This window comes from Schistocerca serialis, chromosome 2 (assembly GCF_023864345.2).
Source record: "Schistocerca serialis cubense isolate TAMUIC-IGC-003099 chromosome 2, iqSchSeri2.2, whole genome shotgun sequence".
Taxonomy (NCBI): Eukaryota; Metazoa; Arthropoda; class Insecta; order Orthoptera; family Acrididae; genus Schistocerca; species Schistocerca serialis.
The window spans coordinates 1,102,067,361-1,102,139,449 of record NC_064639.1 but is presented as its reverse complement, the minus strand read 5'-3'; the positions used below and the strand labels follow the sequence as shown (position 1 = coordinate 1,102,139,449).

Below are 72,089 nucleotides of genomic sequence, written 5' to 3'. Positions count from 1 at the left end.
TCTGAAAATGATTTAATGGCATTAGTAGAAAGAATGTCAAAAGTATCATTAGAACAGAAGCATGAGTTGTATTACATTTTGGTAAGCAACAAAGACATATTTTCAGGCAGGGCTGATACAGTGCATGACCTTGAATATGAAATATAAATGGTACCACATGAGGCATTCTTTGGGTCAGTTTACCAAATACCATTAGCTAGGAAATAAGAAGTACAAAAAGAATTAAATCATCTGGAAGAAAGGGGAGCAACAGAAAGGTCTAAGTGTCAATATACACTCCTGGAAATTGAAATAAGAACACCGTGAATTCATTGTCCCAGGAAGGGGAAACTTTATTGACACATTCCTGGGGTCAGATACATCACATGATCACACTGACAGAACCACAGGCACATAGACACAGGCAACAGAGCATGCACAATGTCGGCACTAGTACAGTGTATATCCACCTTTCGCAGCAATGCAGGCTGCTATTCTCCCATGGAGACGATCGTAGAGATGCTGGATGTAGTCCTGTGGAACGGCTTGCCACGCCATTTCCACCTGGCGCCTCAGTTGGACCAGCGTTCGTGCTGGACGTGCAGACCGCGTGAGACGAAGCTTCATCCAGCCCCAAACATGCTCAATGGGGGACAGATCCGGAGATCTTGCTGGCCAGGGTAGTTGACTTACACCTTCTAGAGCACGTTAGGTGGCACGGAATACATGCGGACGTGCATTGTCCTATTGGAACAGCAAGTTCCCTTGCCGGTCTAGGAATGGTAGAACGATGGGTTCGATGACGGTTTGGATGTACCGTACACTATTCAGTGTCCCCTCGACGATCACCAGTGGTGTACGGCCAGTGTAGGAGATCGCTCCCCACACCATTATGCCGGGTGTTGGCCCTGTGTGCCTCGGTCGTATGCAGTCCTGATTGTGGCGCTCACCTGCACGGCGCCAAACACGCATACGACCATCATTGGCACCAAGGCAGAAGCGACTCTCATCGCTGAAGACGACACGTCTCCATTCGTCCCTCCATTCACGCCTGTCGCGGCACCACTGGAGGCAGGCTGCACGATGTTGGGGCGTGAGCGGAAGACGGCCTAACGGTGTGCGGGACCGTAGCCCAGCTTCATGGAGACGGTTGCGAATGGTCCTCGCCGATACCCCAGGAGCAACAGTGTCCCTAATTTGCTGGGAAGTGGCAGTGCGGCCCCCTACGGCACTGCGTAGGATCCTACGGTCTTGGCGTGCATCCGTGTGTCGCTGCGGTCCGGTCCCAGGTCGACGGGCACGTGCACCTTCCGCCGACCACTGGCGACAACATCGATGTACTGTGGAGACTTCACGCCCCACGTGTTGAGCAATTCGGCGGTACGTCCACCCGGCCTCCCGCATGCCCACTATACGCCCTCGCTCAAAGTCCGTCAACTGCACATACGGTTCACGTCCACGCTGTCGCGGCATGCTACCAGTGTTAAAGACTGCGATGGAGCTCCGTATGCCACGGCAAACTGGCTGACACTGACGGCGGCGGTGCACAAATGCTGCGCAGCTAGCGCCATTCGACGGCCAACACCGCGGTTCCTGGTGTGTCCGCTGTGCCGTGCGTGTGATCATTGCTTGTACAGCCCTCTCGCAGTGTCCGGAGCAAGTATGTTGGGTCTGACACACCGGTGTCAATGTGTTCTTTTTTCCATTTCCAGGAGTGTAGTAATCCCCTAGTTCTAGTCAACAAAGAAGATGGTGGAGTAAGGATCATGATATATGTTGTCATGTCAATAAAGAACTGAAACATAAGACTGATAGGCCAGAAAGTTTGACCACATGCTACACAAAATTCCATAACATAAAATATATTATGAGTCTCGATCTGAGTGCAGGATATTTGCAAATCGTCCTTGAACCAGATTCGAGGAAGCTGACTGCATTTCTCTTTGCACGAAAATGTTATCATTAAAAGTGATCCCTTTTGGATTGAACATTTCTGTATCAACGATTATCTCAGCTTTGGATGGTGTATTAAGGAAATAACTGGGTACCAGGATACCCATATAGATGGACGATCTATTGATAATGACATCATCATGGGAAGAGTATTGTAAATGATTAGATAAGATTTTTGGGAATTAAGAAGAGGTGGAATTACTTTGAAAATAAAGTAGAGTAAATCTGTAAAAAAGGAGTTGGAGATATTAGCTCACATTATTACAACTGGAATAAAAAGGATAACATGATATTAGAAGCAACCAGGGAGTGTGTGAGGTAATGGGCGAGCTGTGGTGCCCTGAAAATATTCTAAGTTCAGAACTGGTGGCCACGACTCAGGCTGCTCGGCAAGCCGCGGCTCATTAGCAACCTCGTGATGCCGCACAATGGTTAGACGACAAGGTCCAGGGACTGCGTAGCTGGGAACTCCATGGTAAGGCTGTGTCGACGAAAGAGACATGCCAGGAGTGGAAAAGATGGCGGACTTTGTGAAACTTTAATGACAGGTGTTTCACAGTTCAGATAGAAATTAACAGTAGCCAGAGGAATCATGATACCTCAAAACGAAACGTGTATATTACTGTTATTTGCAGGATGATTCTGGTGGTTTAATCAGATTTTCGATATCTATATTAGTTTAAAGTTTAATATCTGATGATAAATTATACAGGTAATGCCCAGCAACGAATTTCCAAAATCTAAACAGTTCATCCGATTTTGTCGATCGATGTGTCTTTAGAAGGCTATTAGTGTAACCCTAAATTGGTATAAATTACAGGCATGTAACTTGAATAGTACATGAGTTATTGGATGTCAAAGTGCCTGACTACCATCGACCATGTCAGGCCATAAGTACTCCACAGTTACACAAAAAACGGTAGCAGCATGCTTATAAATATATTTATTCATCTGTGTCTTTGTTTGTATCCGATATATACTATTCATGAAGAAATTGGTCAATTATTTACTGTATTTTAGAAGGCACAGAGACATTAGACTACTGGCTTACTTCTGTTCTATTCTTGTGATATATATTTGTTTAATTTTTTATGTATTTAATAATGTGTGTTAGCGCTTGTTTATAGTCCAGCCATAGGAATATTTATTTAATTTCAAGTTATTTAAATGTAAATCCAGTATTTTGAATGTGTTTCATTATGTTTGTGAGTGTGTCTTGGCTTGAGAACAGGGCAGGAGCGCTCTAACCAATCACAGTGATCGTTCCAAAAAAGACACGTGGAGAGACTGTATACAAGTGGGGGAGGGTGACCGTTTCCAGAGAGGAAAGGGACGTTCTGGACAGTACGGGAGAGGACATGAGAGAGTCCTGGACAGTGCGGCGCGACGGACACACGGTCGCGGGAAAGGCTGGACGTGGAGCAGCGATGTACAGTGTACAGTCATGGGAAAGACTCAGAGAGTGGGGCAGTTTGTGCGTGGTCGCTGGAGATAGAAGTATTTCATAGTGTCGACTTGTGCACTTGTGAGATTTCCGTGGCTTCTGCAGTGAAGACGTAGTATGTGTATAGAAGTGAATATCTCGAGAGCTATGTTGTTGTTCATAACTAATTATGTGAAGTAGGAATCCATTGTTTCCCTATTATTCAACTTATGTTTTATCCAGTTGCTGGACCATCGACACCAATAAGTCTTTTACAGTAATAAATGGCATTCTTAAAGGTACTTCTGCTATTGCACCCATCATTTAAAGTCGTTAAAATAGTACCTGCAGAATTTATTTAATTGCAATCTTTCATTTATAAATTTCTATATAACATTCAAAATTCGCAATAGCCGAGAGATAGGAACCTTCAACCATTCGATTCATGCGTATATTCATATTGTATGTTGTAGACTCAGTAGTATTTGACTTGTAATGCGGCAACTACATATCCCAGCCCCTATACAACGAAACGAGCCAAAACTTTTAATATTTCAACTCTGAGTCGGAGGGTACGTAGTTGCGGACCACCACACAACACATCATTTTAATTGAAGCCCGCAAGTGTCAGCCTCTAAAGACTAGAAAAGTTTAAATCGGTTTCTGGTTTATGTAATTTCTATCGTAAATGGGCAGGCCTTTAATTATCCAGACTTTTGTGATTTGCTGAAAAGGAATAGTGCATATGTATGGACAGAAAAATGGCATGTTATATTTGACAGGTTGAAACAAGAGCATACTAATAATCAAATTCTTCACCACCCAGGTCTATCTTTGCCATTTCATATTTTGACTGATACATGTGATTATGGCATTGCAGTTTACATATTTCAGGAAACAGAAATAGAAGATAAAGAAAGCCATTCAGTAGTTTTTGCAAGTAAGACATTATCCAAATAAGAGCAAAACTGCACAGTGTCAGAAAAAGAAGCCTTGGCTATCATACGTGACGTAAAGGAAATCAATTTTTTTTTATGCAGTTTCAAGGTAATAGTAGATACCAATCATAAGGTGTTAAAGTTTTTAAAAAGTTGTCATATGATGCATGACAGATTGATGACATGGGCATTAATTATACAGATGTCTGATTACGAAATTTGTTAGATATAACTAGTTGATAATTGTGTACAGATGCCTTGTCAAAACTGCCATTTGATCTCAGTGGTACAACTAACAGGGAGAGTTCAAAGGGAACATTTAAAATGATGTATTTTAAGGAGGTTCAAGGTAGCAGAAAGATAGAGAATATATGCAAAAATATGTGTCGTTATCTATCTCAAGATAATATTTAAGGCTAGTGAAAACTGAATATGATGTTAGAGACAAAGAAGGTGCCAAAACTGAGAAAGTATTACAAAGTGTACAATGGTGCATTATATTTATGAAAGAATGAAAATAGGGAAAACTGGCAGCTAAGTTGGACAAGCAAGTGCATATCTGAATTGAATGACTACTACCATTTAGCTTATGGCCACTGTGAAACAAAAAATATCTGAAGCTGTAACGTTTGTTAATATGACTAAGAAAGTGTTAAAAGGGTATGGACTCATTATAAATGTCAGAGAGTAAAAGTGATGAAGTTAGCTAGTGATGATGCTATGCAAAGTATTTACTCTAAAGACAGTCTGGAAATTTTGGCAACAGACATGGTCTTTGCCAAAAATGACTGGGAACTTTGCATATATTTTCCAAATTTATAAAATTGTTTACTTTGAGAAAAGCTAACGAAAAAGCAACAAATTAGCAAATGAATATTTTGTGCAAGTTTGTAAACCAAAAGCCATAGTATCCAGTAACAGGCCTCGATTTATATCCAAAGTATAGAATGAGAGAACGAAGGAATAAGATGTAGAAGTGATTCATAGTTCATTGTGCCACCTGGAGAGTACCCATCTGAACGATGTATACGTCTATTGGGATGGTATTTTCGGACTTACTGTCACAATAATCGTAGAGCTTGGGGCAAATATGAATTTGAAATAGAAGAAATAGTGAATTAAACCTCACTTGAAAATATGTGCTTCATCTAACTGACATTGTGTTAGGTCATAAACCAAAATGTATAGCGGTAGTGACAATTAATTTTCCACCAAGGCGAGCACTGGATATGTCACAGTAAAAGGATTTGTTAAGAGAAAAGATGAGGAATCGTGCTTAAGTGCAAATAAAGAGGCATGATCAGAAATTGAAACCAGTTAAATTCAAGGCAGGACATGTTGCCCTCGTGAATACCCACAAGACATACAGTGAAACTTGTAATTAAATATACCAACTGAAACTGATTTACAATCGACCATTTAGGATTTAGTGTTCCTCACCCTAATATTTTTTGCTTGGTTTAACCTCAATCTGGAAAAAGATTAGGTGTATGTAACATTATCGATCTGAAACATTGCCAAAATAGAAATAATGATTAAAGTTAACATTCATTTATGAAGTCAAAAATAAAATTGCAACGATATGTCATGTGAATTACTTATGAAATTTGTATGAATAACTAGAAAGTATCATATGACATTACTTTTACAGAATTTATTATGTTTGTAAAATTTGTATAGGTATGTGTACTGAGACTAATTATTGCAGTTACAGGTAACCAGCGATAAAATCAAAGAGATGAACTGAAAGCTTGGTTAATAAATCTAGGCACTACCTAAAGTGGTGAAGAGAAAAATAAGTGGAAATGAGTGTCTATGGACATGTTTGACATGTGGGCACTAAATCTGAAAAGGTGTGGAATGAATATCCATGGACTTGCTTGACATACGGGCACAAACTCCCACAACGTGAAGAAAGGTTGTTCAGCACAAGTGAAATATGTGTGTTCTTTTTCTGGAATGAGACATAAAATAAGCAAGTATAAAAAGTAGTAAATGCTTATGACTGATATGTCACAGTCAGCAAATTAAATAGTGAATACGATATATAATTGGGCACAGATAAAATTATCCTATGTGAAGTAATGTAAAGATTTGTTAAAATTGCTATGGGTAATAACTACTAGTTTATTGAACAAAATGCTACACTTTTGAATAATTATTAAGAGTACAAAGACACTTGCCAGCTGAATAACCATATTTTCTGTATATTTCAGTATATATAAACGTGTATGTATACAAATGATGTTAAGTTAAATATAGAAAAAGTAGCGTAGTACATGTAAATATTTGCATAAACTTTATAAGCATTGTTGTGTTAAAATTTTAAAATATCATAAGCAGTGTGCTATGGGTTTGAAGTTTCCTTGAGTCTACATCTTGTAATGTAATTCAAAAAATGTGGAGCACATGTAACACCATAACTGGATTATCTATTTTTTGCTCTAATGTATTGTTATGATTGGGTATATTTCTTCTGTAATGTTTATGCTGTGAATATTTTTATTAACGTTATTTAATTCAGTGAGCAATTTGTCACTACATTAATGATAAATGTTTGAAGTACTGTATTTAGACACCCTGGAACAATCAAAGTTATAACATTCTTTGTAAGAGCATCGATTGGTAAGCCTCATTAATATGTTTGGAAACGCCTGCATGCCAAATAGTTGTTGGAGAGGCAGCCATTGCATTGCGTTACTAGACTGCTTCTGGTTCACACATAAAATATGTTACAGTCAAAGTGTACTGAGATTTGTGCGTGCTCATAATGGTGCTAAAATGTTCGTTCTTATGCTGCAATGAGAAGATTTTGTGTGGGCAGGCAGTATTTGGAACTATGTGGGCACAGTACAAACCTTCAGGAGCTTTACTGGCAACAAAATGAATGGTGGGCCAAATGCTGTATACAGTAAATCGACGCAATGAAGTGCCTGTACCATTTATTGCTACATAATGTTACCCGCCAAAGCACCTAAGAAGATTCAGCACAAAGAAATGTCCAACCAGTTTATCGTACGAGTTTGTACAGACATTCCAGCATGTAGAACTGATAATGTTCAAATTACAGTTTTTCATTGTGATAGTAATTGTTATGTTTCAACCAAAACATTTTCCACGATAAGATCCTTCCTTTACTTAAGTGAAATTCCGAACTGTATTAAGATACAGAAACTTAAAACGAGTAAATAATAATCAAATAGTATCTTTGTTTGTGGTTGGTCTAAAACAGTCAAAACTTTGACAATGCTGTCTGTTAACTGCACATAATTTAACAAGTCAATTAATGACAATGTGTTAAAATCGCTACTCGAGAAAATATATTCAGACATTACTCCATTTTCGAACAAACATATTTCTCTACTGGTATAGTGTAGGCAGCCAACATTAAGCCTTAAGGTGACTAACGTAATATTCTGCTGGACGGAACCGTCTTGCTAACGAAAATTTAAGGGTCAGTGCCAATGCTTTTGAGCAGCTATTCTGATTAACAGTCAGAAAAGAAACCTTCCTTTCACTGTAGCATTTCCATTTCATAGGTGTGACAGTGTATTGTGAGACGTTGAGTAGTGTCGTATGCTAATAACAAAATAATCTGAGTTACACTGCTGTTGCAATTATTTCAGTATACTGGATTTGATTATACAGCGAGCTGGCGACCATAAGTTCGTTTCAGTTAACTGTGCATATTAATGAACAGTAAATCAGAACAACTAACAACTGAATTTTCAAATCGACCATTGAATAATATTCCAGCTAACCGAGACCTTGTTTTACAAACAAATTGTTTGGTTAGTTGAGTCGTACATGGATATGGAGCAGTTTGTTTTGGGCAATGTTTTGGTTACATCATGAAGATGACGGCGCTCAGTTTCGTACCTTCTGATATTTCAGGTGATTTATTCTCTCGTCAGGGGTAGATTTAGTAGGAAAGTGGGTTAATGACGAATCGGTTGTAACACCCACTATATTACTACAGGATAGTTTTACATCAGATGAGATGCCTTATTTCGTATTTGACGGTTGCTTAGGAACACACGTCATTACAAACAAATTGTTTGGTTAGCTGAGTCGTACATGGATATGGAGCAGTTTGTTCTGGGTAATGGTTTGGTTACATCATGAAGATGACGTCGTTCAGTTTCGTACCTTCTGGTATTTCAGGTGATTTATTCTCTCGTCAGGGGTAGATTTAGTGGACTTAATGATCAGGTTATCTGCGAGCAAAGGTCTCTGAAGTGATTGCGTAGGATTATTGTTCATCAAAACCTCTCCAGCAGATGTAACAATGAGTTAAGACATGAATATTATTTTGGAGTTCAAGGAGGGAATGAAAGTTTTGTTCTGTACTTGGAGCATATCCGGGAAACTAGAACTGCACTTTGTTTACAAACTACAGAAAGTGATTCTGTCAATAATATTTTGGAAGGTAAGCAGCATGAGGTCCACTCGCGGGTGGTTTTCCTAGGAAAGCCTAGGAATTTTGCGGAACTTCATCAGTTAGCAGCAACTCTGGGAAGTTTTCGCTTTAATAATGGGAACGGGATGACAGCGGAGTATGAGTCTGTAGTGGTATGGTTCCTTTCGCACGGGCAACTGCTTTCCATGTAATCGACCAGGGCATACGGCTCGTAAATGTAAATTGCGGCGAAGTAATCTGCCACTTCCTCTCCCCATACTCATTACAGTCCAGGAGAGCACAACAAGTAATCTACAGGATTAAAAGTACTCTTCTATAAGCATTGTGTAGGAAAGAAGTGTAAATGAGCGCAATGGAAGGAAGTAAGAAATGAAGAGTCAGATTCGAAATCGCTCCCAAACATTCACTGTAATTTGTGACAGTCTCTCCTATCTTGAGAGTACCTACTTAGATGTGCGAATATAATTCGAAAATTATAAAGACGATGGACTTAAAAATCCCAGCGAAATACGGTACGTCAAATTCCTCTGAATGTATCTCAGAAATATGTACCATCACAAGATGTTTCTTGGAAATTTTGCTTTAATATTCCTCACCAGATACAATACGGAAGGCGATCATAAGAATCAACCTTGTGTTAGCAGAAAATAAATATCTGACTGTACACCTGATCGGGAATTTCATCCCAATCATGACCCGCAACCTGATGCTTCCACTCAATTTCTGGTTGTATAATGAAAATTGTGACTCTGTACAGGAACAAAGTTTAATTTCATCCGTTTCGGAATATGATTCTTACAGTAACACGCTAATCAGCATGTCATATGCATATTTAGAACTTCGTTGCATATTGTTACCATCAGTTATTGTCTGTTTGAACATTCTTAATAGACATGGTAAATTTGTACCAAATATTCTTAATGCCCACAGCACAGCAGAAGTACGTATTAAAGCAACAACATATCTGAGAAACGTTATAGATAGATACGATGTTCCTATTTTGACGACACTAAACTCAGGTAGACATATTACGCCTCCAACTTTGACATCTAGTTTGCAAAAAGGTACAGCTTTTTGTAGCTTCACAGCTGGATGAAGTACTGACTACAGCACATCTGTAAAACTGAGGAGTAACATAGAACACAAGCACCTTCACGGGTCATGCAGTCCTCGCGCGGTCCTGATGTTTTCTTTCTTACAATAATTATATCATGAATACGCTGATAATTTTTATCTTTACTGAGGTATTAACTGGAACAATGCGTGTTCGGCTGTTTCAGGCAACGTAATTCCCATACACTTGGTATCAAACGCAGCGGGAAACCAAAATTAAATACTATTCCTCAGTAACTTTATCAGCGTTTCCACAAAGCAACATCTTCCTTTCAGTTTTCCTTACCTCAGTCAATAAAAAGGAAACTGTTGTGACTTGGCAAGACAGCCGAAAGGCACGCGTATAAGCTCACGCAGGCTGACGTGAGGTCTGGAACCGTTAAAGGAGTTGAGTCTAGTAAAAAAGGTACGTAGCTTCTGGAATACTTAACTTTAATCCGTAATTGGTGAACATCGGTCTGACGGTACATGCATCACAAGATAAATAGCAAATGATAATGGCGCCTTGCTAGGTCGTAGCAAATGACGTAGCTGAAGGCTATGCTAACTAGCGTCTCGGCAAATGAGAGCGTAATTTGTCAGTGAACCATCGCTAGCAAAGTCGACTGTACAACTAGTTCGAGTGCTAGGACGTCTCTCTAGACCTGCCGTGTGGCGGCGCTCGGTCTGCAATCACTGACCGTGGCGACACGCGGGTCCGACGTATAGTAACGGACCGCGGCCGATTTATAGGCTACCACCTAGCAAGTGTGGTGTCTGGCGGTGACACCACATTCCTCCCCCGCAAATCGGCGTACGGATGTGGTATAAGGCTTCCGCCCGCCGTGGGACGGACCCCATGTTGACGTATGCGACGAGGTGGGGAGCCTAACAACAGGCAAGGCTGTGCCACCCGCACCCGGCCATTCGGTCCGAGGGGAGCTAGGAAACGCCTGAAAACCTAGTCCAGGGTGCACGCCAACATGCGGTGTACGCGTCCGTAGAGAGAGAGGAGGGGCCGAAGGGTCGACGTCCATCGGGTCGGGGCACCCGACGGGCGAAGACGACAGATGGTCCGGAGCGGGCAAGAGGTCCATGGCGGAAGATAACTGGTCACGGGAAGCGATCGGCGGCGCGTGACCCATGGAGGCGCCCGGCGGGTGCAGCGACGCGTCCACTGCGGGTGTCGCCGGCGGGAGAACAGGCGGCGGCGGCGGTGGCGGCGCGTCGCCATGGGGCAAAAGGGAAGGCATCGTCGGTAACACCTGGGGATGAGGCGAGCCAGTAGATGGGTCCCCAGGGCGCTGACCGGACGGCACCGTCGCTGAAAGCAGACGGGGAGAGGCAGAACCCGTGCGACGACAGAGGCGCAGCTGATTGAGATGCCGACGCACCTCACCAGAGGCCCCCAAAACCAGATACATAGCGCGGCCGAGGCAGCGAAGAATGCGTCCTGCGAGCCAACGCCGTTAACCTCGATAGTTGCGATAGTATACAACGTCGCCTGGGGCAACAGCAGGTGTCTGCCGCTGCACAGGAACCTGATGCGGCGGATGTAGCAAAGACATCAAGGTTCGATGAGGGCGACCGTGAAGCAACTCAGCCGGCGAACGACCATCTCGGGGCTGAGAGCGATACGAGGACAAAAAGAGCAATAACGCGTTCTCCCGAGAATGCGACTCTTTCAGCTTCAACATCTGTGACTTCAAAGTCCTGACCAATCGTTCAGCGGCACCGTTTGGCTGTGGCGAAAACGGCGCGGACGTCAGATGTTGAATACCATTGGCCTTGCAGAATGACTGAAATTCTGCGGACATGAATTGCAGGCCATTGGCGGAAACAATAGTCTGTGGAAGACCTTCAATGCAAAAGATAGCGGATAACGCTTGGATGGTTGCAGATGACGTCGTGGAAGACATCCGGACAACAAAAGGAAAATTACTGAATGAATCTACCACAACCAACCATCGAGCATTCCAGAATGGACCAGCAAAATCGATGTGTAAGCGTTGCCAAGGGGAAGTGGCTTTTGGCCATGCAAAGAATTTCCGCAGTGGTGCGGATTGTTGTTCGGCACACGCCATGCAAGAAGAGCATCGATTCCGAACCAAGTACAGTGCTGACGAGCAAGTTGTTTCGTTCGCACTATACCCCAATGTCCTTGGTGGAGAAGCCGTAAGACAGAGGACTGTAACGAACGTGGGACCACGACTCTGGACTGATCATTATCAGAACGCAACAGCAAAACACCACGTCGTACAAATAGTCTCTCCTTGTGAGCAAAAAATCGGCGAACCAACGGATCCTCGATCCGTGAAGTTGACAAGGGCCATTTCGTAGCAACAAAACGCAGAACGGTAGCAAGGACAGGGTCGGCAGCTGTGGCTGTAGCTACACGACGAAAATTAATGGGAAACGATTCGATCACGTCATCGGTTTCAATGAACATGCAAGCAAGTTCGGAAGAATCGAATGCTCTATCCCCAGCAACAGGTAAATGGGACAACGCATCGGCGTTTCCGTGCTTAGGAGTGGACCAATACAAGATATCGTAGCGGTACTGCGAGAGGAAAATTGACCAGTGAATGAATTTCTGCGTTGTACGTGGAGGTACAGGCTTGTTCGGATGAAAAAGCGATGTCAAAGGTTTGTGGTCTGTGATGATGGTAAAGTGACGACCATACAAGAAATCACGAAACTTAGTAACACCAAATACGAGAGCCAAAGCGTCTTCCTCGATCTGTGAATAATTTCTTTGCGCAGACGAGAGCAATTTGGACGCAAAGGCAATAGGGCGATCGTGCGAACCATCTTTGTGCGCAAGCACAGCACCGATCCCGAAATCCGATGCATCCACCATCAACAAAAGGGGTTTCTGGGGATAGAACGGCGTAAGGCAAGTTTTGGAAAGCAACGCGGATTTCACCTGGAGAAAGGCGCGTTCGCATTCCGTCGTCCAGACGAACGGAACACCTTTACGGCGTAAGCGATGAAGCGGAGCTGAAATGGAAGAGGCGTGGCGCACATATTTATGATAGTAATTGATTTTTCCAACCACACTCTGTAATTGCTTGAAATTCTGCGGCGAAGGCAAGTCTTGTATGGCACAGAGGTGCTCTGGACTGGGATGTATTCCTTGGGCATTGAGTACATGGCCCAGATAGGGTAAGTCACAAGCAAAGAACACACATTTGTCCTTCCGCAAGCGAAGACCATTTTGTCGCAAGACCTGAAATAATGTTCTGAGATTGGCTAAATGTTCTTCTTCCGTCTTTCCGGAGATCACAATATCGTCCAGATAGTTTCCTGCAGTAGGGACCGACGCACAAACAGTTTGGAGATATTGCTGAAACAATACAGGGGCGGATGCACACCCGTATGGCAGTCGTTTGAATCGGTACAAACCAAGATGCGTGTTAACCACCAACACGCGCTGGGAATCTTCGTCCACCGGTATTTGCAAGTACGCATCTGCTAGGTCCAACTTCGAAAAATATGTACCCGGGCACAGTTTGTCAAAAAGATCTTCCGGCCGGGGTAAAGGAAAAGTTGCAATCACTAGTTGTAGATTCACTGTTGCCTTGAAGTCCACACAGTCTCAATTTTCCGGAAGGTTTTGGCAAAATTACTAAGGGTGATGCCCAGAGAGAAGCCTGCACACGTTCAATCACACCTTGGGATTCCAAATCGTATAATGTTCTTGCGACCTCATCACGCAATGCGTGGGGAACATTGCACGCTCTGAAAAATTTTGGTTGCGTGTTTACTTTCAGTTACAAATGTGCGTTATAGTTCTTAGCGCAACCAAGGCCCAGTGCAAAAATGTCTGCAAACTCTTCACATAGACGAGAAACACTGTCTGAAGGCACAGTCTGGTTCACTGATAGGACCTTATTGACTATAGACAAGATAAACAACTGAAATAAATCTAAACCAAACAAGTTCACTGCAGAAGAAGAACGAAGGACGTACAATGACACAATTTTTTTTGTCCTTTGTATGTTGCAAGAAGGCTGCACTGTACTAACACAGGGACAGCTTGTCCTGAATAACTACTTAACATTTGCGACACGCAACGAAGGTGTGCCCAGCTGTTTGTACGTGTCCTGATTGATCAGTGAAACTGCAGCTCCGGTATCGAGCTGGAATGGTATCACGTTGCCATTAATGTCCAAGTCTACAAAAAGTTTATTGTCCTGCTGACGACAAGAGCGACTGTATCGTGCAAGTTGAACTGACACTGGTACAGAATCACTTGCGACTTGACGGGATTTCCGGCGACGTCGACGCACACTATTTGTGGGACGAACACAGTCACTGTTAGAGAGAGTGGCACTGGGCGGAGTGGAATTAACTACATGAATGTCCATGGGCGAAGGTTCACGAGCCTGAGTAGCCTAGGTTCGATTCCGATTCCGGCGCGAAGCAAAGGGCCTGGAATGGTTGTGAGTGTCCGATCGGAGCTTTTTCTGGCAAACACTTTGAACATGTCCTTTTTTATTACAGAAAAAGCAAATAGCCTGGCGTGACGGGCAATTCTCACGCGAATGTCTAGTAGCACACCGCGGGAATGATTTTAGCACTGCATTTGCTTGCTGGCACGGTACACGTGAATAGAGCCTGGTGGCTGCTGCGCTGACGGGCGCGAGGGCAGTTTACTGTTCCGTGCAGCGCGCCCGGCGGGCCGGTTAACCTGACACATGGATGGCGAAGTTGCAAATGATTCCTGAGCAAAGTCAAGTGTGTCCTGCCGATCCAATATGTCTATCACTTGTTGAAGTGAGGGATTGACTAGTTTCAAAATCTGTTCCCCGCATATGAACATCGGCAACGTTCTGTGCAATTGCATCACGTACCATAGTATCTGAATAAGGGAGGCCACATTGACACTCAAAAGCACAATTCCTCGTAAGGCCTTGCAAGGGTGCAACCCACTCCCGATTAGTCTGACCGGCCGTACGTTTTGTACGAAAGAACGTATACCGTTTGGCAACAACTTTGACTGATTCTTTGGAATATGCATCTAATGCAGACAAAATTTCGTCGTAGGACAGAGTTGCTACGTCACGTCGGGGAAACAATTTGACTATCACACGGTACGTGGACACGCCGACACACGATAATAAGAAAGGCTGCCGCTCGTTGCCTTGAATTCTGTAGGTGGCGAGATGGAATCCAAATTGGCGTGACCACTCTGTCCAGCTTTCCAGTGCCGCATCAAAAGGACGAAAAGGTGGTGCAACTGCGTGTTGTGGCTGCGTGAGCGGTGGAGCGGCGGCCGCCGCATCGTTTTGCAGTGCCCGTTGACCCTGGACGAGCTGTCCAAGGGCATCCAGTAAGGCCTGCGTCTGCTGATTCTGTAAGCGATAAAATTCGGACAGTACATCTGGAGATTGTGGCGAAGCCATTACACAAGTAAATCAGTCTGTAGAGATACGAACGCAAAATCCTCGTCGTCAAACTGTTGTGACTTGGCAAGACAGTCAAGCCACTATCAGATAGCCGAAAGGCACGCGTTTAAGCTCACGCAGGCTGGCGTGAGGTCTGGAACAGTTAAAGGAGTTGAGTCTAGTAAAAAAGGTACGTAGCTTCTGGAATACTTAACTTTAATCCATAATTGGTGAACATCGGTCTGACGGTACATGCATCACAAGATAAATAGCAAATGATAATGGCGCCTTGCTAGGTCGTAGCAAATGACGTAGCTGAAGGCTATGCTAACTAGCGTCTCGGCAAATGAGAGCTTAATTTGTCAGTGAACCATCGCTAACAAAGTCGGCTGTACAACTAGGTCGAGTGCTAGGACGTCTCTCTAGACCTGCCGTGTGGCGGCGCTCGGTCTGCAGTCACTGACAGTGGCGACACGCGGGTCCGACGTATACTAACGGACCGCGGCCGATTTAAAGGCTACCACCTAGCAAGTGTGGTGTCTGGCGGTGACACCACAGAAACATTTCTAGAATCACTTTGTTCTCTGTCTGCCTTGTTTGTTTGTCTGTCTCTCTGTCTGTCCGTCCGACTGTTCAGAATCATTTTTCTTAGAAGCGGATAAACGTATCTAAGGCCAAATGTATGTCACATAATAAGGTCTATGGTCCCTTAGAAGTGCAAAAAGTGTAAGCACCTAAATAAATGCAGTCAACAATACGATCATTCATGTTACACACCCTGATACTCGCTAACTCACTCCTAAAAATCTATAGGATATTTTCTGTTCACATAGAACCATGAAATTTGACAAGAAGCAACGTTTCATTGTACAAGGAAAAGAAAAATGTGAAAAGTGTTAATATTAATTGTCTACATCTACATCTACATCGACGTCTACGTCTACGTGATTATTCTGCTATTCACAATAAAGTGCCTGGCAGAGGGTTCAATGAACCGCCTTCAAGCTGTCTCTCTACCGATCCACTCTCGGGCAGCGCGCGGGAAAAACGAGCACTTAAATTTTTCTGTGCGAGCCCTGCTTTCTCTTATTCTATCGTGATGATCATTTCTCTCTCTGTAGGTGGGTGCCAACGATTTGTTATTGCAATCGGAGGAGAAAACTGGTGATTGAAATTTCATGAGAAGGTCAAGCCGCAACGAAAAACGCCTTAGCTTTAATGATTGCCACTCCAATTCACGTATCATATCTGTGGCACTATCTCCCCTATTTTGCGATAATACAAAACGAGGAGCCCTTCTTTGATCTTTTTCAATGTCATCCTACAGTCCCGCCCGATGCGGATCACACCCCGCACAGCAATACTCCAGAATAGGGCGGCTGGTTCAAATGGCTCTGAGCACTATGCGACTTTACATCTGATGTCATCAGTCCCCTAGAACTTAGAACTACTTAAACCTTAGTAACCTATGGACATCACACAGATCCATGCCCCAGGCAAAATTCGAACCTGCGACCGAAGCAGTCGCACCGTCCCGGACTGAAACGCCTAGAACCACTCGGCCACCGCGGTCGGCAGAGTAGGGCGGATAAGAGTGGTGTAAGCATTCTCTTAAGTACACCTGTTGCACCTTCTAACTGTTCTGAAATTGAATGGCAGTCTTTGCTCTACCCACAACATTATCTATGTGATGGTTCCAATCTAGGTCACTTGTATCTAAATGATTTTGCAATTCGTTTTGGTCATCTGATGACTTTACAAGACGGTCAGTGTCACCATCATCTGCAAACAATCTAAGACGGCTACTCAGTTTGTCACCTATGTCGTTCATATAGAGCAGGAACGATAGAGGACCTATGACACTTCCTTGGGGAAGGCCGGATACTTTTTCTGTTTTACTCGATGACTTTCCGTCTATTACTACGAACTGTGACCTTTCTAACAGGAAATCACGAATCCAGTGCGACAAGTGACGCGATACTCCGTAGGCACGCAGTTTGGTTAGAAGACGCTTGTGAGGAACGGTGTCGAAAGCCTTCTGGAAAACTAAAAATATGGAATCAATGTGACATTGCCTCTCGACAGCGGTCATTACTTCATGAGTATAAAGAGCTAGTTGCGTTTCACAAGAACGATGTTTTCTGAATCCGTGCTGACTATGTGTCAATATATCGTTTTCTGCGAGGTAATTCACAATGTTCGAACACAGTATATGTTCCAATACCCTACTGCAATTCGGCGTTAGTGATATGGGCTTATAATTCAGCGGATTACTCCTATTTCCCTTTTTGGGTATTGGTCTGACTTGAGAAATTTTCTAGTCCTTAGGTACGGAACTTTCCGTGTGCGAGCGGTTGTATATACTTGCAAAAGATGGGGCTATTGTACCAGCATACTCTGAGAGGAACCTGACTGATATGCAATCTGGACAGGAAGTCTTGCCTTTATTAAGTGATTTAAGCTGCTGTGCGACACCGAGGATATCTATTTCTATGTTTCTCATCTTGGCAGTTGTTATTGATTGGAATTCAGGACTATTTACTTCGTCTTCTTTGGCGAAGGAGTTTCGGAGAACGTGTCTAATAACTCTGCTTTAGTGACACTGTAGTCAGTGACTTCATCGTTGTTATCGTGCAGTGCAGCTATTGATTGCATCTTACCACTGGTGAGCTTTATGTACGACCAGAATCTCTTTGGGTTTTCTCCCAGATTCCGAGACAGAGTTTCGTTGCGGAAATAATTAAAAGCATCTTCCAATGAAGTACGTTCTATATTTCGAACTACTGCAAAACTTTACCAATCTTGGGGATTCTGCGTTCTTTTAAATTTGGCATGCTTCTTTCGTTGCTTCTGCAAAAGCCCTCTGACCCGTTTTGTTTGCCATGGGGGATTATTGCCATAACTTACGCTCGCCCGATTAGCTGTGCGGTCTAACACACTGCTTTACGGGCGGGAAGTCGCACAGGTCCCCGGCATGAATCCACCCGGCGGATTAGGGTACAGTTCCGGTGTGCCGGTCAGCATGTGCATGTTTTTTAAGGCGGTTTTCCATCTACCTCGGCGAATGCGGGCTGGTCCCCCTTATTCCGCCTCAGTTACTCTGTGTCGACGATTGCTGCGCAATCTCTGTCTCCACGTAGACGCACACCACAATTACTCTATCACGCAAACTTTTGGGGTTACAATCGTCTGGTGTGAGAGGTTTCCTGGGGGTCCACTGGGGCCGAACCACACAATAACCCTGGGTTCGGTACTGGGCGGCGGTGGGGTGAGTGGACTGTTGTAGCCTGTTGCGGGGTTGTGAACCACTGATGGCTGCTGTGGGGACGAAGCCTCTCCGTCGTTTCTAGGTCCCCAGATCAATAGAATAGAATACCATCACTTATTAATTTATGTGACACATATCTCTGAATTACCGTCGATGCTTTCTTTTTGAAATCATTCCACATCTTTTCCGATCAGATCGGAAGGAGTGGAGACTGTCTCTTAAAAAGGCGTTAAGAACATTTTTATTAGCTTTTTTAAATAGATGTTCTTTGCGTTTCTTTTTGATGGTAGTGGGTGTTACGGTATTCATCCTATCAGCAACTGCCTTGTGGTCGCTACCCGTGTATTCGTCATGATACTCCCTATTTGTCCACGATTTTCTGAGAAAGCATTCAGTACAATTTCGGATGATGTTTTATGCCTGCCGCCGGCTTTAATCTTATAATTTTTTCAGCATATCGAGAGTAGATTGAGGTCACTACAGACTATAATCGTATGAGTGGGGTATCTATTTGAAACGAGACTCAAGTTTTCTTTGAACCGTTCAGCAATTATATCTTCTGAGTCGGGCGGTCGGTAAAACGATCAAATTAACAGTTTTGTCCGATTGTCAAGTATAGCCTCTACCCATGCTATTTCGCAGGAACTTCAATTTCACTACAAGGTAAACTGCTTCTGACAGCAATAAATACTCCACCACCAACTGTATTTAATCTATCCTTTCTGAACACTGTTAGGTCGTTTGAAAAAATGTCGGCTGAACTTATTTTCGGCTTTAGCCAGCTTTCCTAACCTACAACTATTTGATCTTCAGTGCTTACTGTTAGGGTTCCTAGCTCTGGTTCTTTCCCAACACAGCTATGACAATTTACAACTCCAATACCTATCGTTCATACAACTAACGTACTGTGTTTTACCTGCCCCCTTTTAGACGAACGCCTTCCTGTGGTTTCCTGAGACCCTGTAACGTAAAAAAAAAAAAAAAAAAACCGTCCTGTCCATTCCACACAGCCTCCGCTACCCGTGTAACAGCTTCCTGTGTGTAGTGGGTTCCTGACCTGTTAAGCGGAGCCTGGAAACCCACCACCCGATGGCGCAAGTCAAGGAATCTGCAGCCTACACGGTCAGAGAACCGCCTGAGCCTCTGGTTCAGACCCTCCACTCGGCTCTGCACCAAAGGACCACAGGCGGTTCTGTCGATGATGCTGGAGATGGTGAGCTCTGCCTTAGTCTCGCAAGCAAAACTGGCAGTCTTCACCATTCCCGCTAGCAGCCCGAAACCAGAGAGAATCTACTCCGATCCTAGGCGACACACGTCGTTGGCACCGACGTGAGCCGCCACCTGTAGTTGGGTGCACCCTGTACTCTTCACGGCATCCGGAACCACTCTTTCCACATCCAAAATGACTCACCCCCGTATGCACACAGAGTGCACACTGGCTTCCTTCCCCTCCTTGGCAGCCATGTTCCTCAGGGGCCCCATTACGCACCCAACATTGGAGCTCCCAACTACCAGCAAATATGTAAAAATATGTAATAAACGAACAGCGTACTCGCCTTATTAGCATCAGGAACTCGCATTACTCTCTCACTGACGGTTTGACCGACACTCTGATTGTCGTTTTTTATCTGACTTTCTATCCATCTGTTAATATTCCCCATATTCAGAAATTACAAAAGCAAGTGTGGAATTGCATAGAAAATTTAGACCTAAAATTAAACGATTCTAAATTTGGAATTTCTGAGACCTATATCTTGCCAGTATTGATAGCGATAATACGCAAAAATTGTAGATATTCTCGTTTCCCAGATGAATGAACTATCGATTACATAATTAAGTTTGTATGGAAACGTGAGAACGCGAGTCCCAGTCGCACATCGCAGGTTTTTAAATAATAACAAATCCTCTTGAAGTTCACAATTTACTACTGACTCAGCGATCTTGATAGGCGAAAACGCAAATTCTGTCAGTGAAGGAATTCACTCACCACACTGAACAACATGTTATGTACATATTACCTGCAATAGTAAAACAGAAAATTGTCTAGTTATTAGGTTTGACGAATCTCTTCAGTTCCGTTGAATAGTTCCAGACAAGTATTGAAAACTCTGGTTATGACAGCTAAAGTAGACATCTCAGTGAAATGCATGAGCTTGTCAGTATCTTTTAATGTCCATACTAGGCCTATGACAAGGAAACCGACGTGATTTCCTCTCTCTCTGTCTTCATCAGTATATGAACCTCTGAACGTCGGATCATATTTCGCCAGGGATCATAGTTCTAGAGACGATCTATTCAGCATGTAATCTGCCGGTTCGTATCGTGCAGTTGTAATAAGACTGACTGAATTTCCTGATTGGATCTGGAAAAGACTCCGTTTGTGTTTTACATTTCTTTAGAACTACGAGTGAAAATCATTCAGTTCTTATACACATTAGATCGACAGAGGACTTGTAATATGCTGAGGTATTCTGAGGTTGTAGGTGACCAGGGAGAAGGGACCGGGAGGTGTAAGGCAGCGTTTTTCTCTGGATCGTGTTTTGATTAGTCTACAGCTGCTCGACATTAGTCAGTGGTATTTTTCATGAGATTGTTTAACTTCTTTTCCTGATGCTAAAGAGAGGTTAATTTACTCCACACCTGCAACTGAAGGGACTCTGTTTTCCATAATTGCAATTTGTTATACGATCAGAAAGCAATCCATCAATTTATCATATTATTAGGAATACACGTTTATGTGTGACTTCGACGTACTGTGAATTAATAATGTCCAAATTTAGTTGTTTTTTTATTTGTCATGTTCTCATACAACCATATACCTGAACATCATCATCTCAGTTTTGAAGTCATTTCATTCGAAGTGACGCGTCCAGAAAACCGAGAACATTTCTGTTTGATAATGCACAAACTGTAAACGGCAAACTTACGGGCAAAGCTTCGTGACACCAACAGCACAAAACAAATCAGTCAGTGTTTTCCTCTGAATAGCTAAGTAACTGTTGGCTACATTTTTAAAAGGACATATCACATTTCCCAAGAGCATCTCCTTGGCCTTGTTCAATCCGGCTGGGACGACGACATCGAGGACTTTGTTGAGGAGGTCTCCAAAAGGGCCATCACCGATTAGACCTTCCAGATGAAACTGCAAAATAATAAAGCAAAATCTCATGACTGTCGGTATTCTTCTCTATGAAGAATAGAAAAAGTAGTAAAAACAAATAATTTGTTGGTATACTGGCTCCATCTTAAATTCATATTTTTGAAAATGAAAACGTGGCCCAAGTAGGCCGTATTCTGCTTGTTATCCGTGTGATAGTCTAATTTCAATCATGGGTCGTTTTCAAGCACATATCTTAAGCTTCGTGCTTTATTTAAAGATCAAATACCTCGCAGGTACATGTAGACACCTACACAACGTATTTCTGTGTATATGTGGCACAAAATTAATACAATAATGTGTATGATTACATCCATGATTATGTCTCATCAGTCAATATGCCAACGAATGGACGTAATCATGCACACTATTGTATTTTTGTGTGACACATATCCACAGAAGTACGATATATACGTGTCCACATACACCAGCTATTTGTCAGAATGTGGTTGTTGTTGTTGTGGTCTTCAGTCCAGCCGGCCTGAGTGACCGAGCGGTTCTAGGCGCTACAGTCTGGAACCGCGCGACCGCTACGGTTGCAGGTTCAAATCCTGTCTCGGGCGTGGATGTGTGTGATGTCCTAAGGTTAGTTAGGTGTAAGTAGTTCTAAGTTCTAGGGGACTGATGACCACAACAGTTAAGTCCCATAGTGCTCAGAGCCATTTGAACCATTTTTTCTTCAGTCCAGAGACTGGTTTGATGCAGCTCTCCATGCTACTCCATCCTGTGCAAGCTTGTTCATCTTCCAGTACCTACTGCAACCTACACCCGTCTGAATCTGCTTAGTGTATTCATCTCTTGGTCTCCCTCTACGATTTTTACCCTTCACGCTGCCCTCCAATACTAAATCGGTGATCCTTTGATGCCTGAGAATATGTCCTACCAACCGATCCCTTCTTCTAGTCAAGTTGTGTCACAAATTTCTCTTCTCCCCAATTCTATTCAGTACCTCCTCATTAGTTATGTGATCTACCTATCTAATCTTCAGCATTCTTCTGTAGCACCACATTTCGAAAGCTCCTGTTTTCTTCTTGTCTAGACTATTTGTCACCCACATTTCACTTCCATACGTGGCTACACTCCATACAAATACTTTCAGAAGCGACTTCCTGACGCTTAAATCTATACTCGATGTTAACAAATTTCTCTTCTTCAGAAACGCTTTCCTTGCCATTGCCAGTCTACATTTTATATCCTCTCTACTTCGAACATCAAATAGCAAAACTCACTTACTACCTTAAGTGTCTGATTTCCTAATCTAACTCCCTTAACATCACCCGACTAATTCGACTACATTCTATTATCCTCGTTCTGAATGTGGTATGAAGTGTGAAGCTTTTATATATCTGCTAAGAAATAACTTGGCTGAAATCGGCTAACTGCACGAATAATAAACAGAATACAGCCTACTTGGCCCATGTTTTCATTTTCAAACCAGTTGATGCTGTAAGCACCCGCAAAAATAAAATATCAAATTCATTATTTGGAAAAAAAACGAAATTAACGCCAATATTCATCAAAATGGTTTCGAGTCATCATAAACTTAAACGTCCTTCGATGAAATTTTACACCACTGAGCGCAAAGAAGCTGTTTTAGTTTATTAGATTTGCTGGACAGTTGTTCCAAATGTGCATCAACGGCTCAACAGTATGCTCTTACAGTCAGTTTACCGAAAATGTACTGACCAAATCGGTTGTTGAACGTCCGGCCCCGTGAAATGGAAACATCGTCACGTGATGTAACATTCCTGCGCACATGAAAGAACATGAAAATGATTTCGCAGATCTTAACAGTTACTTTCCCCTTCGGTATGACATAAATGCCATTGGAAACTACATGACCACCAAGGCAACTGCATAATCTCCATTAAATTTTTATTTTTGAAGAAGATCATCGTTTGTTCACACATCATCATGTTTTGCAGCACGGGAAAACTGAAAATTAAACTCACAGGGGCCAAGTTAGGTGCCAAGTTAGGTGATTAGGTTGTAGGGATTCCAGTACTAAAACTACTGAAATGTTTTCTCTTACCTCACATGCTTTAAGACAACCATTCTGTCACAGATGTCTTATTTAAGCTTTCTGTATTGAGATATTCTCGTTGTCATTGTTAAGCCTAGACCAATATGAACCTTTGCTGTCGTTTTCGTAGCAGTGACCTTCTCATTAAAGTCAGTGATTCTGTTCATTGCGCTCTAGTCTCAGTCAGTAAGTATAGTTTTTCCTCCACTAGCCGACAAGTTTTCCTCACTAACTTCAGATTCTGCCCTTTGAATTCTTGCCACCTACCTTGTTTAATGAGAATTCCTGGTGTAATAACTTGCGTCTTATAGTTTCCATTTCTTAACATATAAGGTATAATTTGTTATCATTTCATTATCCTGTTAGTTGCGACAATATGGGAATTATTTCTGGCCTCTCACCATTACGTAGACGTTTTCTGAAATTGCAGCTTTCCCAAGCACGCGAAAAACGGAAATGATCTGATGACAGTATGCTGATCGAGTACACGTCGAAAAAGTTTCTTTACGTCTAATCCAGACAACCTAAGTAGCACGTGCGTCTATTCATGAACTGAAAGATAACAAACTGCAGCCGAAACATATACGAGTCTTAGTTAACGTTCACTCTGTGTAGTGATTTTGCGTTACGGTAATTATAAATACATGATATCCTTTTCAGGAATTAGTTCATTTAGGCTCTGTATGCCCATCTTTGTAGAGGTGGTTGCGGGACTCGGCTGTTCGATAGAGGATGTCAAATTAAATACTTTTCAGCCATCGATTTTCAACTTTATTTTGTTTGGCAACCAGTTTCAGGGTTTTACTATGCCATCTTCAGGCCGCTGACCAACGTGTAGGAAGAATCTACCTCGGTTGTGGCCAAAATAGGGGCGAGCAATATTAGTATTAGCAGATATTTGCTACAGTGATCCCTTCAACCATTCTTTAGTTCATTTAGTTTATTCACTCGAGTCTTGAACGGCTCTCTGTATGGAATGAGTCGCTACCCTTCTATGGGACTGCAAGAACTGTCGTTAAGCGGACCGTTCGGATTTCCGTCTCTTGGCGAACCGTTATGTGAGCTGCAGTGGAGCTTGTGTACTTGATTCTGAACTCTGCTGTTTCTCAGCGCGGCTGATTCACAATGATTCATATCAGTAGACTTAACGTACTCCACCATCTTTCGCAAGTTTAAAAATTGTTCTTCGTTATCAGCGAAATGGAGAGCAATTAATAAAATTGAAGTAAAAATTCAGCTCTCATAGATTTGTAACGCGCCGTTTGTTACGTCCAGATGCCTTCGTTCCAAAAGAATTTGCGGATGTTGTCATGGATGCATCAGTAAAGTGGGGCACACACCATCTGCGACGACCGTACATCTCGTAGAGCTGACGAGACTGTAACACAACGCCACGATCACGACACACTAGTGCCGCAGAAGTCGTCCAAAGTTGGCATGGGCGTCCGCAGAAATTTGTCGAAGAGGGAGAAAAATTCTAAAATTACCTTTTTTCGACGTATTAGAAAACAGGTCGTGCCCCAAGCACTAAGTTTGACAGGTAGTATACAGAACGAATTAGATGTCAAACTGTAACGTCCCCTTAGAAAAATTTATGAATGACTGTGCTGATGAACCTCTTACATTATTTGATTTTCAAACAGCTGAGCAGAACTGAACGTACTCAGACATTTCTCTTTTATTCTCATCATCACTAAACTAACACACAATATTTTAAGCGCAACGCAATCCGACTTTCAATAATCCCTACAAAAGAATGGCCCTGACTAACATTAACCTATACCTTTCACAAATCACTTACCTCACAAAAATCTTCGTTACTCGAACTACTGCAATACAGCGAGCGCCACTACTGCCAGCTAAATAAAAGATTTAAACTACTGAAGGGACTAACTACTGATAGGCATAGTTAACAAATGAAAGATTTTGATAGCGAACAAACAATGTATTTACCTTAATAGTGTTCAAAAGTCATAATATATCTATCAGTCCATGATATCCAGTATTACAAATTTACTCTTTCTGATGGACACACGTCCAGATCGTTCGCTCTCAAAATTCTGCCATCTCTCTCCCCACATCCACCACTGCTGGCGGCTCACCTCCAACTGCGCAACGCTATGCGCTGTTAACAGCCAACTGCCCGACGCTACAATAGCCAACAACAATGCAAACCAGCCACAGACTGCACACAGCACAGCCAGTGATTTTCATACAGAGCGCTACGTGGCGTTACCAGTATAAAAACCCAAACAGCCTACTTACAAAACGAATGATAAGTATCAGTCTAGCTCTTTTAACGTAGATTAATTTCATACCTAAACGGTGTGCATATTTCAGTAATGTACGAAATTTTTTAGTATTCTTGATATACATATTGTGTCGTTTGATGTGACGTGTGATCTTTGGCTCTGTACAGTGGCGCCTCCTGTGTGCAAAGCAGAGGAGATAGCGAAGAGTGGCCGCGAGCGGCGTCGGTCGTGAATCTACGAACAGGAAGGACCTGAGGTAACAGCAAACCGACTGATGCAGTTGGCGGTGTTATTGCACTGTACACGACGTGGGATGGTGCAGTGACATCACTGTTTACAATGGTACTTGCAGCAGACAGTTGGTTTCCATCCGTTCCAGAATTCGGATTATCGCCAGCATTCTCAACAGGACCCTGGCGCATCTATCTGAGAATACTCGAATTTTCAGGAGCGAATGTGTTGTCCGTAGATGCTCTCTACTCAACGAAACATAGAATGCGAGCTGTACTTTCTTACTGTTATCAACTGTGGACTCCTTATTTGTAGACTGTGTTTCAGGTGGCTTAACTCCCCGCAGATTCTGGACTTGGACTTGGAACTGTCATTGTGTTCCGAAGTTTAGTTTCTAGACTCCTGGTGTTTTGGCTCAGGCAAGTGAACTAGAGCGGATGGCAGCCACTTCCATTTTGACTTGGTTACAGTCACTACGGACGCTACTAAGTGGCCACTGGGGTCAGTGCCGATGGAGCTTGTTCCTGCTGTGAGTAGGACGTGGCCCATTTGTAGAAAGAGGTCTGTTGGCCGGACATTTATAGGGGTGGTTTGTACGTGTTACAGTGTTACATTACTTTCTAATCTGAACAAGTATTTGTTGTTATTACTATACGTGACAGGTTATATAACACTGATGTTGTCTTGGAGTTTTGAAGGTTAAGTGGAGTTCCATATGTTATTTTATATAGTGTTCCCTTGGGTTGATTTACTTCTACATGCCAGGTAAGCCTTAAACTCTGAGCTAGGAGGGTGTTCTTTAAAGCCATGTTCTCAAGCACATTCTCATCATTTTATGAAGTATGATTTGGTTAATCACTAGCCTGCTGTCTTTCCTTAAAACTCCGAACATGGAGTACGTTATTGAGATAAGAACTACTTTAATTACGTGGAGGAATTTTACTGTCAAATGTGCGAAAGCGTAGTGGGTCTACGGATTATAACCTTTTGTCGTATCCAAATTCTAATGTGACCTAGTTTGTAGGTCATCAGAATATCCGTTATGTGTAATGTTTTGTGAGTGGTTACGAACGACTCTAAGTACTGGCTGAAAGAAAGTGCTTTCAAAGGATTGAAACAAGCCATTGTTGCAGACAATTCATTAAAATATGCCGCTGCAAAATTTTAATTACTTAATGTTAAGCACTTATTCTGCACTTTATTAACCCAGTTCTCACTCCAGCTGCCAAACTGTGGTACAGTATAGATGCTACGTTTTCTTTTTAACAGTCTACTGCTTTTATTATCGTATTATTAAGCTTACTGTTATACTGCTTGACAAAAAATGAAGCACCCAGAAGGGGAGAAACACACGAAATGAAACTTTACTATTAGGGAGTGTATGTGATATTATTGCAGTTATTTAAAAATCGACTCAAATTTGCAAAGAACTTGGCAGCATGAGCACACTCATTAATATGACGTTACATCTTCTCTGGATTGGATGCATTTTGGGGAATGATGACAGGCACTTACACTGCTGCCACATTTGTGTTGTTCTGAGAGTTCAAATAATTTTCCTCTTATTTACGTAAAGATATTATTTCACATCGCTGCGGTTTAGTGTGCTCAGATGAGTTAAAATAATGCTTTAACTAGATGTTTATTGATGCTTGATGTATTATTTTGGAACATTTGTTAAGTGAAATGTTTCTCTGTTTTCTGATTCTTCTAACAGTCTCTCAATTCCTGTTATACTTTGTTGAATTGATTTTGAGACAGAGCCACGTGATTTTTGTCAGGGTGTACGCAGTGTTACAATTTAAATCACATTAATATTCATCAAATTTGAAATGCTAAACGTTTATTCCTCATTATCTTGTACTGTCATAAATAATTTGATTCGTATGAGTTTTTGAAATTTAACGTATTTAAAAAATTCGGAATAACCGTGGGAAATAACAAGCAAACTTGGTGTTCCACATATACGAGCACGTCCGTAAAAAGGATTTAGGAAATATGTGTGTTTATAAGGGAGCTAACTGTATTTTGTCCTACCCCTGTGCTTTAAATACATTCAACTGGCGTTACAGACTGGCACCCGATTTGATCGACGTAAAATGCGTGCCTAGAGTTGGTGTGTTTGTGTTTTGATTGAATTTGAAGTCACTGGCGATATACTGAAATGCGGCGCCACCGAATAGCTTACTTACACTCCTGGAAATTGAAATAAGAACACCGTGAATTCATTGTCCCAGGAAGGGGAAACTTTATTGACACATTCCTGGGGTCAGATACATCACATGACCACACTGACAGAACCACAGGCACATAGACACAGGCAACAGAGCATGCACAATGTCGGCACTAGTACAGTGTATATCCACCTTTCGCAGCAATGCAGGCTGCTATTCTCCCACGGAGACGATCGTAGAGATGCTGGATGTAGTCCTGTGGAACGGCTTGCCATGCCTTTTCCACCTGGCGCCTCAGTTGGACCAGCGTTCGTGCTGGACGTGCAGACCGCGTGAGACGACGCTTCATCCAGTCCCAAACATGCTCAAAGGGGGACAGATCCGGAGATCTTGCTGGCCAGGGTAGTTGACTTACACCTTCTAGAGCACGTTGGGTGGCACGGGATACATGCGGACGTGCATTGTCCTGTTGGAACAGCAAGTTCCCTTGCCGGTCTAGGAATGGTAGAACGATGGGTTCGATGACGGTTTGGATGTACCGTGCACTATTCAGTGTCCCCTCGACGATCACCAGTGGTGTACGGCCAGTGTAGGAGATCGCTCCCCACACCATGATGCCGGGTGTTGGCCCTGTGTGCCTCGGTCGTATGCAGTCCTGATTGTGGCGCCCACCTGCACGGCGCCAAACACGCATACGACCATCATTGGCACCAAGGCAGAAGCGACTCTCATCGCTGAAGACGACACGTCTCCATTCGTCCCTCCATTCACGCCTGTCGCGACACCACTGGAGGCGGGCTGCACGATGTTGGGGCGTGAGCGGAAAACGGCCTAACGGTGTGCGGGACCGTAGCCCAGCTTCATGGAGACGGTTGCGAATGGTCCTCGCCGATACTCCAGGAGCAACAGTGTTCCTAATTTGCTGGGAAGTGGCGGTGCGGTCACCTACGGCACTGCGTAGGATCCTACGGTCTTGGCGTGCTTCCGTGCGTCGCTGCGGTCCGGTCCCAGGTCGACGGGCACGTGCACCTCCCGCCGACCACTGGCGACAACATCGATGTACTGTGGAGACCTCACGCCCCACATGTTGAGCAATTCGGCGGTACGTCCACCCGGCCTCCCGCATGCCCACTATACGCCCTCGCTCAAAGTCCGTCAACTGCACATACGGTTCACGTCCACGCTGTCGTGGCATGCTACCAGTGTTAAAGACTGCGATGGAGCTCCATATGCCACGGCAAACTGGCTGACACTGACGGCGGCGGTGCACAAATGCTGCGCAGCTAGCGCCATTCGACGGCCAACACCGCGGTTCCTGGTGTGTCCGCTGTGCCGTGCGTGTGATCATTGCTTGTACAGCCCTCTCGCAGTGTCCGGAGCAAGTATGGTGGGTCTGACACACCGGTGTCAATGTGTTCTTTTTTCCATTTCCAGGAGTATATATATATATATATATATATATATATATATATATATATATATATATATATATATGGAGCACTGTTGATGTTGATATATACAAAAGAAAAAGATTTCTCAGTGTCTTCACGCAACAGACGGATCAACATCAACAGTGCCCCAAGCGCTCACTCTTTTCGCTCTTGCAGAGAATAGGGTATTTAATCCATGACACTGACATATTACCTAGTGCAGCGTATCCCTCTGTCTATATTTCTGCTACCCTTGCCGCCTAGATTAAGCTGAGGAAAGACTCTCGCATCGCCAGGATTTTACGCAGCTGCCACCTCACGTGACACTTACCTCAGCACCGCCAACATTGTAGTCAAGGGCAACACACTCCAAAAAGAGTGTAGAGTCATTGTGGACACCAGCATCCAATTCCAGGTATATAGATGTGTCGAGAAGAGAAAATCTGAAAAAGATACACCAAAAACCTATTATACCCTTGTTTACTGATGTCAGTCAGACGAACTGTGATGTTCTTCAAACATTTAGCAACAGTGTGTCGTAGATCAGTACAGCTTACAATGCTGCACTCTAGTTTTAGCAACATAGCAATTTGAAAGATTTCTTTTAGGCAGACCCTTATTCATTTAACTGGGGTAGCTTGCAGATAATGAGTTAAGATCGCAGCAATACATTTTAATGAATCATTAGCGTTCTGAATGTCAGATGTTCGCCGCTTTACCTCTGAAGATGTCTCCCGCAGTCCGAGATGAAACGTTAGGGGAAAGTTTTATGCATTAACCACTGCCTCAGCCCGGAAGTTTTAAGTGAAAACATATAATTTCACGTTGTTTTGCTCACTCTTCATGTTAACACTTCGTATTGGAGAATTATTTTAAAAGTAGTTTCAGAATATGTAACTCTTTACGAATAGATGTATCAAGTCAATATAAGCAGTTTATTTCTTTGTTTCTTTGTGTAAGTTCATGTGGCCTGAATGAGGGCATGTTACTGTCGTGCACTGTATAAATGATTACAGTCTTTCATCTAAAATATTATGTGACATTTGTGCCATAACGCAAAATTCATTGATATGCTTAGTGAGCATGCGAATAAGTTCTTTGTCTCAGTACTTCATATGTAAGAAGGCCTTGAGAAATTTAATTCCGAGAGCAAAAATGGTTCTCTTTCGGAGTGCGTAAGGGGGTCTCTCGTGCTTTCAAGCCAACCTACGAATAATTTTTACTTAAGTAATTGTGGGAGAAATGGTAGCTGTTTATTACCCACGTGCGCAATGCGACGTAATCAAGTCTAATTCATATTAGAAACCCTTAGATACAGGAGGGCATATATCACTTCATTTATAAAAAAAATAACAATTTAAATCGTTTCTTATGTCAGAGATATATTCTGTGAATTACTGATTTCATTTGATATGATTTCAACAATCCTACAAAAACTACGAATATGTTACCTTTATAAAGTTATTTACAATCACCTTTCCACAAAATTTAGAAATATTTACATAAAACTGGTGTAAATTAGAATTGAATACTTCCTTCACTAGTAATGAAAATGCTATGACTATTGGTTTATAATTGTGATATATCTGTTCTTCAGCTTCATACTTGGCGAGAAGAGATGTGTTATTAGTGAGTCATGTGGAGTTGTCTGTAAGAGAGAGACATGTTAGTGCAATCGTAGGGAGTTGTATTTCTGTGAAAGGTGGTTTAGAATTGCGAAACCGTTTGCTTGTTTACTATGAAAACTACAGAAGACAAAAACTTATGGAAATACTTATTATTTACGAGCAGGAACCACTTTGATTATCCACATTAGACTTGTAGGTATTTGCATCGAACTAGTAAAACGTGTGCCAATAATCATGCCTCCAAAGAGACAACAAAGTCAACATAAAGCTAGTTAAGTATCCGATTTTCAAACTTATAAGCTGTGGTTATGACTGCTTTCAATTTTACGCAAATTGACAAATAAGCTGATTCGTCATTGGAAAGACAGCCTCTATTGAAAGAGTATATCACAGTAAATAGCACCTGTATTTGGGGAGACACCTTTAGGTATAGTTTATTTGTAGATATACATTTAATTTTTATACTATAATTGACAAATTTATTCTAATTTGCGGTTACTGTATAATTAAATGGAAATGGAAATCTGGAGACATATGTTTCAGTACTACAGATGACTGATGCGGTTTTGTTTTAGCCAGTATTCGTGTATTGCTTTCAGCCTACTGTTCCAGGCTAGCAAGATTAGAAGTAAGTAGTGAATTATCCTCATATTCTCCATAATTGTTATGAGATTTCACATGTGGTCGGATATGAAACAATTAAAGCAGAAACAGGGAAGAGTCTGACGTTGTCTGGTATTTGGTTTGGTTACAGAGCAGCGGAAGAATTCAGTTGTAACTCAAAGTTTTATGATTAACCATATCTGGAAGACCGCATGATAATTTTTTTCGGTGGTAAAGAGCGTATATTACATTGTGCACAGTTGTGTAGTGTATAAATTATCAGCTGAATTTTGATGTTAAATTATTTCTGGAGATAGAAATGTGTTTCCTGATGCCGTTAGCTGTTTGACGAATAGTGCAGTAGGTTAAATTTCTTTAAAGGATTCAGATTGGATTCCAGATAGAAGATCTTTTAGTCAGCTGCAACATTAAGTATTAGTTAGGTGGAACACATAAGTATTATATCAGATGCAATGTCAATTAACAGGCACATTCGTTATCATCTAGAAGAGACTCAAATCACTTTCTGCAAACAACTATCACGTTGACTCACTGAGTAAGGTGGCGAAGGGGGTTAGAGTGGGGTGTTAATCTTTCTACAAAAAATCCAGATTTCGTTGTTAAGTGTTTCCTTATGTAAATTGATGATTCCTTTATGAAGCACAATCGCAACATTTCCCCAACCTTGCCACTGAAAGAACTGGTAAAGTGGGTAGCATACTGGACCTCGTATTCTAGAGGACGACGGTTCATATCCTCGTCTGGCCAGCCAGTTTTGGGTATGTTGTGATTTCACTAAACAGCTCCAGGAAAATTCCGGGATGGTTCCTTTGAGAAAGGGCACGGGCGACTTCTTCCCCATCCATTCGTAATAATAGCTTGTGCTTGATGTCTAATGATGCCGCTATCGACGGAACGTTAAACTCTAATGTTTCTTCATTCTTTCTTTCCCGTCTTTATTATGTCGGTTCCCCAATTCCTGATGTACTTCGCTATCATCAACGTCATAGACTAATTTCTAGCTCCGATGGGAAGAGGGAGAGAAATCCTATCTACATTCATTGGAGGGACCAGACCACCAATGGGGCCAGTTGCTGGAAAAAGATTTGAACCTAGCTTCTTCAGAATTCAGATATATTTATGTCATTCAGCTAGACACTAAAATGAAAACAGCTAACGCCTTTTCAATTTTAATCCTACTTACTGAACCTAGATTGCTGTGGAAGACGATTGGAACGCCGATGAACTATACGGTTTTCTGAAACAGTCGGTTAAGGAAGCAGTGGAGGAGGGAAAAGGGAGAGAAGAGAGTGAATGACCACAGAGTTGTTGTTGGGTGTGCTTGAGGAAACGAAGAAACTGCATCAGATGTAGTTGAGCTCTGGGTTATGTAAAAAAGGGCTAAGAAATGAACAATAAAGTGTAAAGATGAAATATGAGAAACAATAGGTGGGTAAACAGAGCAATCACTTTTATATAGAAGATCAGCGGAGGTGTGGGGGATGATTAGGAAGATGAAAATGGCTAGCAATCGTGCACCTACAATACAGCGTATACCTGTTGGAAAGTGGAAAAAGAAATTAAGGGGTAAAAAAGAGGCCAGTTGGTAGAAGAATACAAAATAAACAGCACATTGTGTAATACAGAACCTGTGCTAGAGAAGGAGTGAAAGAGATGATGAAAAAGGCAAGACATGTAAAGGAAAGTAGTAGGAAGGACTGTGATAAAATTGTGGGAATATAGGCCCCCTCAAATGGCGAGATTTATATCTAAATTGATCAATCAGATTGTAGGGGGAGTGCAAACGTCAAGAGAGTGATCTATATCATACATATCTGCTATTTGTAAAAAAGGTAACAAGAGCCACCATCATTAGTCAAACCACAAAAATAAACAAGTTGGGAGAAGGAGAGCTAAATCTTGGATTCCAGCACCAAATAGGAGGCGCTGCCTTAATCAGTTTTGAAATTTGTGCTCTGCCACTTAACCAATCTTATCTGATAAACAGCCAAAGATTTTAATGTTCAGCTGTAATTGTGTAAATCAGTATCCTACGTGTACTAATATACCGATAGGGTTCGCATGCTATGGATAAAGATGAATGGAGAACCTGCCTCCTGAATAAGTTAAAATTGTAAGGCATTAGGGATATTGCACAGCAATATATTTTTAAGCATTTAGTTTTCGGAACTTTCACAGTTACATGTTCTGCTCACTGCTGTCTCTAAAACACGTAATTCGAAAAATTTTAAAACTATAGTTTTTTAAAACTACGGGAACGACTGAAAATTTGTTAAAAAAACTAATAAAATAGCACGAACACGTTTCTTACGAAGTCACTCAAGAGGTTAGCTTAGCCCATTAGCCGGCCACTGTGGCTGAGCGGTTCTAGGCACTTCAGTCTGGAAACGCGCTGCTGCTACGGTCGCAGGTTCGAATCCTGCCTCGGGCATGGATGTGTGTGATGTCCTTAGGTTAGTTAGGTTTAAGTAGTTCTAAGTGTAGGAGACTGATGACTTCAGATGTTAAGTGCCGTAGTGCTCAGAGCCATTTGAACCATTTTGAGCCCATTAAAGAGCTGGCCCCATATTAGGAACGGTTTTTGGTGGCGATTGACGTAGTTCGTCTCCACAATGCATTCCGGACTTACTTTAGAGGATTGATATGCGGGACCTAGGATACCACTTCTGATGATGAATCCCTTACCCCGCGAGAAATCGACGTGCGAAAGTAGTTCGATGCAGTCAAGCGTGGTCATGAATCTAGAGGATGTCAGCAGCAACTGTATCTTTGACAAATCGCTCATGTATTCTGTCGTACACATCAAATATCTTTAACATAGCAATTCAGAAAACCGCAGAATCAGTGACAAATGTAATATCTGCAGAAAGTTGTCGTGTTGATATAGTTGCATGCCATCGTGTAGTTGCAGCAGAAATCGCTCTGCTATGGAGTCATTAGAATAGGATATTTGACTGTTTCCTGGATATCGTCTTAAATGGTTAATTATGTCATTTTGCACTCATGCCGTGCTCTTTTCCTTCTTAAACTTCAGTGTTCTTTTGTGAAAACGGAAATGAAATTTAAATAATTTGAAAACCCGAAAGGCCGCTAAAACACTCTATTACAGTCATGTGATGCCTTTGACGTCACTGGTTAGCTCGCTGCTCATATTGTCGTAAAGGTAATTAACAGTGATGTCTTGTTTTGGAATTTACTTTTCGGAAAATGGAGTACTAACTGTGTGTAATACCACACTGTATGAATAGTTCCACGAAAACTCTTGAAAAATTGTTTTTGAGTGTTTCAGAGAATGCAAAGATGCGTAAAAATCGGTTGCACTCTACCGGCAAATTGCCACTATGTCGATGCCCCAGTCCCCGTACTTAATTAAAAATGGCTTGCACTCTGAAGTTAACATTAATTTACCTCAGAGATACGCTTTCCCGCTATTACAAAGAAGATAAGTGTCCGTCGCCGGAATTACTCTCTTAGTAAAAATTGTCCTTATACCTGATAGGTTGCACGCCATTGATTCCTCAGTTAATATAGCTGTGAACTGTCGAGTATTAAAAATTGATACCCATTGGTCATTGGTTCGAATCTAGCCTGCAACAATATTTTAGCTTATTTAGAAAACAAATAGATAGTTCTTTCATATGAAAACCAGATCACAATTACAAAAACTTCACCACACCCATTGGAAAATAAGTATTATTGTACTTTCCTTGGCGTTAACACGAGCATAGATTTGCAACAGCTGTTCACACAAGTCACATTCAAAAAGATATATCCTAGCTGCTCTGACCAAAAACTTTTTACTTTTTTAGAAACAATGTTTCTTTATCTTCATACTGTCCAGCTACGATCCTTGTTGTTTAAGCTTTTGAAGTTTCATCATCTTAAAGAAGATGAACTTTGCTTCAGACACTGACATTTATTTACACTCACGAACCGCACAGCCCTTACGTTTGCGTTAACTGCCTGTTGTACATGGTTTACATCTCTCCGCATTCAAAACCTCACCGTCCTATACCTCGTTGTAGTGTGAGAGTATGGTGATACCTACAATGGAAAGCCAATGAAATTGGTACACCTGCCTGATATCGTCCAGAGCCGCAGCGAGCACACAGAAGTGCCGCGATATTAATTCCCAGACGATAAATGTAAACATTTCCGAGAAAAAGGCGTTCAATGTGACGATCTGGCATTACGTCATTACGAAGACAAATAACGAAGACGTAAGGTTTTCTACGGTTTTTGCTACACATTAACACTTCTCGCACTTTCTCGTGTAATGTGGCTGCAATACCTCCTTTCATGCTAAATATTAAGATCGTCGGTCAAATGCAAGTCACCAAAAGCGCCCAATAATTGAATTTTCCATAAGTAAACCATGACCTGTACTAATCCTTACTTGTCGATTGCACCAACTTAGATGCTTGTACTTTGTACAGAGTGGTGCGCACGCATACGTCTGCACGCGACATTAATTCCCAGACGATAAATGTAAACGTTTCCGTGAGAAAGCCGTCAAATGTGACGATCTGGCATCACGCCATTACGAAGACAAACGAAGAAACTGGGCGGTTTTCTTCGGTATTTACTAAACAATAACACTTCTCGCACTTTCTGGTGTAATGTGGCTGCCATACCTCGGTTCATGCTAATTCTTAAGATCCCAGGTCAAATGCAAGAACCAAAACTGCCAATAATCAAATTTTCCAGAACTAAAACATGACTTGTACTACTCCTTACTTGTCGATTGCATGAACTTAGATGCTTCTACTTTGTAAAGTGTGGAGCGCACGCGTAACTCTGCATGCGACATTAATTCCCAGACGATAAATGTAAACGTTTGCAAGAGAAACCCGTCCAATGTGACGATCTGGCATTACGTCATTACGAACACAAATGACGAAAACGTAAGGTTTTCTTCGGTTCTACACATTAACACTTCTCGCACTTTCTCGTGTAATGTGGCTGCCATACCTCGGTTCATGCTAAATCTTAAGATCCTAGATCAAATGCAAGGCACCAAAAGCGGCCCATAATTGAATTTTCCATAACTAAAAAATGACCTGTACTACTCCTTACTTGTCGATTGCATCAACTTAGATGCTTCTACTTCGTACAGAGTGGTGCGTCTCCATGCCTCGGCGCGCGACATTAATTCCCAGACGATAAATGCACCTCGACGTGGCGTGGACTCTACTAACTTCTGAAGTACTGCTGGAGGGAATTGACACCATGAATCCTGCACGGCTGTCAATAAATCCGTAAGAGTACGAGTGGGTGGATATCTCTTCTGAACAGCACGTTGCAAGGCATCCGAGGTATGTTCAATATTGTTTATAACTGGAGAGTTTGGTGGTCAGCGGAAGTGTTTAATGTCAGAAGAATGTTCCTGGAGCCACTCTGTAGCAATTCTGGACATGTGGGGTGTCGCATTGTCCTTCTGGAATTGCACAAGTTAGAAAGCACAGTGGACATGAATGGATGCAGGTGACAGCTGTCAGAGTCGTGTCTAGACGTATCAGGGGTTCCATATCACTCCAACTGCACAGAAACACACCATTACAGAGCCTCCACCAGCTTCGACAGTACCCTGTTGACACGCAGGGTCCATGGGTTCATGAGACTCTCTCCATACCTCAACACATCCATTCACTCGATACAATTTGAAACGAGACTCCTCCGACCAGGCAACATGTTTCCAGTCATCGACAGTCCAATGTCGGTGTGGACGGGCCCAGGTGAGGCGTAAAGCTTTGCGTCGTGCAGTCATCATGGGTACTCGAGTGGACCTTCACTCTGATACTTGTTGATGGCCCAGCATTTAAATCTGCAACAATTTGTGGAAGGGTTGCACATCTGTCACGTTGAACGATTCTCTTCAGTCGTCTTGGCTCTAAGCACTATGGGACTTAACATCTGAGGTCATCAGTCCCCTGGACTTAGAACTGCTTAAACCTAACTAACCTGAGGACACCACACACATCCATGCCCGACGCAGGAGTCGAACCTGCGACCGTAGCAGCAGCGCTGTTCCGGACTGAAGCGCCTAAAACCGCTCGGCCACAGCGACCGGCGGTCGCGTTCTTGCGAGATCTTTTACCGGTCGCAGTGATGTTGGAGACTTGATGTTTTACCGGATTCCTGATATTCATGGTACACTCATGAAATGGACGTATGGAAAAATCCCTACTTCATCGCTACCTCGGAGATACTGTCTCCCTTCGCTCGTGTGCGGACTGTAACAATAAGTTCAGACTCACTTAAATATCGACAACCTGCTATTGTAGCAGCAGTAACCGTTCTAACAACTGCGCCAGACACTTATTGCCTTATATAAGCGTTGACGACCGAGGCGCCGTATTTTGCCTGTTTACATATCTCTGTATTTGAATACGCATGCCTATACCAGTTTCTTTGGCGCTTCAGTATATATACAGTACACCTCATCATCGAAACAACTGCTTCAATGAAATCTTGCTAAGGCTGTTTTCATGTTTCGTGTAACGCGTTTACAAATTTATGACCTTCCCAGGATTCAATATGTGTTCTTCCTATCCGTAGACAAATTAATTATCCGTTGCATCACAGACCGGGCGCTTACAGTGTACCTCTGCTCAGTTTCCTGTATAGCGGAAATCATTAAAATTTGCCAAAACTAATTTTATTGCGCTTTATGTCATATTTCACAACTGACAGTCAACAGTCTATACGTAAAATAGGTAGGCATGTGCAAAAGTTCCACAATTTCTTAGTTCTGAGCGCGTTTAATGGTGTTACAGGGGGCAGGGAGAAGATATCCGTCCTTGCACATATTGCCGCTCTAAATGAGAGGAGCATAAACGCATCAATTTTCCTAAGGTTTCCGCTATCAGGGTTCACAAAATTCCTTCCTGTCGTTGGTTGAAAGTTCTAAATGCGTTGTCCGTCATTGCATAGCTAAACTATTTGCAGAAAAAGTGCCTAAGGATCTGACATACGTATAGGTTCGTCGTACTCATAGTCTATGACGTCACGAGAGCTTCAGCCAGTAACAAGAGTTTCTTCAGTCACATGACCAAATCTTGAAATTTAATGATTTTCAAACTTTAATTACACAAAAATAAGAAATATTTTGTAAGAATATTGACCGTAAATGTGATTTGAGTAATATAATCACCCCGAACAGCTACAATCCAAGCCATACTTTTAACGTAGGAAAATAGCCTATTATTTAGCCCGGTATCAGTCTGTGATCAACGTTTTCTCTGCCTTCGGACGGTGGCTAAAACCTTGATGTGAGATGTAGTGGACTGGCCCGACAGCCAATCCACTATGACTGGTAGCCGAAAGGCACGCGTTAAGCTCACGCAGACTGGCGTGAGGTCTGCAACAGTTAAGGGAATTTTTAGTAGCAAATAAAGTACGTAGTTGATGTAATACTTAACTTTAATCCATAATTGGAGAACATCGGTCTGACGGTACAGGCATCACAAGTTTCTACTGATAATGGCGCCTTGCCAGGTCGTAGCAAATGACGTAGCTGAAGGCTATGCTAACTATCGTCTCGGCAAATGAGAGCGTAATTGTCAGTGAACCATTCCTTGCAACGTCGGCTGTACAACTGGGGCGAGTGCTAGGAAGTCTCTCTAGACCTGCCGTGTGGTGGCGCTCGGTCTGCAATCACTGACAGTGGCGACACGCGGGTCCGACGTATACTAATGGACCGCGGCCGATTTAAAGGCTACCACCTAGCAAGTGTGGTGTCTGGCGGTGACACCACATGAGACTTCGTTGCACATTCAATACCATTTGTATCTCCCACGCAGCAAAATGTCCGGTGGTTATATCATGTGAAACGTGGTCGATGAAGCTATCTTCAGTGTAAAATTCACCGAAAGATTACTTTCGTTTCGCAATGCAAATGAAAATGTGGCTGAACGAGGCATCAAGTAATCGCGTCATGCAGTTTAGATTTTTGGGGGAAATAATGACGGCCATTCACCGTGAGGTTCGCCTACGGCCTTTCCACTTTCCGTCACTATAAGGAACCTTCGGACACTAGAAAATAAAGGAAATTTCGTTTACTTGGGTTCTCTCTCTCTCTCTTCTTCTTCATATCTCGGTGGTAATGGTTTTCAAATAAGCTGATGTCCCACTGCAAGCTGAAAAAGTACCAGCATCATGTAGCTTACTTGTGACAAGCTTTGATAGAACTGGTCCTGTATTTTGGTGCTACTGTTCTGATCGGTGAGTCATTCGATCGTGGGTCATTTTTTACAAATTCCATCACATTTACCACACGTCACACGAAATTTATAAAGTGATACACTTACTTGATGTCTCCCGACCCCTTAACGTACAACTGTCCACCGTTGAGCCATCCATCCAAAGAGCAATGTCCAGTGACTGTGATGTTGGGAAAGTCGAGAGCTACAGGGAATTTTAATCCCACTGGCTCCATAGAGCCATTATAAGGAACATATCCCAACAAATTTTCTACGACAATATTCTGCAGTTCCACATTGAGCCTGAAACAATATAAACAGTTATTATATTAATTAACTTATGATCTTATGCACAGAAAACATAAAGGATGCAGTCCACGGGAAATGTTGGTAATGGAACGATTTCAACTGTTGTGGTCCGAAGACTGGTTTGATATGATCTCTGTGACAGTATACCCCATGGGGGGCATCTTCATCTCTAGTTATTCTATGGTTGCCTACAGGTATTTGAAACTGCTTACTGTGTTAGAGCCTTGGTCTCCATCAACAAGTTTTACGGCACCACACTTCCTTCGATTACTGAATTGACGGTTTCTTGATTGCTCAGGATGTGTCCTATCAACTGATCCTTTCCTTTAATCAAGTTGTTCATAAATTTTCTTTTTTATCAGTTCTGTACAGTACTTCGTCATTATTAATTTCAGCTCCCCATCTAGTTTTCAGCGTTCTTCTGTACCACCATATTTCAAACGCTTCTGTCCTCCTCTTGGCTAAACTACTTGTAGACTGTGTTTCAGTACGGTGAAAGGTTACGCTCTAGAAAAATACCTATAGAAAAGACTTCCTTGCACTTAAATTTACACGGCCTGTCTCAGTCCCTGCACAACTACTGCTTCCTTTCAATTTCCTTTCGACTCTTATAACTGCATTCTGATTTCTGTACAAGCTGTGCATAACCTTTCCCTCCACGTATTATATCCAAGTTACCGTGAGACCTTCAAAGCGTCAGAAGGTATCTAAAAATAGAGAAACTCTATGAATGCAGGTTTGGTTTCTTTAATCTATCTTCTGTCATAAGTCGTAGGGACAGTCTTTTCCTACATTTATGTGAAACCCAAACTAGTCTTCTCTGAGGTCGGCTTCTACCAGTTCCTCGATTCTTATGCAATTAGTTCGTGTCGGTATTTTGCAACCATGACTTCTTAAACTGATAGTTCAGTAATACTTACGCCTGTGAACAACTACCTTCATTGGCACTCAGTCTGCTGGATACGTCGTAAAATCTGAGGACATATCGCCTGTCTAGGGTTATTCATAAGAACCCATGGAGTTTCAGTAAATGATTACATGCCTACAACCCATACAGAAAATACCCGCAAATTCCGCGAATGGAGTATTTCTTCAAGATTTTAACTCACTTTACAGATGATCAGTACGGGCACAATTTGTGATGCATCAAACGTCAGTACGTGCATGCCCGTCACTGAAGTCACGGTCACGAATGCCTGGGAAAGCACGGCAGAAGCCCACTTGGAAACGTGTTCATTAGACTGCTTATCGGCAGGTGCCAACTAATTCAGTGCAACAATACGGAGCGCGTAAGTTGTCCATACGTTCTGACATTCCTGCCACCTAGTGAAACTCCACCATGACACGTATTAGGAATACAAGCTTGGGGAGATGCCCTGTCCACTGATAGGCCATTTTTCTGTATTTCATGTACAAGGGGCTTTCACTAACAAATGCAACACTTCTTTTCTTTGTCAGTTCCGGTTGAAAATCACAATTTGTTGTGGGACATCACAGAATCGTACCACTTCAGCCCTTATAGTTTCATGAAGTTCTAATTGGTGACAGTGCTATACGTAGCCTTCAAAATGGCGTCTGTACCGGACGTTCGTTCCAGATAGAGAGAAAGTGATATTAAACATAAAGAAAACTAACGCCAGGAATTTCAGTTTGAAGAGGAAAAATGTTAAATTAAATGTAGATGGCACCTCCATAGACTATGTAACAAATGCAAAATTTCTAGGAATGAATATTGATTCTCGGTTGAAGTGGTGTGAACACACAACGGTACTTGCAAACAGAATGTCATCAGCATGTTATGCCCTTAGAATCCTATTGTTAGTGTGTAACATGCAGTGTCTTTTAGTTACATACTATTCATATGTACACTCAATTCTTATCTATGGCATTCGTTTTTGGGGAACAAACGCACAAAATATGAACACAGTTTTCAAACTCCAGAAAAGAGCCATAAGAATAATAACCAAAAGATCTGTTCAAAAAACTGGGGTTTGAACTGCTCCTTGTGAATACATTTACCAGTCAGTTATACACATCAAAATAACATTGGTAGTAACTGCACAAACAGCTCTGTCCATGACCATGGAACAAGAGATAGACTCAACTTACATTTACCAAGAAAAAATAAACATAAAACTCAAACCAGCATTTTCTATCAAGGAACAAAACTGTACAATAAATTATCAAAAGAGATTAAAGAAATTGCAAAAATGCAGCTAAAAAGTACCTGTCATGCAATACATTTTATACGTTGAAGAATTATTTAGATAAAACAGAGTTGGGGTTTGATGAAAAATGTTTTACAAATAAATAAAAATAATGATTATAAAACATCCAACATTCCACATAACACCTTCGCACTATGTTTTTTCCTTCTTTTTTCCTTTCCTAGAAATACTTACCACCAATCTATCTATGCATAGCGCAGTACTAACACCTCTTCCTCTTTCTGAGCTCAACATCTCACTCATTATAGAGGGATGCTGACTCAGGTTTCCAGGATAGCAAATGGGAAGTTGCGGTACATAAAATGGCCCAGAGATCACCAGTGAGTGTGTGTGTGTGTTTGTGTGTGTAGCGAGTGAAGTGTTGTGAAACAATGTGTTTATACTGTGAGCAGTGACTGATAGTGAGATATGAGTCAACAGTGTGGCATTACATTATTTAATAAGTTATTTGTAAAAAAAAAAAGTATTGTATACAGGGAGTAAATCTAATGATTGTCTCTAACTAGAAGCCTGTAAAGATATGTGTATACGAATTAGCTTATTTTAAATTGGTCTAAACTTGTAAATACTTCGACATGTCCTATATCCTTGTTAAAAGAGATCTACGGATGAATAAAGCTACTACTACTATTACTAGAGCTGTCATTGAGCTGCTTTGGTGGAAAACCAGAGCATCGCAGATATTCATAATTGCTTCCACAATGTATATGCGGACCTGACAGTGAACAAAATCTCGCTGAGTCGTTGGGTGTGGCGTCTGTCCGCTTGCCTGCAGACTGCACACGGCTGACTCCTTCAACGTTTGGATACTCTTATTTGAGGTGATCGACGGATAACTATCAAACACGTCGCTGCACAACTGGAATTCTCTGTTGGTAGTGACGAGCGGAGTGGCCGTGCGGTTTGAGGCGCCATGTCACGGATTGCGCGGCCCCTCCCGCCGGAGGTTCGAGTCCTCCCTCGGGCATGAGAGTGTGTGTTGTTCTCAGCATAACTTAGTTAAAGTAGTGTGTAAGTCTATGGACTGATGACCTCAGCAGTTTAGTTCCTTAGGAATTCACACACATTTTTTCTGTTGGTAGTGTTGACACACTCACCCACCAGGTGGGGAAGTCAAAGGTGGGGGCCACCGCTGGGTTTCTCGCCGCTGACGAAAGACCATATAGCGCAACGAAGGACAACGTGTGCGAAACTGCTTGCGCGTTACGAGGCTCATCATGACAATTTTTGTCGAACATCGTCAAAGGCTATGAATCATGGGTTCTGCGTTTTGAACCGGAAAGAAAAGGGCAATCAGCGGAGAGGCGCCACATCAACCGTCCTCCGAAGAAATAGTTCAAAGCTGCACCCACAGCCGATGAACTCATGGCGACGGTTTCCCGGGACTGTAAAGGCGTAATTCTATTTGATGACCCCGCTCATGGTGCAACGATCAACACTGAAGTGTACTGTGATGCCCCCAGGAAACTGAACAAACCAGCGCAATCATCTTGATGTTGAAGCTCTTTCGTCTGTGTTTGCTTTAACAATAACGTATTTTTTGAGTGGGGTCCGCCTTTAGCAAAACACAGTTTTTTGTCCCAGACATGTTTCACTAGAGTTGCCTCATCATCAGTTTTTTTTTTAATTATTATGGCTGTTAAACAGGAGGAATGTTCTTTACTGTTTAAATACATTTAAATATTAGTTTCTGGATCGTAATTACAGGTTTCTGAAGAACACTTAAAATTGTGTATTCATACCTTCTTACCACATGGTGTGGTTTTTCTGCTGTATTACCTTTGTACAGTACTTTCTTTACAGTTTGTCACCTGCAACTACATACAACTTAATTTAAGCAAAAATTACGATTTCTAAACTGTTATGGCTATGTCTGATATTAATAATTCATCTGAAAGGTTGAATGTGTGCATCTACACTACTGGCGATTAAAAATGCAACACCACGAAGATGACGTGCTACAGACGCGAAATTTAACCAACAGGAAGAAGATGCTCTGATATGCAAATGATTAGCTTTTCAGAGCATTGGCGCCGGTGGCGACACCTACAACGTGCTGACATGAGGAAAGTTTCCAACCGATTTCTCATACACAAACAGCAGTTGACCGGCGTTGCCTGGTGAAACGTTGTTGTGATGCCTCGTGTAAGGAGGAGAAATGCGTACCATCACGTTTCCGACTTTGATAAGGTCGCATTGCAGTCTATCGCGATTGCGGTTTATCGTATGGCGACATTGCTGCTGGCGTTGTCGAGATCCAATGACTATTAGCAGAATATGGAATCGGTGGGTTCAGGAGGGTAATACAGAACGCCGTGCTAGATCCCAACGTCCTCGTATCACTAGCAGTCGAGATGACAGGCATCTTATCCGCATGGCTGTACCGGATCGTGCAGCCACGTCTCGATCCCTGAGTCAACAAATGCGGACATTTGCAAGACAACAACCATCTGCACGAACAGTTCGACGACGTTTGCAGCAGCATGGACTGTCAGCTGGGAGACCATGGCTGAGATTACCCTTGACGCTGCATCACAGACAAGAGCGGCTGCGATGGTGTACTCAACGACGAACCAGGGTACACGAATGGCAAAACGTCATTTTTTTGGATGAATCCAAGTTCTCTTTACAGCATCATGATGGTCGCATCCGTGTTTGGCGACATCGCGGTGAACGCACATTGGAAGTGTGTATTCGTCATCTCCATAGTGGCGTATCACCCGGCGTGATGGTGTGGGGTGTTATTGGTTACACGTCTCGGTCACCTCTTTTTCGGATTGACGGCATTTTGAACAGCGGACGTTACATTTAAGATGTGTTACGACCCCTGGCTCTACCCTTCATTCGATCCCTGCGAAACCCTACATTTCAGCAGGATAATGCACGACCGCATATTGCATTTCCTGTACGGTCCTTTCTGGATACAGTAAATGTTCGACTGCTGTCCTGGCCAGCACATTCTCCAGATCTCTCAGCAATTGAAAACGTCTGGTCAATGGTGGCCGAGCAACTGGCTCGTCACCGAGCGAGGTGGCGCAGTGGTTACACACTGGACTCGCATTCGGAAGGACGACTGTTCAATCCCGCGTCCGGCCATCCTGATTTAGGTTTTCCGTGATTTCCCTAAATCACTCCAGGCAAATGCCGGGATGGTTCCTCTGAAAGGGCACGGCCGACTTCCTTCCCCATCCTTCCCCAATCCGATGAGACCGATGACCACGCTGTCTGGTCTCCTTCCCCAAACCAACCAACCAACCAACTGGCTCGTCACAATACGCCAGTCATTACTCTTGATGAACTGTGGTATCGTGTTGAAGCTGCATTGGCAGCTGTACCTGTACGCACCATCCAAGCTCTGTTTGACTGAAAGCCCAGGCGTGGTTGTTCTGGGTACTGATTTCTCAGGATCTATGCACCCAAATTGCGTGAAAATGTAATCACTTGTCAGTTCTAGTATAATATATTGGTCCAATGAATACCCGTTTATCATCTGCATTTCTTCTTGTTGTAGCTATTTTAATGGCCAGTAGTGTATTTACATTATGTTTCACTTACCGTTTCTTTTTTCGTCATCTTCTTCATTGTCAAGTTCTCTGTATTGAGTTATCACTGTCACTGCTTACCAGCTGTAATAACAAGATGGCGGACAGAGGAACAGTAGAAGGTGTGAAAACAAGATGGCAGACAGTGGAACAGTGGAAGATGTCACTGGCGGTTGTTTTGAATTTCTCAGAGAAGTGTGTTTGTGTGTGTGTGTGTGTGTGTGAAAAGAAAGAGGGAGAGAGAGTGAGTGACAGAGGGAGGAAGGGAAGGAGAGGGTAGGAGTGAGGATTTATCATTATATGTATATATATATATATATATATATATATATATATATATATATATATATATATATATATATATATATATAGTTTTATGTGTGTGTATGTATATGCATGTATGTGTCTGTGAGTATATGTGTGTGTATCTGTGGGGAGGGGGGGGGGGAAACTTCTAAAGGTTGGTTTTATCTAATAATTCTTTCAGGGCAGAGAACAGAGTTCCATTGCAGAGAGCTGTGTATTCATTTATTACTTCCTTTCTTCAACTATGGCTTTTTGTATGTGATAATTTTCTTCAATTATTAATTTTTGTGGGGGCCTGTCACTGCATTTGAGAATTTTCAAATCAGTGTTGATGTCTGTTGGGCTATGTTTATTGTCCAGCGTGTTCGTCGCGCAATAATGCAAACGAACTATTTCTCCATGACAACGCTAGACCTCACACAAGTCTGCGCACCTTAGAGGAGCTCACAAGACTCCAGTGGACTGTTTTTCCTCAGCCACTCCATAACCCAGAACTCGCACCTTGCGACTTCCTTCCGTATGGCCCAATGAAGGATGCATTCCATGGGAAGCGGTATGTAGGTGACTGGGAGGTTATTGATGCAGCAGCATCTGACTTCGTCCAGTAGAGTGGTTCCGTACAGGCACACAGTCCCTCCCAGTAAGCTGGCTTAAGGCCGTCGCATTGAACGGATGGAGATTATGTTTAAATGTAGGGTTTTGTAACCAAAATAGTGAGGACTAATATGGTATATCGGAATCCTGATAAGGCCAACTTGCTTCCATAAAAGAAAAATTGTTGCAATACTTGTTGAATGCCCGTGATATTTTTCACATGGTCGTCTTCTGAAACTCCAGGGGTACTTATGATTAACCCTGTTTACTGTCTACCAGTTGCAACAGTTTTGTCATGGCTGTCCCCCAAGACTATCAATAATTTTGAGGATGTCGTCTACTTCAAAAACTTGACTGCAACTGAAGATGGCGTACTGATCTGCCGAAACTGGTAGCAAAAAGAAAATAAAATACCTTCTTAATTTTCACCGCTGTATGGCGAATTTCTTTGTCAAATATTGACCAGCCGATGCCCCTCGTCCACCTGGATCAACACAGAAAGATACATGAAGCTGAGCCATTCCCAGTAATTGTTTTAAAACAAATTTATAACGAAAAGATTACACAATTATTGCTTGTACTACAGATAGTTATAACATTATCTCAGACCTTGGGAAAGTGTGAATCAAAATATACACTAATAGCCATTAAAATTGCTACACCAAGAAGAAATGCAGATGATAAACGAGTATTTAGTGGACAGATATATTATACTAGTACTGACACGTGATTACATTTTCACGCAATTTCGGCGCATAGATCCTGAGAAATCAGTACCCAGAACAACCACCTCTGGCCGTAATAACGGCTTTGGTACGCCTGGGCATTGAGTCAAACAAAGCTCGGATGGCGTGTACAGGTACAGCTGCCAATGCAACTTCAACACGATACCACAGTTCATCAAGAGTAGTGCTTGGAGTATTGTGACGAGCCAGTTGCTCGGCGACCATTGACCAGACATTTTCAGTTGGTGAGAGATCTGGAAAATGTGCTGGTCAGGGCAGCAGTCGAACATTATCCAGAAAGGCCCGTACAGGACCTGCAACATGCGGTCGTGCACTATCCTGCTGAAATGTAGGGTTTCGCAGGGTTCGAATGAAGGGTAGAGCCACGGGTCGTAACAAATTTGAAATGTAACGTCCACTGTTCAAAGTGCCGTCAATGCAAACAAGAGGTGACCGAGACGTGTAACCAATGGCACACCATAATATCACGCCGGGTGATACGCCAGTATGGCGATGACGAATACACGCCTCCAATGTGCATTCACCGCGAAGCCGCTAAACACGGATGCGACCATCATGATGCTGTAAACAGAACATGGATTCTTCCGAAAAAATGACGTTTTGCCATTCGTGCCCCCAGGTTCGTCGTTGAGTAGACCATCGCAGGCAGTGTCAAGGGAAACCGCAGCTATGGTCTCCGAGCTGATAGTCCATGCTGCTGCAAACGTCGTCGAACTTTTCGTGCAGATGGTTGTTGTCTTGCAAACGTCTCCATCTGTTGACTCAGGGATCGAGACGTGGCTGCACGATCCGTTACAGCCATGCGGATAAGATGCCTGTTATCTCGAGAGCTAGTGATACGAGGCCGTTGGGATCCAGTACGGCGTTCCGTATTACCCTCCTGGACCCACCGATTCCATATTCTGCTAATAGTCATTTGATCTCGATCATCGCGAGGGGCAATGTCGCCATACGATAAACCGAAATCGCGATAGGCTACAATCCGACCTTTATCAAAGTCGGAAACGTGATGGTACGCATTTCTCCTCCTTACACGAGGCATTACAACAACGTTTCACCAGGCAACGCCGGTCAACTGCTCTTTGTGTATGAAAAATCGGTTGGAAACTTTCCTCATGTCAGCACGTTGTAGGTGTCGCCACCGGCGCCAACCTTATGTGAAAGCCTGAAAAGCTAGTCATTTGCATATCACAGCATCTTCTTCCTGTCGGTTAAATTTCGCGTCTGTACCACGTCATCTTAGTTGTGTAGCAATTTTAATGGCCGGTGGTGTAATATTCTATTATAAGCGTTCAGTCTCCAATAGCATCTTCATTTGCTTCCTCCTTCCTATTCCCTGTTCACGTTCATTTCCTTTGCACATCTTTTGCGTGTCTCTTCAGTCTTTCAGCTTTCCCTTCTTTGTTTAGTACTGAATTACTACCTGAGCCATTGATGTTCATACTGCTGCTGCTCTTTGGTCTGAAGGTCTCTATAACTGTCCTAAAGTTGGCTTCCATCTGTTCAGTAATCATGCGTGCTTCTACATACGACCTTCCATACCTCCTCTAGCCAAGTTAGGGAGGGGATATTTGCAGGGGCATGAGATCGTGTACAACTAACAAGATTCGCATGAATTTCGCCTGAGACCCTGCCAAGAAATTTCAGTTCCTGTCATCAAATAATGCCCCAAGATATATTTATGTGGTACACTCTTATTAAAGAAGACGAGTCCTACAGGATTTTAGCCCGCATCTCGTGGTCGTGCGGTAGCGTTCTCGCTTCTCACGCCTCGGTTCCCGGATTCGATTCCCGGCGAGGTCAAGGATTTTCTCTGCCTCGTGATGGCTGGGTGTTGTGTGATGTCCTTAGGTTAGTTAGGTTTAAGTAGTTCTAAGTTCTAGGGGACTGATGACCGTAGATGTTAAGTCCCATAGTGCTCAGAGCCATTTGAACCATCCTACAGGATTTTAAACGTCTACCAATCGCCATGTTCGATAGTAACCGCTAAAGACTGAGGATATGTTGGTACTGGCAATACGTAAGGTAAAAACGTATAGCTAGAGTTAGCCGAAGCGCGTTCATATTACTGCAGGTTATCTACAAGCACGATATTGTATCCTCGCCAAGTAACGACGATGACATTCCACAAACAGACAGCGATATGGAGGTTGCTTCGATTAGTCGCCTCATATTCATTACATATCATAGCGGCTGATCAGATGGGAAAATCCAGTGGTTCTCGACCGCTTTAAATAAGCTCGTAACACAACCGAAAAACAATTCACGTTCCGTACATGAAGCACTGCGTTAGGTATCATTACACTATTGTGCCGGTTAATTCTCTGTGGACTTGGTTCTCGATTTGGATACCACTGGCACTATTCGTGCATTGCTTACGACGGACTTGGCATCCTTTCTGCAATTTGTCGGCTTGAAACTCCCTGGGTGAACTCGAACCTCGCCATCCAGGCTAATATCTTTTCTGAACTGTTCCACCTGAGTCTGAATTTTACGCGGGGTATCGCACAGTGAGACTCGTCTATCGTGCACGCGAAGACGGATGCAACTATCACATTATTGTTACCATCGTGGGAGAGTACATGGTATTCATGCACTACATAAACACCGTGTCCGCCGCTGCACGGGATACTGTGTCAACAAGGCAGTCTGCTGTCACAACATAGGCGGGAGCCCTTTCGTGATACTCTGGCAGCTAGGGTATAGCTTTCAGCCCAACCGACAGCAATGCTCAAATTCAAAATGAAAGGTTATAAAGTAACTGTAGGGCATCGACTCAGTAATTCAGGTACCTTTTCTCGACATTAGTTTTGCAGCTGTATATTGCGGAACATGATTAAGAGGTTCGTCCTGACGTGTTCTTTCTCATCGTGATTTATCGAGGTATGTCAATTCGCTGAACATCCACGTGATTTGCATCATCCACATGATTTGCTTCAAGAGCCTCAGAATAGCCGCAGCACAGAGAATATACAGACAGGACAGCAGAGATCGGATCTTTTGATTTGTATGAAGTCAAGTGTTGTACTCGACGCCATACCGAAACTGAGTACATCTACATCTACACGATTACTCCGCAATTCACATTTTAGCGCTTGGCAGAGGGTTCATCGAACCACAATCATACTATCTCTACCATTCCACTCCCGAACAGCGCGCGGGAAAAACGAACACATAAACCTTTCTGTTCGTGCTCTGATTTTTCTTATTTTATTTTGATGATCATTCCTACCTATGTAAGTTGGGCTCAACAAAATATTTTCGCATTCGGAAGAGAAAGTTGGTGACTGAAATTTCGTAAATAGATCTCGCCGCGACGAAAAACGTATTTGCTTTAATGACTTCCATCCCAACTCGCGTTTCATATCTGCCACACTCTCTCCCCTATTACGTGATAATACAAAACGAGCTGCCCTTTCTTGCACCCTTTCGAAGTCCTCCGTCAATCCCACCTGGTAAGGATCCCACACCGCGCAGCAATATTCTAACAGAGGACGAACGAGTGTAGTGTAAGCTGTCTCTTTAGTGGACTTGTTGCATCTTCTAAGTGTCCTGCCAATGAAACGCAACCTTTGGCTCGCCTTCCCCACAATATTATCTGTGTGGTCTTTCCAACTGAAGTTGTTCGTAATTTTAACACCCAGGTACTTAGTTGAATTGACAGCCTTGAGAATTGTACTATTTAGAGAGTCATCGAATTCCAACGGATTTCTTTTGGAACTCATGTGGATCACCTCACACTTTTCGTTATTTAGCGTCAACTGCCACCTGCCACACCATACAGCAATCCATACGGCAATCTTTTCTAAATCGCTCTGCAACTGATACTGGTCTTCGAATGACCTTACTAGACGGTAAATTACAGCATCATCTGCGAACAACCTAAGAGAACTGCTCAGATTGTCACCCAGGTCATTTATATAGATCAGGAACAGCAGAGGTCCCAGGACGCTTCCCTGTGGAACACCTGATATCACTTCAGTTTTACTCGATGATTTGCCGTCTATTACTACGAACTGCGAAACAATGTCTGCTTAGTGCTGGGGCTCGAAATGGACATTCTCAAGAGAACAAAGTAATCTAACCCACTAAATGAAAGATTTTAAGAAAGGAAACGCTAATGAAACAAGTTGGCCGGCCAGAGTGGGCGAGCGGTTCTAGGCGCTACAGTCAGGAACCGTGTGACCGCTACGGTCACAGGTTCGAATCCTTCCTCGGCCATGGATGTGTGTGATGTCCTTAGGTTAGTTAGGTTTAAGTAGTTCTAAGTTCTAGGGGACTGATGACCTCAGGAGTTAAGTCCCATAGTGCTCAGAGCCATTTGAACCATTTTTGAAACAAGTTGTGATGAATCTTTGCTTACAAACTTTTAACAAAATCTTTTAAATTCGTTACTGTTCACATGTGCAAGTTGTGAACTGCCACTGCTGTTAGCTTCAGATGACAATTAAGCTACTTTGTTTTATAAATATCGGTTTTTTTCTTGCAGAAATTTTATTTGACTTCTTAATTTTTCTTTGCTGGTGCTTTGAGCTGACAGATTAACTTCTCTCCCAACAGAGACAATCTGCAGGAGTTTCTGCCCCGGTATGGTCACTGACCGACTGAACAGATGTTTTCGATCCACGAAATGTCAAGAAAGTTCCAGGGTTTTGCGTGAGTTCAGTTGGCCAAATTTCAGTTTCAAATTCATTGGTTGCTTGTCTCATTGATCTCTTTATGTTCATTTACACTTTTTCAGCATTTGTTTGTTAACTAGGCCGTAATTTCGCTTAAATCTGTGATGAAACACTGTGCCCTTTCGTAGCAACGAACACGGCTATTAAACACGATGGCTTAGCCATCTGTTAAACTTTGCTCAGCACGTACTTATCGAAGGCGTACTGAAGAGCGCTCTTGAATTTTACCCTTTTGTAATGCAGATATTTGTTCTCAGAACTGAATATTTCGTGTTAACTACCCGCATACTCTGTAATAGTGTCCTGTCGCTCATCCTGAGCAAAAGTACTTTCCGACCATTTTTCACACAGCTTGTAACACCAAGAGCCACTGATGCTATCACAGTATTATGGTCACTGATATCCTCCTCTGCTTTAAAATTTCCGAAAAATTAAAGTCTGTCCGTTGCAATCATATCTTAAGACGTTACCCTCTGTGGTTGGTTTGCTAAACATCTGCTTCAAGTAATTACTGAAGACATTCAGAATAATTTCAAACAGATCTCCGTCTCTGACAGCATGTTTCTGTGTTACACAAAACTTCGTATACCGATGAAGATATTGTACTATGTGTAACTCGAAATTTTGATGTCGAAATTATTAGTCCAGTCCCCCTGCCTGAGATACGTAGAAGTCCTGAAGTTGTTGCAAGCAGGCAACCTCAAGTCTAAAGACAAAAATTGATGAGTTGAACAGCTGATTCAGTAGGAAACCTGGTTGGAAATTGTTAGCTCACATCATTATAGTAGAGCAAAGGGAAAGGACGGAGAAAGGTGAGTAACAGCCTGGGATAGTCCACTTACGTTTCATTGCCTTCACCGAATGCAGTGGAGAAGTTCCCGATGGCGAGCGGATCGAACGGTGGGTGCGGACGGCTGTCGTCTCTCAGTATTTCTCGGAGCGTCACATTCAAGAACTCGTAGATCTTGTCTTCAAGCATTCGGCTGTCTCGCTAATCTACCTGCGGAACTAAATAAGAGAAAATTTCGCCAGAAGCTGTTTTACGTGTTGCGACATCGACGCAGCGAAAGTTTACAGGGATCAAGGAAAGGGTTTTCACATTTATTCCAGTTACGGGTCACTATATCACAGAAAACAATATTTCAATCACATCCTGCCTAAATATGTAGATGTGGTACAGTCAGAAAATAAACCAAACAAGCTTCGTCGGTTTTATGCAAAAATAAAAGCACCACACACACTATTCAAACATTTTAACTCTACTCACCGTCTCAGCAGATGGTCTGTAGAATCAATATGTATGCTCGAATATTGTATGTGGTGCTCATACTTTACATAAAATAACCGAAGCTTGTTCGGCTTATTTTTTGACTATACCATATTTACACATGGTTGCTCGATGTGACAAAAAATTTTGCACTCAGGTTAAAGGATGGTCGTCATAGACCGAAATTAATTGTAGGTACAAAATATTGTGACCTGTAACTGGAGTAAATATGAAAAACCTCAAGTTACGTTCACAACATTTAAAAGTCTGATGTATGTGTCAGAGTATCTGTGTGTTGTGGGTCAACAGTTTATTGTTTTTGAAAATTTTCCCGCGGGGCGCCGCCTTAACGAAGCACTGGCTGTGCAGGCTGGGTACTTTGCGTGCACAGATGGAGCTGAGAGCTATGTCGATGGTAGCTTGGCTGCTGGTTGGGTCACCCTTGTCGCACAGCCTCTGACTGAGAAGACACACGAAGTGTGTCCTGCAACGACATGTCGTTCCCCTCCCTTTCCTTATCCGAAAGAGCAGATGACTGAACAGAGTAACTTAGAGAGTGGCTTGCTATCCTTGGTTATTCTTTACTCTCTTCTTCACCAAATGGTAGGAAGAAGTCTGAGGAGTGATGAAGCAAAATTAATAGGGGAAGAAAATCGACTGTTTCTGGTACTCAGGGTTGGAGATCGTGCGATGGACCAGCTCTCGAACCATAGAAAAAGGCAGCCAGCTGAAATACCCAGTATATACCTCGGTTTTCGGATGGGTTGAATGAAATTCGACAGCTGAAATGAAAATGGACTTTGGGTTTTGGTATCTGGAATGTATAGGCGTCCGCTATAAATAAAAAGAAGTTCTAAAGCTTATGAGATAGCACAACATTGACGTAGCTGTACTTTCCGAAACAAAAAAGAAAGGCACTGGTTGTGAGTATCTGCTGGCCTTTGTGCATAATTGTAGTGGAGTGGACAGAACCAGTAGCGGGAGAGCAGGAGTAGCCTTCAGTCTAATAAAACGGTGGTCAAAATATGTAACTTCATGAGAAGCAAGTAATGAAAGGTTGATAAAGTTCAGTCTGAGAACTAGATCCATGAATACAATGACGGTCGGAGTGTATGCTCCTACTGAAGACTCGCCTTTTAAGACAGAAGAAGATTTTGTGCAGGTGCTGATAGAGATTACAGAAGCCGTTCCAAGTGGGCATGAACTGATACTGGCAGGAGATTTTAATAGCAGAATAGGGAAAGAGAAAAATATGAGTATGTGGAGGATTTACGAATGAGAATGGGAAAGGGTTGTTGGATTTATTGGATCAGTACGAATTACGAGTAGAAAATATGTTCTTTGCTCACAAGGACTTACACCAACAGCGGCTGGAAAACAAATTTGAGAGTGCAGGGGGAAAGCAAAAGACGAATATGAGCATATAAAGGAGGTCATAGATGAAGCAACGAAAAAGCACTTGGAGAATATGAGAATAAGATGAAACTGTTTTGTTGGGACACAGAAATAGCAGAGTGTGAATGACAGTGAAAGTAAAGCTAGTTATAGGCCACTAAATGGACAAGTAAAAAGAGAAGTGTTAAAAAGCAAAGGCAATATATGGGAAGAAAGATGTGAATATATAGAGAGGACGGTTGGTGGGGCTCGCAGTGCTGAGATATGGAGAACAGTCAAGTCAGTTACACTATCAACTAATGACGATTATGGATCAGTATACCCTGAGCCGGTGAAATATCGACCACCGAAATTCTTAGATATGCTAAGGCGGCTGCTTGGAAGAGCATTAGATGACAAGATGTTCCAGCGGAATGGGAACACGTTACATAAGACTTGTGGATCGTAGTGATCCAAAAAATTATAGCGGATTGCAGGTGATAACGTTAGTTAAAAGACTGTATTCGAAAGTAATGGAAGATCTGGTAGAGAAAGAAACGAGTCACAAGCAGCAAGAAGAACAAGCACGATTCCGAGCAGGAAGCTCGGTAACGTACAACGTCTTCTCAATGGAACAAATATGTGAAAAACGCACGAAGGTTGGGCTGGAGATGCATGTCGCATTGATTGACCTAGAGAAAGCATGCGGTATTGTACCACCAACAAACTGTGGGAAGAGCTGAAAGAGGTAGAGTTGGACTAAAGATGATAAAGGCTGTTATGAAATTATTTGAAAATAGCTCAGCAAGAATAAAAATTGGGAATAGCTGGATAGAAGAATTTCAGGTGAATAAGGATATGCAGCAGGGAGTCCGTTGTCGCTGATCCTCTTTAAGCTGTATCTAGGAGCAATCTTGCAGACTTGGTGTAGAAAATACTACTTACGGTACTGACAGTAGAGGACAGCAAGATATTTAGCGTCTATTTTGCTGATGACGAGATTGTACTGGCACAAAATGATATGAGGTACATGATAGGAAAGCTTGAAGAGGGATACAATAATGACAATAATGCTGGTCTGAAGATGAACATGAAGAAGTGGAGTACTTGGCTTTTGTAACGGGAAATGTAAGTAATTTGGAGGAAGGGGAGAAGTAAATGTAGGTTTGGAAGACGCAAAATATCTTGGAGCATTATTTAACAAATAGGGCATAAGCAATGATGAAATCACTTGTAGGATTAGTAGAGGACGACATGTAACTCGGGCAATGAACTCTGTTCTGAGGAACAAAAAGGAAAGAAGAACAACGAAGAAGAGAGTGTGTAAGACTATAGTCCAGAGTGTAGTTTTGCACAGAGCAGAAGCCTAGGACGTTAACAAGAATTAAAAACAACAATAAATTACTTGTCACGCAGATGGATTACTTAAGACGGAGATCAAAGTGCTCTAGGACGGGTATTATAAGCAACGACGTAATCCGACAAAGGATAAAAATGGATATGGATGTCTGTGACGACATCCAACAAAAGCAGCTGATGCGGATTGACCATGTGAATAGGATGAAAGAAGATAGGATACCGAATAGGATACTACGATGGATACTAACTCAGCAGAAGAAAAGGGATCGCCCTTGACGAAATTGGCAAAACGATGTGGATAAAGCAATGCAAGCAAGGAATATGAAAGTTGACGAAAGTCAAGACAGAAGAAGATGGCAGCTGAACGTGGAGAACCGGCACCAGCCGTAGGTAATTTGCAAGAACAAGAGACGAAAATTTCGATACTACAAAGCCATGAAGGATGCAGAAAAATGGCATTAAAATTGATGTGAAATTCGAGATATTTGAAACGAATTGTGAAGGATTATAGCGCATGCTCCAATATAACACTGTTTTGTGAGCAGTCTCATTAACTTTAAAAATAAGTAACTTCACTTTTTTCAAGCAGATACCAATTATGATGGTGGTGGTGGTTGTTGGGATGTTTAAGGGGGACTAAACAGCTAAGGTCATCAGTCCCCCACCAATTATGAAATTCAGTATCTGAAGATGACTAAGGTATGTCTGAAGTGTTTATGGATGCCAGCGTATTTTAAGTATTACAGTGTCTTAAAGGTAAAAAGGTATATAAAATAGTTAAGGACGAGCAATCTTTTGTAAGACATAAACGTTATCTAAAAGATCAATAATACATGTCGGCAAGAAAGGGGTGTTATTAGACTTCCGTACTAAGTTTGAAGGGGACGAAGGACCAACCTTACTACACTGGCGAACAGCTAAAGTATTACATCATGAAGCACCAGACTGATAATTATTAAACGTTGTGGAGATGTTCGTCACATAATGGATATTGGATGATTAAACTTACATTCCTTTCGGAACTGATGTCCGACATGAACATCAGTGTGATGTGTGGCTCTTCGGGCTGGAATTAATTTTTGCATTCGTATGTCATGGGAGCAAGCAGTCTCAGAATGTCATCTCCAGGTATTTCGTGCCATGCCTGAAGCACATGCCGAGTCAGTTCATGAAAATTACTGGCTGGAGGCGGATATGAAAGTATACGTCTTCCCATCGCGTCCCAGACGTGCATTATGGGTGATAAATCAAGAGCCCAAGTAGACCAGTTAAGGATTCCTCAAGGCGTTGGTGATGTGAACTACAATGTGGTGTCTTATATTATCGTGATGGAATCCGAGAGTTGTTCAATAAATAATGCCCGACATTTTTTTCTCACAACATATTTATTGGTAAGAGTCAGAATTTGGTGACAATATACATCAACATGTCTTGTCCACGTCCTATTTTTCTACGTAGACTCCATCACATTCTATGCCCGTCCGCCAACGTTGTGGAGGAGCATATATTCCCTGCTTGTAAAAGCTCTTGTCCTGTAGGCGTAGCCATGTTTTTATTGCATGACTGACACTCTCATCATTTTCAAAGTGTGTTCCCCGGAGAGAATCTTGAAGCGGCTCAAAGAGATGGAAGTCCGAGGGTGCCAGGTCTCTACTGTATGGTGGATGAGGCAATGATGTCCTACCCCATTTGGTGATGTGTTCCTGGGTTCTCAGACTTGTGTGTGAGCGTGAATTATCGTGTTGGAGCAATATTTCTGCTGGATTCTTGTCCGATCGAACACGTCGGAAACGGTTCTTGAGTTTACTCAGAGACTTCACGTATTCCTCTGAATAGATGGTTGACCCTCTTGGCGTCATTCCACGAGAATGACGCCATTAAAATCCCAGAAGACTGTCACCATGACGTTTCCGGCAGAGGAGGTTGTGTCGAATTTCTTCTTTTGTGGTGAATGAGGATGATGCCACTCCATGGACTGACATTTTGTTTCTGGCGCAAAGTGGTGCACCCAGCTTTCGTCCCCCGTAACGATCCGTGACAGAAAGGCCTCTCCGTCGGTCTCAAAACGCTCCAACAATTCAAATAAAATGGCCTTTCTTTGAATCTTGTGGTCCGCTGTGAGCATTCGTGGAACCCATCATGAGTAACTTTCTGAATATCCGTGAGACTCGCTCGTTGCCGACTCACTTCCAATGCTGACCGGCAACTGTAGAGCCAATTGTCGAGTTGTGACGCGCCGGTCGGCACGAATAATGGCATCCGCACGATCAGCAGTGGTCTTGCAAAGACGTCCCGAGCGTAGCTGATCATGCTCAGTTTTTGCATTTCCTGAGGCTGTAACTTTCTTTACCCAAAGCCCAACAGTACTCCCATGAACTGCAGCGTCGCCATACACTGAACACAAACGTTTATGGATGTTCACCACGGTTTATTTTTCCTGCACACAAGAATTCAACGTGAGTCGTATGTAGACGCCATTTTGACGCTGTACTAAGATTACATCATGGTCAGACAGAGATTCCGAAATCAGATACTGGATTGTAAGGCGTACACAGGAGCAGATATAGACTCAGATCACATTATAGTAGTGATGAAGAGTAGGCTGAAGTTCAAGACATTAGTCAGGAAGAAGTCAGGAAGAATCAATACGCAAAGAAGTGGGATACGGAAGTACTAAGGAATGACGAGATACGTTTGAAGTTCTCTAACGCTATAGATACAGCAATAAGGAATAGCGCAGTAAGCAGTACAGTTGAAGTGGAATGGACATCTCTAAAAAGGGCCATCACAGAAGTTGGGAAGGAAAACATAGGTACAAAGAAGGTAGCTGCGAAGAAGCCATGAGTAACAGAAGAAATACTTCAGTTGATTGATGAAGGGAGGAAGTACAAACATGTTCCGGGAAAATCAGGAATACAGAAATACAAGTCGCTGAGGAATGAAATAAATAGGAAGTGCAGGGAAGCTAAGACAAAATGGCTGGAGGAAAAATGTGAAGACATCGAAAAAGATATGATTGTCGGAAGGACAGACTCAGCATACAGGAAAGTCAAGACAACCTTTGGTGACATTAAAAGCAACGGTGGTAACATTAAGTGTGCAACGGGGATTCCACTGTTAAATGCAGAGGAGAGAGCAGATAGGTGGAAAGAATACATTGAAAGCCTCTATGAGGGTGAAGATTTGTCTGATGTGACAGAAGAAGAAACAGGAGTCGATTTAGAAGAGATAGGGGATCCAGTATTAGAATCGGAATTTAAAAGAGCTTTGGAGGATTTATGGTCAAATAAGGCAGAAGGGATAGATAACATTCCATCAGAATTTCTAAAATCATTGGGGGAAGTGGCAACAAAACGACTATTCACGTTGGTGTGTAGAATATATGAGTCTGGCGATATACCATCTGACTTTCGGAAAAGCATCATCCACACAATTCCGAAGACGGCAAGAGCTGACAAGTGCGAGAATTATCGCACAATCAGCTTAACAGCTCATGCATCGAAGCTGCTTACAAGAATAATATACAGAAGAATGGAAAAGAAAATTGAGAATGCGCTAGGTGAAGATCAGTTTGGCCTTAGGAAAAGTAAAGGGACGAGAGAGGCAATGCTGACGTTACGGCTAATAATGGAAGCAAGGCTAAAGAAAAATCAAGACACTTTCATAGGATTTGTTGACCTGGAAAAAGCGTTCGACAATATAAAATGGTGCAAGCTGTTCGAGATTCTGAAAAAAGTAGGGGTAAGCTATAGGGAGAGACGGGTCGTATACAATATGTACAACAACCAAGAGGGAATAATAAGAGTGGACGATCAAGAACGAAGTGCTCGTATTAAGAAGGGTGTAAGACAAGGCTGTAGCCTTTCGCCCCTACTCTTCAGTCTGTACATCGAGGAAGCAATGATGGAAATAAAAGAAAGGTTCAGCAGTGGAATTAAAATACAAGGTGAAAGGATATCAATGATACGATTCGCTGATGACATTGCTATCCTGAGTGAAAGTGAAGAAGAATTAAATGATCTGCTGAACGGAATGAACAGTCTAATGAGTACACAGTATGGTTTGAGAGTAAATCGGAGAAAGACGAAGGTAATGAGAAGTAGTAGAAATGAGAGCAGCGAGAAACTTAACATCAGGATTGATGGTCACGAAGTCAATGAAGTTAAGGAATTCTGCTACCTAGGCAGTAAAATAACCAATGACGGACTGAGCAAGGAGGACATCAAAAGCAGACTCGCTATGGCAAAAAAGGCATTTCTGGCCAAGAGAAGTCTACTAATATCAAATACCGGCCTTAATTTGAGGAAGAAATTTCTGAGGATGTACGTCTGGAGTACAGCATTGTATGGTAGTGAAACATGGACTGAGGGAAAACCGGAACAGAAGAGAATCGAAGCATTTGAGATGTGGTGCTATAGACGAATGTTGAAAATTAGGTGGACTGATAAGGTAAGGAATGAGGAGGTTCTACGCAGAATCGGAGAGGAAAGGAATACGTGGAAAACACTGATAAGGAGAAGGGACAGGATGGTAGGACATCTGCTAAGACATGAGGGAATGACTTCCATGGTACTAGAGGGCGCTGTAGAGGGCAAAAACTGTAGAGGAAGACAGAGATTGGAATACGTCAAGCAAATAATTGAGGACGTAGGTTGCAAGTGCTACTCTGAGATGAAGAGGTTAGCACAGGAAAGAAATTCGTGGCGGGCCGCATCAAACCAGTCAGTAGACTGATGACAAAAAAAAAAAAAATGTAAGACTCTGCCATCTGCCAGAACGGTTTGAAACTTCACCGGCCCGAAGAACAAACATCAAACGTGAAGTACCAACAAGAACGTTTGTCTATGTATATTAACGCATTAAAAAAATGTTGGGCATCACTTATTGAACGATCCTCGAATAAAACTAGGAAGTATGATTATGAAGTCGTTGACAACAGGTTTTATCCTTCTTGCCACATACTGGCGAGCATTCAGTCTTCCATTAATAATTAACTAAGTCATTCTTTAAGGTATGTCTCTGAACACCATAATTCAAACAAACTGGGAAGTACGGGTCTAGGTAATTTCTGATTCCCGTGACCTGTCACCAGGTCAATAACGGATACGTGGACATTATTAGAATGTTGCTCAGCGTTGCAGATGCTCTGCAACAAGCGGTATAGTGTCAACGGTAAAAGAGAAATGACAAATCGGTAACCCACTGCCTGCTACCACTTCCCGATTTTCATGTGTTATCGTCGGTCTTTTCGTCAGCGTTAGTCGAACATTCCTACGATCTTCTCGTGGTAGTCTTCCTGAAAGCTGACGTGAAAACAGTGCACTACAGATAACTGACAACGCGATCTGTCGGTTTGATGATCACACGTTGCATAATGGCTACGATTAGACTTCCTGAAAGTCCTAAAGATGGCTACAGTGGAAGAACTGACAGCTTGTGGAAGAACTGACAGCGACGTATAACGGAAGGCAGTGAGATCCCTTGGCTTTTAGTTTGGCAGTATTCGACAGCCATTTCTAGGCGCAAGTAAATTAACAAAGGCAGTGCGTTTTTGTTATCAAGTAACGTCTTCATCAATTACTTTACTTTTAATGTAATCTGCGAGTAATTGCTGATGTTTGATATTAACATGACAAGGACTCCGTACACAGGGAAAGAACCTCTTCTTGGGCAACTACTTCTATAATGGCCAAAAGGCATTAAATGATCTTGAAGCACATGTGTTCCAGCAGCGGTATGAAGAAAATGACAGTAACAATGACGGTAATAATAGAATTATCTGGTAACTTCACACTTCACAGTGGATTTTCTCGCACCAAGAAATTTGCTGAATTAGTGAATATTTCAAAACGGCTTTACATCGAGGCTATGATGCCTAGAAGAGTCTTTACATTCTGCTGACAGGAGAATAGCATAATCTCCACGTCAGAAGATTGCTTCTACTTAACCATTTAATAGACTCGCATTTTTTTCCGCCGTGACCAATTTTGTAAGCTAAGCACATCATCCGTTACAGCACACTCCTGGGGCTGGAAAATGTGGCCACAATGGGCTGGTGGAACGAACTATCACAGGTGCAATGCGTGGGTTCAGGCATTTACTTTTAAGAGGCACAAACAGATTTACTTTACCTCTGGTAAGCTCAAGAGAAAGACGTTACAATCCAGAATCCGCATTAAACATCACGTTCCTTCCTTACCAATTGGACAGAGCCGGTTTACGTTGGGAAATGACATAGGCGGAAGTCATGGTAAACAGAAATACTGTCTCCAATAAACTTACTTACATTAGAAAATTTTATTTTATTTGATGAAACGATAGCCATTTAAAGGAACATGGCTCTTATTTTTCTTGTACTTGATTGAACTAGAGACGTTGAAAAATTTGTTGTTGGACTGTGATTCGAATTCGGATCTCATCTTTCGAGGATCTGAATCTCTCGGAACAGTATAGTTCAATCATTTCGTTCCTTTTCCCAAGACTGCAATCTTCTCTAGGTCTCCTCCAAAGGTAAGTATGTGGGTCCGAATCCTGATCCAGTACAAAAATATTCATAATTTCATTTCAAGCCCTATCACGTGCATACCAGCCTGCTAGTGAAAATTAACGTGCAATTTTAATGTCTGTTCATGTGTTGCCAACAATCGCAATAGGTGTCGTTATTTCTGGTCAAACACGCACACACTTACTGTTGGTGAGTAAGAAAGTGTTACTTACGCTATGTTCGTGGATGATAAAGGAGGACGGTAGGTGTGCGGTTCGATTGTCGCTCAGGCACAAAAATCTGTATCCTTATTTTAGATTCAAACATCTAGCGGCTGGTAAGAAAAACCGATACGTAACATTTGATTTTACTTAGTTAACAATCCGATTGCAGGCTGGGTTCGTATCTCCGTCACAGAACTTCACATCATGCGCTTCATCTTTAAATGCATGAACACTTTGTTCCTTCTGAATGGAGGTATATCACACACCTTTCGTGGGTAGTTAACAGGGACGAAAGGGTCTTTACAGGAGTCCCGGTTTATTACAAAACTGTCGTCTTTTTTTTTTTCGAGTTTAGATTTGGTTACTGATATTGGCGAAAATTTCTGTAATTCGTGCCTCTTCATGACTAGTCAGCAATATGACACGATTAGATTAGATTAGATTAATACTTGTTCCATAGATCATGAATACGACATTTCGTAATGATGTAGAACGTGTCATTTTAATGAAAGATTTCTTTACATAGCATGATTCAGTTTCTTTGCAACAAGTTTTTACTCTCTCTCTCTCTCTCATTATTTTTTACTTTTGTCTCTCTGTCTGTCTCTCTCTCTCTCTCTCTCTCTCTCTCTCTCTCTCTCTCTCTCACACACACACACACACACACACACACACACACACACACACACACACACAGTCTTTTTTTATTTTTATTTGTTTGTTGTGCTCGACTATCAGCGAGGCACGAAAATTTCTGTGAATGAGTTCTTAGTTTTGAGTACACTTACGAAAGAAATATAAAAACAACTATGAGAGTTACTGAGTTATGATGCTTAGTTTGCAGTCAGTTCTGAGTATTATTAGTAACTACGCTCCAATCCCTAAACCTAGTTACAGAAATGCGAATCAGACGCATAACGTATTCCAGGCCGTAGCAGCTGCGACTTGGAGACGCCAGCTATGGCCACTTCCCAGCCCGCTGTAGGATCACATCGGTTCGTCTTTTTCCTGCTGGTACTGTAACTGAGATTTGGCAACAAGCCAAGGTATGTTTGGCAGCTCTGTGATCGACGAGTTACTTCCTGGTGTGCACGGAAATAAGCCTCAATGTTCACTTGATTTTACTTGTCATTTCCATTGAATAATCTGAGTTATTATCGCTTGAGGTGCAATAAAAGATTCTAAATTTACGGTTTTCAGCCCAGGAAAGTCGTTGCACGTGGAAATCGCATCTAATCTCGTCCTTTAAATAGCGGTTTACGAGTTCTAGCCACTACTGGTCTCGTAAGAGGAGATCTAGACGCATGCCTCTTCCCTAGCTCTGTGGAAACGTGCTAACTTGAAAGAAAGCGTCTGTTATGGTTTGCGTTTCCATTCTTGCTGACAGTAACGTTCTTATCCCTTCTGTGAAAGAGCTACAAGCAGTCAGATCACACATCGATAACGAAATCGCAAGAAAATACATTCGGCTCATAGTGCAATGGTGAAAAACTTACAATGCTGCACAACAGGTAACGCCTATTTCCGCTGCTGACAAACAAATTTTGGGTTTCTAGGAATACATAACTTTATTTATGAAATGCCACATTTGCATACCACTTGAGTATGACACAGCATACCAATCAAACACAGACCCAATCGAAATCTAAGTGATTAGTATTTTACTAAATTGTGCCGATAGAGGCACGCTTGCGTACAGATACTCAGTTTTATTGAAACAGACTTTCGTCGTTAGGTTATCGTGGGCAGTTTTATTTCATTTATTATAATACGGTGCACAATTTTCGTACGGTTGCTTTTAGTGTTGTTAAAACGTTATTTAACATGAGAGAGAAATTAATCATCAACGATATATGCGAATTCTCTGATGTTATCTATAGCAGTCTGAAAATGCACATGCAGTTTATTGATTACATGCATGTAGAAAACTTGTTCTGAGTTAAAGCTGTCAAACAAGGTGTTATGAAGAATACAACGCCACTGCAACATGACAGCTAATGTAGAAAATACTTTTCTGACGTATTTTGGCACGATGCGCACTCCCCATACATAATACAAAAGTTTCAGGATGCTTCTGCAGCCTGGCCATCTATTAAACCGGAAAAGAACAAAATGTCGCAGAAGTTAGCCCTTTTTCCACATGCGACTATTTTGGGTTGAGAAGTGAAGGGAATTATGTTCAAAGTTCCATTAGATCGATTACTTCAGCAGACAGCAGTATGGCGTTTTAAAAAATGTAGCAGTGAATGTACCGAAACTCGCGACGTCTTATCAACAGTGCGCGACGCTTACCGTTACGCTACTAGCTGACACATAGCTACAACACCTCCAGAACTGAACAACAATTCCTCCAGAACTTGCGCATTGCACAGTGCTGTGAGATAATGCATATGGCCGTATCTAGACTTCTGAGAGACAGACAGTTACAGCTTTTATTTTGCACTGCACGACGTTTTTAACAAACAGATAGCGCAATAGAGTGGCTCAAGTCGAAAGGAACGCTTCCTGTTTAAATTTCTGCGTCCTACACTGTTGGCAGTTCTGTGTAGGTGTCAGTTACGTGATTTTATTTCGGTGATTGCAACATAGAGTCGAATGTATGCACTGGGTAGCCGAGGCAGCTAGTTCATGGCGATTCGGTCAACCAAATAAATGAATGTACTTAACGTGTTGCAAACCACTACAGGGAGTCTGTGTGTCAGAATTCTCATCCAGTGTGGCGCAACATCGTTATGATAGAAAAAATGAGTGATAGAGAAGAGAATTTGGTGGTCTCTTGGATTGATGCTACGTTCATATACTTATGGTCTGGGTTCGAGTCCAATTTCTGCTGATGATTTTTGATAAGGAGAGACAGATTCTGTTCTCTTCTGGCTACGCCAAGTGAAGAAGGTATAATGTCATTGTGGTCTGATATTCATGTTAAACATGATATTCCTTCTCTACCAAGTAGACGTTAGGTTGAACCACAATAAAGCCAGGAGTCGCGACACGTAGAAACTGTATCAACAGTAACCTTTCTTATACTAGTTATCTATTTCTAATGACGAAACAAACGCTATGGAGGGTCACAGGACACTTATTCCATCTTTTATTTGAGCTTCTGTATGTCGATAAAATAGGTTCTGATCTGGGAATGCAACTCAGACAGCCCTTAACGCGGAATTTGATCCCTTCGAAACAATACAGCTCGACTGCTATTTGTTGTTTATTCAAAACTGCAGATTCCTCAACATCTCCCAATATTGCGCGTGAAAGGGTTCGAATCCTGGCCCGGCACTAAAGCTTTCATTATGTATTATCAAGCTCTAGCATGAGAACACCTATCAGCTGGTGGGTAATAATTTAGATTTTTAATGTGTTTTCATTCGTTGTAGCCCGCATCTCGTGGTCGTGCGGTAGCGTTCTCGCTTCCCACGCCCGGGTTCCCGGGTTCGATTCCCGGCGAGGTCAGGGATTTTCTCTGCCTCGTGATGGCTGGGTGTTGTGTGCTGTCCTTAGGTTAGTTAGGTTTAAGTAGTTCTAAGTTCTAGGGGACTTATGACCACAGCAGTTGAGTCCCATAGTGCTCAGAGCCATTTGAACCATTTTTCATTCGTTGTCAACACTAATGGTATCTGCCGTTTTTGAGTCCCAGTGAGGCACAGAACTGTTTGCGAAATCATTGTAAATTCAACGATGTTATTCCGAGCTGCTGGTGGAGAAAAATTCGGTAGCTGACGTCTCTTTGTGTGCAGTCAACAACGACATGTGTGGGGCTCGATTCCCAGTCAGCACTGAACTCTTCGTCATATTATTTCTATTTCAAACATGGCCACATGTCGCTGCTGGTGTAACAAACCCATTTTTAACGTTCGTTTTCTCTAGAATATAACAGCGATAGGTGCCAGGTTGGAGTCCTGGGAAAGAAATAATTAATGTTTCGTCTTGTCATTTCAGTTAAAACATTTAGCTACTGCCGAGAAAATCCGATATGTCACGGTTGATTGTGCTGCGATGACAATCCAACTAGGTTCTGGGTTCTGATCCCTGTCCAACACAAAGCTTTATCTCACGGCATTTCAAGTAAGTTACTTGTGAAGAAGCAATATTTAACATCTCTCGTATTTCGTTAACAAGGACAATAGGTGCTGGATAGGAATTTGCGTCCGTTAACAATGTTTACGTTACGTAATTTAAAGTTGATATTTGCTAACTGATACTGTCTAAAATCGAAGTGTATCACTCTCTGTATGCCTAGTCAGGAATGACTGTTAGTTTCCGTCAGTCACGAAGTCTCTCTTAGTCTGCATGACCTGGGTTTGAATCTATATGCAGAACGAGACGGTTCGTCGTGTCATTTGAAGTTCATACATATTCTCAACTAGCTGCTCGTGAATAACTTAAATTTTTAATGTCATTTTGTGTTAAATAATAAGTACGGTATGTTATTTTGTAGAGGAAATCATGAATACGACGAACTTACTACGTGAATTACCTATCTTACGTAATAATGAGAGTGGTAACATTTCATGTATGTCATTTATTGTAATAAATGTGAGCTTACAAGCCTGAAGAACCGTCTTATCTGTGATAAGATGTTCCCTGATATTTGTAGTACCTTGGTATAACTTTACATCTTGAGTTATTGCGATACAGAGTAGTGTCTTCTAGTGGTGACTTGTTGGAACCATTTTCAATAGTCAAACGACTGTACCGAGGAGCGATTAGAGGATCTGCTAGACAGCTGCGCTATGTGGGTTGCATTCGAATCAGGCGAAATTCAATTCAGGTCATTCGTTTGAGCACGACTGTACTTATGTATCCGCAAAACTTTTAAACAATGTTTTGGAATGGGCACTAATTTACTCAAGTAGCACAACCGTCGAAGATAGTGTTACTTATAATCCGTCTTGATTGCAATTTTTTTAAAAATTCTTATGACCGGTTTCGGTTCATTCAGAACCATCTTCAGATCTGATATTTCAGTTACAGGAGTAACCCGTCCAAATCCAGCAACTTTCACGTGCTGCGTCAGATAAAAAAAAAAATTGCAATCAAGACGGATTATAAGTAACATTATAAAATCACTGATTGCTGTTATCGCATCAGACATTATGTCTGTTCTTGCAACGTCCAAGATAATCTAGTCGTCTATAACATTCACAGATTAAATAAAGCCGATGAATACAAAAAGGAAGCAAAACAAGGTTTGATTCGGAACTAAGATTTAAATAAGAAGTACAGTGAACAATTAAAAGTGACACTGGATTGAACAGAACATAGAGAAATAAAAGAAAAATTTCAGAAGCGCTGCAGCAAACAGTAGTAGCAGTACAGCCGTGTGGCGGTGTGGCTTAGAGATGATGAATAGCTGGCGAGTGTCGCTTGCTGGAAGCATGGAGAGAGCGGACGGATCATTAACTACGAAGTGTCTTGAGGTGAGCAGGTCCCCTTTCGACGTGGAGAGGCCACGGCGAAAAGATCATTTAAAGCAAGGAGAAAAGTACTCATAATGATTAGCTCTGTAACGAATGACATCTTCAACTTTTGTAGTCCTGTCTTCCTCAGTTGCGTGTAATATTACACACACACACACACACACACAAGCAGAGCCCACAATATATACCGGGTGATCAAGAAGTCAGTACAAATTTGAAAACTGAATAAATCACGGAATAATGTAGATAGAGAGGTACAAATTGACACACATGCTTGGAACGACATAGGGTTTTATTAGAACAAAAAAAAGTACAAAAGTTCAAAAAATGTCCGACAGATGGCGCTTTATCTGATCAGAATAGCAATAATTAGCATAACAAAGTAAGACAAAGCAAAGATGATGTTCTTTACAGGAAATGCTCAAAATTTCCACATCATTCCTCAACAATAGCTGTAGTCGAGGAATAATGTTGTGAACAGCACTGTAAAGCATGTCTGGAGTTATTGTGAAGCATTGGCGTCGGATGTTGTCTTTCAGCATCCCTAGAGACGTCGGTCGATCACGATACACTTGCAACTTCAGGTTACCCCAAAGCCAATAATCGCACGGACTGAGGTCTGGGGACCTGGGAGGCCAATCATGACGAAAGTGGCGGCTGAGCACACGATCATCACCAAACGATGCGCGCAAGAGATCTTTCACGCGTCTAGCAATACTTTGTTTTATTTTTGTTCTAATAAAACTCCATGTCATTACAAGCATGCGTGTCAATTTCTATCTCTCTATCTACGTTATTCCGTGGTTTATTAAGTTCTCAAATTTATACTGACTTTTTGATCACCCGGCATATATATATATATATATATATATATATATATATATATATATATATATATATATAACACACACACATAGCACAAAAAATTATATCACACCAAAAACACACACACGCTCACTCACACACACACACACACACACACACACACACACACACACACATACGCACACACAAATGCATACACGAACAGATCACAAATACTTCAATAATTACACTCGAAAGTTTGGCAATATCATTCAGTCTTTGGCAAAAATATTTGACAGTCGGCAACAGAAACAAAAACATTGCATTGAATCAAGCGTTCAGTTCATAGTGCTGTGGAAAGGGGGGAAAAACCGAAAATTGGCTTTCATAAGAACACCAAAAATTCAACAGGAGCGTAATATGTAAGAAATTGCCCACGCAGCCTGTAAGTACAGTTCAAAACATTACTATTTAATAGGAAATACCAACCACCAGAACTTTTTATAACCTATAGGTACAGTGACAAAAATATAAATTAAATAGCAAACGTATGTACATATTACAGGCCACTGATGATGCCTCGCAGAAAATAAAGGCGAAACCCGTATGGCACTAAAATTGTGTTTTATTCAGTCGCTGTCAGACAGTCCTTAAGTAAAAATTATCAATCTGTAACGAATGATCTTTTATTTTATTTTGGTGTTTATCTCATGTATGTACTGTCGATTTCAAGACAATATTAGGGTGTATCCTATATTCATGTCCCAGTTGGGAATGCTTCATTAAGCGTAAACATCGTAACCGTCTTTACATCAAGGCAGGCGATTTTAAAGCGCCTGCCACATTGTTTGACAATTCGTGTCAGACACCATCTTCTCATTGCGTTGGCGCAAGTTTCATTTCGAGCAGAGAACGGAACCGTATGGCTGAAGAGTTAAAAGCTCCTGCTTGATGGAACGACGGCTACAGTTCTACGTCATTCCGTACGTGAATAATTCTTATTCTACTAACGCTCATCAAGATCAAAAAGTACGTATGTTTACAATACTAGACGAAATGATCAGGATTACTTCTTTTCATATCTGAACCTAGGACTTGCAGAATAATCCCCCTTTCGTTTCTCTTATTTACTAGTTTATGTCCACTGAAGATGGTCAAAGTTGGCCTCCATTTGAAATGCACGCTCCCATTGTAATATAGATTTTAATTGAAAATCCTAAGAACATTTACGATGATCAGAGAACGTAATTTAAGTGTCCTTGACCAAGGTTGGTTACCTCCTGGACACACGTCTTGAATCACCTCGCCGTCGTTTACGCAGGCATACAGAGCGTTCGAAGATGCCACCAGGCAGAAGATTCCAACGTAGTGCCACATGGTCCTGCAATATAAGAGAATCCGATAAATAACTACATATGACGCCAGAAAAACGACAAGCTGGTGAGGGAAATGGAGACAGGGAATGTTCCGGAAGGGAACAGTTCGGGGTAGCTGTGTAATTTTCCATACTTCAAAAATGGCGTCTGTCGCTATCGCCCTACTATATACAAGACTGTTATCAGTGTTGAAAGCTGTTCTACAGTACTGGTCATTAAAATTGCTGCACCACGAAGATGACGTGCTACAGACGCTAAATTTAACCGACAGGAAGAAGATGCTGTGATATGTAAATGATTAGCTTTTCAGAACATTCGCACAAGGTTGGTGCTGGTGGCGACTCCCACAACGTGCTGGCATGAGGAAAGTCTCCAACCGATTTCTCATACACAAACAGCAGTTGACCGGCGTTGCCTGGTGAAACGTTGTTGTGATGCCTCGTGTAAGGAGGAGAAATGCGTACCATCACGTTTCCGACTTTGATAAAGGTCGGATTGTAGCCTATCGCGATTGCGGTTTATCGTATCGCGACGTTGCTATACGCGTTGGTCGAGATCCAATGACTATTAGCAGAATATGGAATCGATGGGTTCAGGAGGGTAATACGGCCTCGTATCACTAGCAGTCGAGATGACAGGCATGTTATCCGCTTGGCTGTAACGGATCGTACAGCCACGTCTCGATCCATGAGTCAACAGATGGGGACGTTTGCAAGACAACAACCATCTGCACGAGCAGTTCGACGACGTTTTCAGCAGCCTGGACTATCAGCTCGGAGACAATGGCTGCGGTCACCCCTGACGCTGCATCACAGACAGGAGCGCCTTCAATGGTGTACTCAACGACGAACCTGGGTGCATGAATGGCAAAACGTCATTTTTTCGGATGAATCCAGGTTCTGTTTACAGCATCGTGATGGTCACGTACGTGTTTGGCGACATCACGGTGAACAAATATTGGAAGCGTGTATTCGTCATCGCTATACTGGCGTATCACCCGACGTGATGGTGTGGGGTGCCATTGGTTACACGTCTCGGTCACCTCTTGTTCGCATTCACGGCACTTTGAACAGTGGACGTTATATTTCAGATGTGTTTACTACCCGTGGCTCTACCCTTGATTCGATCCCTGCGAGATCCTACATTTCAGCTGGATAATGCACGATCGCATGTTGCAGGTCCTGTATGGGCCTT

At 42.3% G+C, this 72,089-nt stretch overlaps 1 protein-coding gene across 1 annotated transcript; it reads right to left on the bottom strand.

The window, feature by feature from the left end:
• Nucleotides 1-21,386: 21,386 nt before the first annotated feature.
• LOC126456645 (uncharacterized) lies at nt 21,387-53,566 on the bottom strand. Its single transcript, XM_050092389.1, has 4 exons — nt 53,430-53,566; nt 40,292-40,486; nt 30,062-30,173; nt 21,387-21,605 (listed from the first exon to the last, which is right to left on the bottom strand). The coding sequence occupies exons 1-4, from the start codon at nt 53,564-53,566 to the stop codon at nt 21,387-21,389; spliced, it is 663 nt and encodes a 220-aa protein (XP_049948346.1).
• Between the last annotated feature and the right edge of the window lie 18,523 nt (nt 53,567-72,089).

Excerpts from the sequence above, each read along its gene's own strand:
- LOC126456645 (XM_050092389.1), bottom strand. The coding sequence starts at position 53,566 with ATGCTTGAAGACAAGATCTACGAGTTCTTGAATGTGACGCTCCGAGAA. Across the intron at positions 30,174-40,291 it reads AAGGGGTCGGGAGACATCAA|ATTTTCTCTTCTCGACACAT; the intron begins GTAAGTGTATCA and ends TATCTTTTTCAG. Across the intron at positions 21,606-30,061 it reads ACAATGTTGGCGGTGCTGAG|TTTCATCTGGAAGGTCTAAT; the intron begins GTAAGTGTCACG and ends ATTATTTTGCAG.